The 72089-nt window shown below is 41.7% G+C and overlaps 2 protein-coding genes across 2 annotated transcripts; one reads left to right on the top strand and one right to left on the bottom strand.

Moving 5' to 3' along the window:
* Positions 1 to 24520: 24520 nt before the first annotated feature.
* On the top strand, positions 24521 to 42230 carry LOC131238962 (uncharacterized). Its single transcript, XM_058236537.1, has 4 exons — positions 24521 to 24548; positions 24630 to 24790; positions 40492 to 40734; positions 41834 to 42230. The coding sequence occupies exons 1-4, from the start codon at positions 24521 to 24523 to the stop codon at positions 42086 to 42088; spliced, it is 687 nt and encodes a 228-aa protein (XP_058092520.1). The 3' UTR covers positions 42089 to 42230.
* Positions 42231 to 43433: 1203 nt separating this feature from the next.
* Positions 43434 to 68314, bottom strand: LOC131240139 (signal recognition particle 14 kDa protein). Its single transcript, XM_058238211.1, has 4 exons — positions 68160 to 68314; positions 67584 to 67677; positions 67368 to 67474; positions 43434 to 43649 (listed from the first exon to the last, which is right to left on the bottom strand). Exons 1-4 carry the CDS (start codon positions 68160 to 68162, stop codon positions 43455 to 43457), a joined length of 399 nt encoding a protein of 132 aa, XP_058094194.1. The 5' UTR covers positions 68163 to 68314; the 3' UTR covers positions 43434 to 43454.
* Between the last annotated feature and the right edge of the window lie 3775 nt (positions 68315 to 72089).

Genomic DNA, 72089 nt, shown 5'->3' with positions numbered 1-72089 from the left:
GGTTAATACAAGGATGGTATGTATTAATGATGTATGCCCTCGCCTGCACTCCCTCTGCGATATCATATCATGGTCGCGCATGCAACACTCCCGCTGTGCTCAACTCCAACGCCAAAAGCACATGCAATGCGGTGCATGTGCGTGATCAGCCAAGTTCTTAATTAGACCTATTCATATAGCAGGTTTAGGAAGCTAAGGTACCTCTCTTTATATCATTGACCCAAACAATGATCCATCTAGGGTCGTCAATCCTATTTAGTCACATACAATAGGCAGTTCTAAGTTGCTATGGAGAGGCTCGTTACCTCAGCGCAGGCCTAGTTTATACTCGAAGTCACTACGAAAAGGCTCATCACCTTAGCGTAGTCCTAGTGTATACTCGAGGTCATACCACCAACGCCCTACCAACTGGTAGTCTATTTTCGAAGGCTCGTCACCAACCTGACTGAGGACCACAGCCAGGCTGCACCGAGGTAGGCCGACAGCTTGAATATAGTATCTCATACCACCGTATTCGGCTCATGAGTTTGGTTTGCTCACTGGACACTACGGGGAGGCTCGTCACCCCAGCGTAGGCCCGTCACCCCAGCGTAGGCCGACAGCTCGACCACGGTGTCCCATACCACCATGCCCGGCTCATGAGTCTTAGCGGATCGTGGTACCAAGGTTAAACGGGTTTTTCACTGGTAAGTTGGTACCTTAGATTCAAGCAGTAGCGTCCATACATTATGAACATACATTAGGTCAATCGGGTTACTTGACAAGCTTGACTGGTACAAGCGTATATTGAATTAATCGACATGGAGCACATACGCACTCCTCGTGGCCTAACCACTGCCGATAATCAACGTACGACTCGGATTCATCAAACGTGTCCATGGTGGCTAAACTGATTCAGCCATTCGATTGGAAGTCGTTACCGATTGCCTAGACTGCATCGTAGCCCCAATCACACTTCAAAGCGATAGCATTCACATGTGATAGTCAAAGACAACATATAATAACCAATCTAAATATAAACCTCATTTGAGTATTTTAACAAACATATAGTGTACATGTTATCATATAAATGCATTTCAACCATAAAACACGTAGTAGCGATATAGGTTACATAAAGGAAATTGTAACTATAGATAAGGTAATTGAGAACCCTATCTCAACGCCTTCGTTAAATACATTTCAACAAGCATTTTCACATACATGTAATAACTTGGTTATAACGTATATTATAGCAAATCCTTTCATAAAGGAGTTGCCATACGTACGACAATCATGTATTCTCGAACAACAATCATGGCAAGCACAAATCATAATTTCGTATTTATGCAAACATTTCAACAAACACATAGAACGCATTAATTTCAACATAGTTCACATATATATATGTAATATGCAGAAAACATCGCATCTAAGCATATGTAATAGTAATCAAGTCAGTCATAAATCATTAACTGACATTGAAAGCCTTGAAAACCATAACCTAAACGTTTATAGTCCGTACATTCTGTCGGTAAACTCGTATCGAACTCAGTTCTAACACTATGCCTTCGTCTACGACACAACGGCTACCTGAATCACGAAATAGGTCAGCTATTTCGTCGATTCATCTACTTGGATACCTAAAATAGATTAAGGTTAGGATTTCTTACCCAATAAAGGAATCAGAATTGCTGGTATAGCGACACAGGAGAGGCGATTCGATACGTGGAGCAGCAGGATCAAATCCTGGCAACTATCTCTCGCACTCTCTCTCTTCTCCTCACTTTCTCCTTCTCTTTTCTCTCTTCTCTCTCTTAGGGTTTAGAAAATTCGTATGGAATGAGAGAGGGGTGGGTTAAGGCCCTTATATAGGCCCAGAACTGATGTTAATGGCCCCAGGGCCATGGTATACTTAGGTTATAGCCAAAGAGTGGCTGATTTGGGCCAATGGAGCTCATCTGGAGGTCCATTTCCTGCATATAGTCTGGTAAAAGTTCACTGACAATGGATCTAGGTCAGGATAAAGTTTTAGTCTGATCGGGTTTGTAGATCGACCACGGAGGACCAGTTTCAGCTCAACGGCTATCAACACTCGATCAGGGCCACAAGTACACTGACATATGTTAAAATTCTTTCCTGATCCGAGGGTGTAGTTGGGTCAAAATCTGACGGTCTGAAACCTTAAATTTAGTCTGCAAGCGAACAACCCAATTCACTTAAGTTTGAGTTCACTTTCTAAAGATATCCGCGTTTCTCACACACTTCACTCTGAGCTCAAGTTGTGCGTTCTGGATACTATTTGGACTTGATTTTTGAGATGGTTGTCAAGCCCAGTAAGGCGATCATAATCATATAGTTTTGCGGTAATCGGACTTTCGACGCGCGGTCCAGGTCCGATACGGAGTTTCAATGTGCTCCCGAGAGTAACTGGGTTTTGAGATTGACCCTAGGTTTTTAGGTAATGTAAAGTTAGCGATTCTACTAGTTTTGAGTCTTGAAGTTCGTATAGAAAGCGATTCGAGCTAATTCACCGATTAATTCAGTTTAGTACTTAATTAATTTTTGTCTAATTTCTTAAGGATTCGGTCCTTAGTAATTTTTGCCTGAGGTGGTACTCGGGCCTTTGTATGGATTTTTTCGAGACGTTACATTGAGTCTGATCTGCTGGCCTCCTGCGATGTCGATGAGACCGTCGTCCCGAGCCCCCAAGCTCCCGATGAGGAGAGAGTATACTCGCTAGGTCACCACATGTCTCGTTTGTCAGGTTAGGCAGTGAGACATGTTCCCAAGGAGGATATTGCCGACCTGATGGGATCCCGCCCGGAGTCCTTCCTTACTGATGTGGCCGCTCTCTGCTATAAGGTTATTCTTTTCTTCCCCCATTAAGTTTTCCTTGCATTTTCTGACCCGATCATTCATTTCCTGTGCTCAGATCATCCCTACACTGCTATCCACTCAGGATAAGGTATTGCAGGTAGCTGGCGAACATAAAGTGGTAGAGGTGGCCCTTAAAGAGAAGACTGCTGAGGTCAAGGACCTGAACAAGTCCTCGAGGAAAGGGCGGCTGAAGTTATGGCCCTTGGTGAGGGCCTTCAAAAGAAGGTGGTCGAGGTTGAGGCCTTGAGGGATGCACTGAAGTCTGCTGGGGAGGAGAAAGATGCTCTGAAGATCATGCTGGTGGAAGCTCGGGAGAAGGAGAGCTTGGTGATGGCCGAGCTTGATGGGACAAAGTCCCATCTCATCTCCACCAAGGCCGAGCTGGGGAGAGTGAGGGCGTATCTTTTGTCTATTAAGGCGAATGCGGTAGGGCTGAGGGTGGAGTTGGAGAGGGTGAAGGTCGGCTCAGTGGCCAGATTGGCTGAGGTTGAGAAGACTTTGGCTGATCAACAAGCCAAGTTCAAGGCGTCCCTTCTGATGATCAAAGCTATTGCTGTGGAAGAGTACAGGGCCTCAAAGGAATGGTTCGACGAGGCCGACATCGTCTACAGCTGCGACTATGATCATTGCATCGAGGATGTCAAGCATCTGTATCCCGATCTAAACTTAGACGCCCTCCTCAATGATGAGGCCTCGAAGGGGCCTTCGCAGGCTGAAGTCAAGCAGCCTCCTCCATCCAGACAGCTCACTCCTGGACGGATTAGATGTATTTATGCAGGAATTTTGTAATCTGCCCTATTTTTAATGAATAGAAAATTTCTTGTCGTATCCTGTCGCTTTTACATTTCTATGTATTTATTTGGTTGATATGTTGAGCCACGCACTTGTATGTAGTGGCAGTGCGATTAGCCGCACTGGTTTGTGAGCATTGACTTGGCTTATTTGTTGACATGTGTAGTTACAATTAATGGACTGACCACTTCTCTAATGGTCAGGCCATCAGAGGAATGCTCCCCCTTGCATTGAAGGAGGTCCTCGGTAGCATGAATTAAATAGACTCAAAGTCCAAATGAAAGATCTTCCGTGCCGAGGAGTTTTTATTATGAAAACCCAAAGAAATTTACAGTTGCACAAGTAGTTGCTAACCTTAGTTGCTTTTTTCCACGACTTGTGTAAGGCCCGTATCTTAGCCCGTATTATTTCGTTGGCTTTCGCGGTCCTTCCGGTCGAATTTCGGCAACTCGCGATCTATAATCGGCAGTTGCACGCGACCCTGAGTCATATCGCATTTTTCAGAGTTGGCTCGACCCGAGACCTATACCCTTGCGACCGCGCCATCGCAGCAGTTTCGACGCCGCGTCTCGCTCTCCAAGGCAATACCCATGTCAGGATATGTGGGCCCGCGTTCAGTTCGAGGAAAACGCTGCGCGTTGCAATCCCAAGAATCCATCACATCAATCCCATCAATCAAAGTACATATCACACTCCATCACTCACCCATCCCTAAGTACAACCACCCCTCCCTTAAAGTCAACTCTCTCTTACACAAGTACCCATCACACCCATCTCTCTCTCTTACACCTCTCTCTCTCATCTCTCTCATTCTCCAAGCAAGCATCCCATGTCCAAGCAAGCTTCCATGGGAGAGCTTGTGTGGCCCACCTTCCTACCACCCAATCCAACCCTTAGATCATCATCTCAACCGTCAAAATTGTCCCCTTGGAGCTCTAGATTGCATAGGCGGAAGGAGTTGATCTAAAGGTGGGTGCTTCTTTCTCTCTCTCTCTCACTCCTTCCTTTATTTTGTGGCTCACTCAATGAGCTATGTGATGTCCAACCGTCCATCAAATGGACCCCATGGCCATCTAAGCCATGTGAGCCCTACCTTTCAGGTGATGGGAAGACACAAATATCATATTGATCTTACTCAAGTGGGCCACATCTACGTGGAACCCACCAGCCGTGGTCTTCACATGTGGGACCCACCTTGATGTGTGGGCCACGTCCATGTGGGACCCACCATAATGATGTGTTTATCCATCCTGTCCAGAGTTCTGGACGCTGGACAGAGTGTGGTGGCTAACATGGAGTGCGTGTACTGACTTGGGTATGTACTAACAAGCTAACGAAAAGAAAATAATAAAATAATATATAATACATATGAGTGAGATTTTGGGGTGGGCTTTTCATGCAGGCCCCACCTTGATGTATGAAGTTAATCCACGCCGTTCATTCCATTCTCCAGCTCATTTTAGGCGTTGAGCCAATAAATTGAGCTAAACTGGCTTTCTTGCGGGCCCTAGTACGAAGAATAGTATTTTCACCATTGGAAACCCACCCTGATGTTCTATGCCCCAAAACACATCAAATAGTGGGCTCAATGGGACTGTCTTGAGCCTAGAGTGTAATGGGTGGGGTGAATCCACCTGATGCGGGCCCCACGTATGTAAATCCCCAAAATACATGATTTTTCAAAAAAAAATAATAGCAGCAGTGTCTGCTGCTGCTGCTGACAGAGGATGCAGGCAGCGCCTTGCGGCTGCGTGGGCAGAGGAGACTGGGACTGTGGGCCCCACCGTGATGTGGATCCCACATCAACACCATGCATTTGATGGCCCGTTAGGGCAGTGGGCCCCACCCCAAAAATCAGCCCTATCGGAAGCTCAGGTGGCCCACATCATAGGAAACAGCGGGATTGAACACCAGCCATTGAAACCCTTTTCTGGGTCACAGAAGTTTTGGAACATTATGAAATTTGTTTTTCCTATTCATCTGGGTCCACGTGACCTTGTCAACGGATTGGATGGCATATAAACATTATGGTGGGCCCTACGTGGGACCCACAGTGATGCATGTGTTCTATTCACACTGACCACTGCTGTGGACGGTGGAACCCACCTAGATGTATGTGTTTTATCAATGCCGTCCAACTGCTGGACGGCTAGCGGACCCCACCAAAATGTATGTGTTTTATATATGCCATCCAGCCATTTTAGCTGGCTACTGGACGGCGGGGGGAACCCACCATGTGGTATATATTTCATCCATGTTATCCATCTATATGGGACCCACCCCACGTGTGGGCTGCACCTGTGATATATATATTATAGATATCATTTATATATTATATTATATAATGTATACATGATGGTGGGCGTTTATGACACCCACCATGATGTATGTGTTTCATCCAATCTGTACAACCATTTTTAAAGCTTATTTTAGGCTTGAGACTAAAAAAATAAGACAAATCTAGGATTAGGTGGACCACACTATAGAAATCGGTGGGTTTGACCGTCTACCATTAAAATCCCTTTCAGGTAATTGTGACCTTATGATCAGATTGGATGGGAAATAAATGTTATCGTGGGCCTTGGGAATTTTAATGGTGGAAATCATTGTCACCACTTATAATTTGGGTGTGGCCCATTTGATATACCTGGGGCCCATTTGTGTGGCCATTTGTTGAGGCCCACCTTGATATTTATAAGGCCCATTTGAGGAGGCCCACCTTAATGTATTTGTGGCCCGTTGTTGAGGCCCACCTTGGTATTTATAGGGGCTCATTTGATGAGGCCGATTTGATATATTTGGGGCCCACTTGATAAGGCCCGATATGATGTATTTTGAGCCCACGTGATGTATATATTTTGTATCCAGGCCGCCCGTCCAGGGCTGGGCGCTGGTCAAATATAATGATAGTATTATATTATTATTATTATTATTATTATTATTATTATTATTATTATATATTATAATACATATATACATGTATATGTTGTGGGACCCACGTGGAGACCACAGTGATGTATTTGTTTCATCCATACCGTCTAGATGATCTGGAGAGTGCTGGACATGCTTGGACGGTGCCGAATAGTGTTTGGGCGGTGCTATGGACCCCACCTCGATGTATGTTTCGTATCCACACCATCCAGAGTGTTTGGATGGTGCTAGGTAATGTCTGGAAGGTGTTGATTCACATGGGCAAAGTTTGGATAATGCTGATTACCATTAGTGAGCCATGTACCCCCATAGAGTGATTGTGTACAGTGATGCACATGTTGCACCTACAACTATTGAAATGATTTTAGATGCAATCCTAGCTCTCATCGTGATCTACAAACCCTCCACCTTCCTGGGAGACCCATATCATAGTGGGACCCACCGTGATATATATGTTGTATATTCACACCGTCCATTCATGTGACCCCCTCACGTGATGTACGTATTTAAGGCCCAGATGGTGAGGCCCAATGTGATGTATATATGGCCCATGTTCGAGGCCCAATATGATGTATACCCGGTTCAGATGTTGGAGCCCATTGGGATGTATCTAAGGCCCGTGTATTGCGGCCCACATGATGTATGTGAGGCCCATGGGTTGCGGGCCATTGCGATGTATATTGAGGCCCATGGTTATGGCCGTTTGAGGCCCATGATTGTGGCCCGTTATGATATGTTAGAGGCCCATGGTTGAGGCCCATTAGGATATGTTTATGGCCCATTTGGTAAGGCCCATTGAGATATATTTTCGGCTCATGGGTCGAGGCCCATTGTGACGTATTTCCGGCCCGTATGTCGTGGCCCATTGTGATATGTTTCCAGCCCAGTTATCGAGGTCCAACTTGATGTGTATAAGGCCCATTAGTGCGGCTCATTGATGTGGCCCACTTGTTGGATATGAGGCCCATTGGTGCGAACCAATGATGCGACCCACCGTGATGTGTATATTAGGCCAATGGTGCAGCCCAATGTATCGACCCGCCGTGATGTGTAGGCCCACGTGCTGCATGTGTAAGGCCCACCTGTGATGATTATTTGAGGCCACTTGTTGGATATTTAGGCTCACCTTATGTTTGACTCTATGTGGACCATTGCTTGGGAATAATGTTGGTTAAATGTCCACATTTTTAGGTAATGATGGTTAAACGCCCGCATGGTGACCTTCCCTTAGGCCTAGTTAGGCTCATTCTCATCGATACCGATTGTATAAGCCGATTCTAATTGCCAAGGCTAAGTGTCGAGGCCGGTTCTGAGTGTCGAATCCGATTGTTAAGGTCGATTTTGATTGCCAAGGCCTATTGTTGATACCTATATGATGTATATACGATCCGTAGTTGAGGCCCATTGTGATGTATTTGAGGCCCATGGGCAAGATCCATTGTGATGTATTCGTGGCCTATGGGCAAGGCCCATTATGATATGTATTAGGCCCATGATGCATGACCCATTTGATGTATTCGAGACCCATGTGTAAGGCCCACATGTCATGTATTTGAGGCCCATGAGCAGGGCCCACCTGTTGTGTATATGTGGCCCTTGAGTAAGGCTTATTGTGTTGTATATTAGGCCTTTATGTGGGGTCGTGGGCCCATTATATGTTTGGCTTTATGTGAGCCATTCCTTGGGGGCAATGTTGGTTAAATGTCCACATTGTTGAGGCCGATCGTTGATACCGATTATGAGTATGTGACAGCATAGCATCATAATACTTGCCCATATGCATCATCTGCATGTTTGTTATGAAATGTGGTTGATCATTGCATATGTCATTGAGCATGTTGTTATGAGACCCCCTGATAGGCGGAGGTTATCTCACATGAGCGCACGGTATGTGCAGGATTGATGCATGATTAGATTGTATGACTCATGCATCTTGCATTATGATTATCATACGCCTTAGCGATATCATAGCCGTAGCCTCCACAGGCATATCGTGGATGGCCAGACGGGGCACCGAAAATTTATTCTAGCATCGGGCTACCATAGATGGCCTTGGGTAAAAATTTCTAAACCCTTTTGGTATTAGAGGATGCCCCAACGTCGAGACCAAGTGGATACATATGAGCACCCAAGTGCCGAATACCAGGAGGCCGCATCTCCCACTGTGTCGTGGTCAATTGAGAGGGGGTGTGGCCTTACCCGCCCGAGAGCAGGGGGCATTGGTAGGCTGAATTTGACCAGCTCGTGAATGGGTCCGTTATCGACGTACCGAATAGGTATTGGCAGACTATTGGCCAGGCGGATAGTGAGGTTTCTTACGCTCACTTGGACTGTGCGGCTGGGAGAGCGGCAGTGCCATTTGGAGTGTACTAACCCCGGTGATAATCCCAGAGATAAACCGTATTGATATGTGGACTTATTGGGTAGGAGTTGCATACTCATTCATTCACTATCCAATCGGGCTGGTGGTGCGCAACTATTTGTTACGTATACCTTCGCAATGGCTAGAATTTTGATTGGGGCGCGCGACTAACCTTAGATCAGGAGTTTATCACATCGAGTCTGACTATCCAAATTTAGGTATGAGACTAGTTTGAATAGAAGTCCCTTGTGATGGATTCCATAGCCTGCAATACTACGTACTATCACCCCGACTTCACACTCCAGTAGGATCATTACATTCGCACCGCATATCGCATTACATCCGCTGCATATGACATTTTGGGTTACTATGTTTCTGCATTTATATGATTTAGATACGGCATCTAATATTTGACTCTTTATGACTCCTTATTTATATAGTTGATCTGTATTGCGCATTCTGATATTGCTTGACTCGTGGACTTGTCAGTATTTTCGCTTACTCTGATAACATATTATTCATGACCTTGCGCTTATTTCGACATTATATGGTTATGACATTGCATTGAATACTTGACACTTACCTTGTGCACACACTTACACCACCCTCTAAGCTTTCTATAAGCTTATGCACGATAGATGTGTGCAGATAATGTTATGTTATAGTAGTGTTGAGCTTGGAGCGTGCAACGGTCTTCTGGAGCTTGACTTTCGATTTATGTATTTCTCTTTCAACATTGTACTCAAATGATTATATTAGTGGATATATGATGATGATGTTGCCTTTATGAATTGGGTAATCTTGTGGTTATGCTTATTACGAGTTAAATGTACAAAAAAAATCCTCCTTGTAGGATCCCAGGATCGAAATCTGGCGTATGGACGCTAGGAGCCGAGAATGGGGTACTACGGAGGCTGTCGGCACCGGATTCAGCGATCGGGATTCCTGTGAATCCGATTTTCAGGTTTGGGGCATGATAGCTTGTCTTACGAGTGGTAGATTTCCAGATGCTCGACATTCCATGGATGAGGTAGAGGTCGATTATCTAGATCTTCAAGTCGGTAGGACCTGGGCTGAGCCGCGCTGACTATCAGATAAGGTCCCTCCCAGGTCGGTCTTAGGGCTCCCGTTCCAGGCTCCATAGTGTTTTGGAACATCTTGCGAAGGACTAGGTCCCCTGGTCGGAACCTCCGGTTTTTTACTCTAGAGTTGTAACATCAAGCAACCTGTTGTTGCCGAGCAACGATTCTGAGCCTAGCCAGTTCTCTTATTTCCTCAAGGAGATCGAGGTACATGGTTATTCGCTCAACATTCTAGTCCTTATTGTAAGACCGCATACTTGCCGTAGGGAGTCCCATTTCAACCGGTACGATGGCCTCTGCTCTGAATGAGAGGGAGAACAGAGTTTCTTCTGTTGAAGATCGAGTTGTGGTCCTATAAGCCTCGAGCACGAAAGGGAGTTCCTCAGCCCAGATGCCTTTCACCTTTTCGAGCTTGGTCTTGAGATGATTTTTTATTATCTTATTGATCACTTCGACCTGTCCATTTAATTGAGGGTGTCGAGGTGACGAATAGGCATTTTGGATGCCGAGCCTTCGACACATGCTACGAAATTTGTCGTTGTCGAACTGTTTCCCATTGTCTGATACGATGGTGTGTGGGATACCGAATCGACAAATAATGGTCTTCCATATGAAATCGGTTACTTTTTACTCGGTGATTCTGGCCACGGGCTCGGCTTCTGCACACTTTGTGAAATAATTGACCACTCAATGGTGTATCGCGTTTGCCCTTTGCTTGGGGGTAATGACCCTATGACGTCGATACCCCACTGAGTGAACGACCATGGTCCAGTCATAGGGGTTAACTCTTCAGTGGGATTGTCTGGGAATGACCGCGAATCTTTGGCGCTTATCACACTTCTGAGCAAAACGCTTGATGTCTTCTTGGAGGGTTGGCTAGAAGTAACCCTACTGGATGACCTTGTGGGCTAAGGCTCAGCTGACAGAGTAACTGCCACATATTCCTTCGTGAGTTTATCTCAAGACGTAGTCGGACTCTTCTAATCGGAGGCACCTGAGATAGGGCAGAGAGAACCCTTTTTTATACAAGACATCCCCGATCATCACATAACGGGCCGATTTAAGTCTGAGTCGTCATGCCTCCAAATTGTCTTCGTGGAGCTTTCCTTCCCTAAGGTACTCAATGATCAGGTTCATCCAGCTTGGGGTCGTGTGCGCGACGAGCTGAATGGTTTCCCAGCTAGCCCGATTAATGCTCGGCTCAACTATAAATTCTATCGGGACAATCTTCGGGACGACCCCCTCAATTGTGGATGCTAGTCTTACTAGAGCATCTGTCCATGAATTTTTTGCCCTAGGGATTAAATTGACAATACATTTCCAAAATTTGCTCATCAATTCTCGAGCCTCGCTCAGGTATGCGATCATTCGCGTCTCATTTGCCTAGTATTCTTCGGAGATTTGGTTGACGACAAGCTGAGAGTTGCATGGACTTCGAGGACCTAAGCCCCCATGGTCATTGCTAATTTGAGCCCTACTAGCAAGGCTTCGTATTCAATCATATTGTTCGAAAACCTTATAACATACTAGATTGATGTCAGTTCAAGGGTTAGGAGGACAATTCCGATCCCTCCACGCTTAGAGTTGGACGATCCGTCCACATACAGTGTTCAGATGCTCCGGTTAGCTTCTGTTGCCTAGGCGTTCTTGGCCAGCTGATCGAGCCCCATATCATTTGGCACAACAGTTGATTGGTTGGCTTCGCTCTCTTGGTTAGATCTGCTGGCCGAGTCGAGAGTTTCTTTCGGGTTGTCTGGGGCAACCTTGTTCTCCTGGTCAGTAAGTTCGATGATGAAGTCAGCCACTGTCTGGCCCTTGATGTCGTTTCTAGGCTGGTACTTGATATCGAACTCGCTGAGCTCAATCGCCCATTTAGTGAGCCTTCCTGATACCTCGAGCCTCTAAAGTACCTGGCAGAAAAGCTGGTCAATTAAGACCATTATCACGTGAGACTGGAAATACGGGCAAAGTCGCTGAGATAATATTATCAGAGCCAGAGCCAGTTTTTCTAGGTTTGGGTATCGCGTCTCGGCTGGAACCAGGGCTTTACTGACATAGTACACTAGACATTGCTTCCCTTCAGATTCTCGAATGAGGGCAGAGCTGACTACGATCGCGGACACCACTAGGTACAGTAGCAAGGGTTCTCCTTGTTATGGCTTTGATAACAGTGGGGGTGATCCCAAGTACTGTTTCAACTACTGGAACACTTGTTCATAATCTAGGGTCTACTTTGCTTTCTTATTGCCTTTCAGTTGCTGGAAGAGCGGGAGACATTTGTTGGTTGCTCTGGACATGAAACAATTGAGGGTGGCGACTCTACCAGTGAGGCACTGGATTTCCTTCACTGTTTAGGGTGATTTCATATCTACCAGAGCTTTGATTTTGTCGGGATTTTCTTCAATTCCCCTTTGGCTAACCTGTAAAACCAAGGAACTTACCCGAGCTTACTCTGAATGCGCATTTGGTCGAGTTCAGCCTCATTTGATATTGCCTCAAGATTGAGAAAGTCTCGTCGAGGTTGGCCACATGGTCAGCAGCCTTGACACTCTTCACTACCATGTCGTTGACGTATACCTCTATGGACCGCCTAATCAACCGAGCAAACATTTTGTTAACCAGCCACTGATATGTAGCTCCAGCATTCTTCAGTCCGAAGGGCATGACTTTGTAGCTGTAAAGGCCCTTATTGGTGACAAAGGTCATCTTCTGCATGTCACATGGGTGCATGACTATCTGATTATAGCCTGAATATGAATCCATGAAGCTCAAGAGCTCGTGTCCGGCTGTGTTATCGACTAGTTGGTCGATTCTGGGGAGAGGAAAATTGTCCTTGGGGCAAGCTTTATTTAGGTCGGTGTAGTTGACGCAAACCAGCCACTTCCCAGTTTCCATTGGACTTTTTTACTAGGACGATGTTGGTGATCCAGTCGGGGTAGTAGACTTCTTTGATAAATCATGCGTTCAAGAGTTTGCCGACCTCTTCGGAAATCACATCATACCTCTCTGGTTCAAAGGCTGTCCTTTTTTTATTAATTGGTCTACAGTCTGGGTCTACGTTCAATTTATAAACCATCACCTCAGGGCTAATACCAGACATATCCTAATGAGACTAGGCAAACACGTCGGCATTACGTCGGAGGAGATCCATTATTTGCTTGCAGTAGTCGGGAGTTAGCAATGACCCGATTTGAACTGTTCGGGTCGGGTTGGCTCATCGAGGGGAACAGTTAGGAGATCTTCCATCGGAGAGCCTCTTTCTGATGAATCCTCCCTAGGATCAAGCGAGTTGACCACTAGGGTCTGCACAAGCATCTTTCTTCTTAGGGTAGTCGAGTAGCATTGTCGAGCTTCGTGCTGGTCTCCCCAGAGATAGTCGACCCCGTCCTCAGTAAGAAATTTCATCATAAGGCGGTATGTGGATAGTACAGCTCTCATAGAGTTGAGAGATGGTCGTCCGAGGATGACGTTCTAGGCCGAAGGGCATTTTACCACCAAGAAGTCGACCATTGTGATGTCTAATTTTGTCCTTCCGCAACAGTGACAGGGAGTATGATAGAGCCTTCAGAGATGACCTTATCCCCTGCGAAGCCGTGCAATGGGGTTTTAACAGGTCAGAGACGTGACCTATCAACCCCCATCTTATCGAACACTCGACAGTGACAGGGAGTATGATAGAGCCTTCAGAGATGACCTTATCCCCTGCGAAGCCGTGCAATGGGGTTTTAACAGGTCAGAGACGTGACCTATCAACCCCCATCTTATCGAACACTTCGACGAAGGGTATATAGGCCGAACTGCCTATGTCTACGAGAATGCAGTATACCTTTCGATTAGTTATGGTCATGGACACAACTAGAGAATCGTCGTGTAGATGTCGGATACCGCGAGGGTCCTCTTCAGAGAATGTCAAGCTACATGGGTGCATTCGCTGCTCTTTGGACGGCCTGTTGACGAGATGAATATAATGACTTGGGTCGGTGCTTCGAGCATGGGACTTCCGAGCTCAGTTTGAATCACCACCTCATGCGGGCCCGCCACAGATAGTACGAATTTCGAGGCTACCATCGATGACTTTGGTGGGTTGCTCGTCTTTCTAATCTGGTTGTTCCCCTTTGACGTACTCTTGTAAATGCCTGCTACAGATGAGGGCCTCGATCTCTTCCTTGAGGTTGAAGCAGTTGCTAGTGTTGTGGCCGTGGTCACGGTGAAAACAATAGTATTTTCAATTATCCCACTGGTCCGCACTAGTTTTCATACAGCTCAGCCATTTCAGTAGCCGTTGATCCTGTACTTCTAGAAAGACTTGCTCCGGTGAGACATTGAGAGGGGTGTATGAACTGAACTGGCTCTCTGGACGTCTACTCGGTCGTTGCCCTCTTGTCGTACCCTCGTCCGATCTCTTTTCGTTAGAGGGCGCTTGGGATGGGGCTTCCTCTCTGCGTTTTTTTGTTCTTCGCCGAGTTCTTGATGTTTCAAGTAACTTTTCGAGAATTGAAGAGGTCCTCGACATTAGAGTACTTTTATGCTCGATTAATGAGCTCCCTCAGGGTTATCGGAGGGTTCTTTCCTATTAAAAAGAGGAACCTTCCCTCCTTGAGACCAGTTATCATGGCAAGCAGAGCTATTTTTCCCAAGTAATCTTCGACCTGCACTGTCTCCCCATTGAATCACACAATGTAGTCTTTTAAGGTTTCACTCTCTTTGTTTGATTTTGAGCAAGTGAGTAGATGGTTACCGCCGTTCATTCCCTACAATAAACTGTGTCAGGAATGCCTTGCTGAGGTGGGCCAAGGAACTGATCAATATCGGCTTCAATTGTTTGTACCAGCTCCACGCAGTTCCTGTTAAGGTTAAGGAGTAGACGGTTTCCGCCGTTCATTCCCGATAATAAACTGTGTCAGGAATGCCTTGCTGAGGTCGATGAAGGAATTGATTGACATCGGCTTCAATTTTTTGTATCAGCTCCACGTGGCTCCTGTTAAGGTTAAGGAGAAGGTGCGACACATAATTGACCTGAACACCAATTGGACTTCCATCCAAGCTTTATAGGATTCTACATGCTTAGTAGGGTTTCCAGTACCTATTATGGGGCGACGAGCAGCATTCGGAACCTCAAGTGTAGAGCAGAGCTCATGATCTGGTTGGTGAATGGCGGTTCTATTTCTTCCATCATTGCATCTATCAAAGCCGGGGCTTGCGCCCAATAAGCTTGGCGCATGACACCGATTTGACCCCTCAGCTCGTCAAGCTGGACTTCTCATGGATCTTTGTTTTCGGTGACAGTTTCGGGGGCCAGATCTTCCTCGGGTGCTTTCCCCCGCCTCCTCTTCTCCAGTTCGTGACATAGGTTGGAAGGACCCAGCAATGAGGTACCTAAAACATGAGATGGTACCTGAGCGGATACGCCCCGATACACTTCTCTTTAAGAATCAACTGGCGTAGAGTTCTCGGCAGCTGCTCGGGCAATTGTGTCTCGATTGGGGAGGGGGAGTTGTCTTTCTAGCATCTGTCTCATCTGATCGAGCTCACTAGCCACGTTTCAACCTGGTTCTGCAAGGAAAGGTAACGACCTCCCTGGTTCCAAGATCGTTGTGCCGTGCTCGTAGGAGGGGACTCCGCCTGGAGTTGGGAAGACGAGTTTTGATGATTGGGTTGTCCAACAAGCTCAGGTCCAGTAGCAGGAGTGATAGGAGGAGCTTTCTTTCTTCCTTTCGCCATTATTCTCTTCTGGTAAAGCAGGAACGACTTTGATGTTGTTCCCATAGACGACGCTAAAATGTTGATACAAGAATTTGGATCGCTCTCTTCAAACCTCCGAGCACCTGCACAAGAGAAGAACAAAGGAGACCTTGGCTAGAGCAGGAGACCCTTCAATACCAAAGTCAGACTAGGAATTTGGATCTGGTAGTGTAGAAGAGTTTAGGGCGAGAGACTCTGCATACCTTTTCATGTAGATGGTCCTCTTATTTATAGTGTTTGTAGGATGAGGTGGTCCACAATTTTAGGCACGATCTTAGCTGTTGGGTGAGATGTGCACAAGTGGTAAATGTGGGCAGTTACCATGGAATTACGCAGTGGACGGTTAAGCAAGTAATGGGCATCAATGGTTACTACGGAGCCCTGACAGCTTGGATAAAGCTGACCTAAAGATAGTCGAGCCGAACTTGTTGATCAACCGGGATTGGGCCGAGCACCGAACTGTGCCGAGCTGAACTCAGCAGTTAGTCGGTCAGGGATTATTCTGAGGAGCTTAGGAGATCTGTGTTGGTCGAGCTGAGCTTAAGATTGGACTTATCTTCTCATCGGTCCTATCTACCCTCAACGAGCTCTTTCTCAACTTCACCTAGCAGATCACCTCCTCGGCCTATCCTTGGGGGAGTGAACTCTAGTATTTTTAGGTGAGAGGGCGCAACGGTGTATGCTATTAGGCCTAAGCTGACCCTGAGTACAGTCAGACCATATTTCCCATAACAATTACATTCATAACAACCTTGTATAATCAACATTTTTTATTTTCTATTTGCAAGGGGTGTATGTATTTATATCATTGTAAAAGCCCAAATCTACCTAAGATGTATTCAGGCGAACTGCTTCTAATAAAAATTCAACATTGTTTTGTTCGTCGAGTGAAGAGCCGAAAGAGAAAAGGTATGAAGTGTTTGAATTTCTTTTCCTTAAAATTTTAATTTTTTGATTTTCATATTTTTTATATTATTCTTGAAACCCATGGTCTAATTACTAAGTGGAGCATTATCATGCAATAAGATTAGACAATTTAAAGACACTTCTGAGTAATACCTGTTCATGAGACTTGTTTGGATCTAGATTATGTTCAACTATCCAAACCATTTATACGATGAGACGACATAACAAATTTCCTTAATTAGACTATTTTTCAAACTGTCGATCAACTAAATCCATATGCATTAGCCCTAGTCCAACCTGCCCTATATGTTCACTTCCACTTCTAGGATGTATGTGTAAGTGTTGTGTTGTATATCAAGCACCCTTAGTTGTTAAATTTCATTGAGACAAACTACTTTAGGATGTGACTTGTTCATATGATGGAAAGTTCACCTTCATATGAAGATCAACTTCTAGTTCAAGTTCAAGTGCACTTCATGGTCAAGATCAAGATCAAGCTTCAAGTACAAGTATATCCAGTAGAAGATCTACCAAAGCTTCTGAAGAATCAAGTTCAATGTTCAATATTTCAGATATATATGACCCTAGAAAGACCTTAGGTTTAAGTCATTTATATTGCACATCATCTATGGGTTGTTATACTTTTTATAGGCTTTATTTCAACTAGGCCAGGCTATGTCTCGACCAGTCCAGGTTTTATTTTAAATTTTCAGATTTTTCTAGTAGGTCCTCGACCAGTCGAACACTCTGCTCAACCAGTCGTGGACACTGTCGACCAGTTGAGTAGGACTCGACTCAAACTCCAACAAGGTTTTTTGGACCCACTCGACCAGTCGAGCAAGCCACTCGATTAGTCGAGAGTCGGTTTTATCCGATCGTGCCAGAATTTTTAAAATTTGGTTGAACCTTAGACGAGTCGAAGGTAACCTTAGACCAGTCGAAGAGACCGTTTTTCAGCCTATAAATAGAGGTCTTTTCTCAGCCTTATTCATTTATTCAAAGCCAAATTAAGCATCCACTTTAAGAGAAAAGCCCCCACCATTGTCAAACTATAGTTCGGTAATTGTAGATTCATTTTATAGCTTATTTGATTTGTAATTTCTTGATCTCTCCTTGCTTTCAATCTAATCTTGTAAAAGGGAGTTCTTCTCTACCCCTTTTAAGATCCAAGGAATTCAATCAAGTAGCCCAGGCTTGAATTTAATTAAAATTCATTTAGAACCTAAAACCCTTTTATATGTGTGTTAGACATTGAACATCTATATCTTTAAGTGAAGCGGTTCTTCTAGGCTACATCAAACAGAATCTTCAAGATAAGTATTTTGATTAATTGCTCTTAGTTTTTTAGATAGCCAGAAAATCTCTATATTAGTTTTGATTGAGATAGCAAAAAAATCTCAGTGCGGAGTTTTTAATTATGATAACACATTGAAAACACAACTGTACAAGTTTTAAGGTGAACCTTGGAAAACCTTGTTTCATAGTGAACGCCAATATCACGCAGGTTGTGATTATTGGGAGTGGAGTAGGTGTGGCTGTTTGAGAATAATTGGTGTACACACCGAACCACTATAATTTCTAGTGTTTTGTGGTTGATGTATGTGATGTATGAGTGGTGAATGATTTTATCTATTTCATGTATATGTGGTGAATGTTGTAATAGCTAGATTTCATTATTTTGCCTCTTGCTTTAGTTTGGATTTTTGATCCTTACTAAGTTCAAGAAATGAGGTTGTCCTATCATAAACTTTAGTTTTTTGTATAAGGTTGTCTTTTGAACAATGTTTGAATCAACTTCTCAATACTATTGCAATTGATATTATTATTTGATTCAGTTATCTTCATTTATATTCCGTAATTATTTTTATTTTGCAAAGTCGTACCCCTCCTCTAGGACTAAGAACTTGCCCTTTTCAGTATGCTAATTTCACTAGGAGCTGCCCCCATCCACACATATTCATAAGATACCAAGATGAAAATGCGTATTTTAGATCTGATCTTTCTATTAGCCGGGATTGTTTATGATCTTCTAACAAATATCCAAGCCTTTTCCAATCTAAGGTGGGAACAATATAAAAAATGGATGGCCAAAACCAGTGGCTTACTTTCCATATTATGGCCCAACTGAGTTAAAAATGTATTGACTTTCTAGTAATAAAATCATGATAACTTTAAGTAGATGTTAGTACTGACTAATTTCACATGGTGTTTTATAAAAATCATGATTTGTTTTGGAGTAATATGCAGTGTGTCGTAAAAAAAAGAGAAATTATTGTATTGAGAGCCACTTCTTTATTTTTGCCTTTGAGTATAGTAGATTAGTGTGAATCTATGGATGTACCAAAGGAAAATCATGTAAATCTCTATAATGTGGTTTGCGTTTCTCTCTCTTTCTTTCTTTTTCTTTTGATACATATTGCTGGGTATGTTCGTGTGGTCGAGAAGAGATCTTTCTCCCAACAAGATGGGGTGCCCCACGTGCACCAAGATGACATGACACAAGGTCCATTGATCATGCTATTGCAACATGCAAGTTAAATTGACCAAAACCCATGATGGCCACATAAAAACGTCACCAAGCATGCATTAAGAACTTTTAGACATGCGTCATTTAATGGGCCAATTACACCTGCAAACGTAGGCCTACAAAAAGCCATGATTCAATAGAGAGCCCATGGACAATATCTATACAAACAAGGTCGAAGTCTAGTCCATGCAACATGTTGGGTAAGTTGTTATCCCGTAACCGAGTAGAGGACCTAGAAAAATAGGGTTTGGGCACATGAACCTTGCATCCAAATTTTTAGTTTATATTATGTTTTTATTCACATTGACAGTAACGATGAATGATCAATGCTGTTCATGGATTAGATATCTTAAGGTCTCAAGTGAAGAGTGAAGCTATGTTATGAAATTGGATTTTGGCCCGTTAGTTAGCTTAGATAGGCCCATGCCCAAAACACCAAGTGTAGGGCCAATTGTGAGTTGAGAACCTTATACAATCTTAAGGTTTTAACTGGGATGGTTTCAACTGGCTCAATGGTATTCAGACTGTGTTTCAACACGGCCTGTTTGATTTTCTAATTACAGAGGTAATTCCAGGTAAATGGGTAATGATTATTTACCTATGTGTTTCCGGTTGAATTTCCAAGGTGATTTTACGGCCACCTTTCATTTATAGCACTCCTCACATCACGTGATGAAAAAAAAGTTAAATTGTGGGGCCCACCTTGATGTTTTTGTATTATCCACACCGTCCATCCCTTTAGCCAAATCATTTTAGGGCATGAGCTAAAAAAAGATGCAGATCCAAGATCAAGTGGACCACACTACTGGAAACAATGGGAATTGAACTCCTACCATTGAAAGCTTCTTGAAGACCCTGGAAGTTTTCGATCAAACTGATATTTTTATTTCCACTTTATCCATGACTGTGCGACCTTATTAACGGGTTGGATGACAAATAAACATAACTGTGGGCCCTAGGGAGAAAACAACTTTCAACCATTGATGTTTTAATGATCCCTGTTTCCTAAGGTGTGGTCCACTTGAGCTTTTTATTTTCCTCAGTTTTGGGCTCGTCCCTTAAAATATATTTTTTAAAAGGATGGATGGTGTGGATAACTCATATATATCATGGTAGGGCCCACATATTTAAATTTGTAATAAAAGCGTTCGTATGGACGGATTTTCGAAACGTAAAACAGGTGTAGTAAGCAATAATTAGGTAATTCCATGTATTTACCAGGGGAAGTTAAAAATAAAACTGGGAGTACTAGGAATTAAATGGTATGAAATAAACACCATTATTGCGCAATGAGTACGTGCTTGGAAATTCCATGAAATTTGACATAACAATCCCACTTTTGAGATCAAATTCTTCCCTTGGGAAATACTCTATTTATGCCCTGGGTTTGAGTTCGCTTGTGGTGTGTAAAGGAAGGAGAAAGATTTTAAAAAAGGTTTTCATTATGATGCCCTCATCCCAGCTATTCACTGCTGTCATATTGTAATCAGACAGTTCGGGAGAATGATTAGATGCATATTGCAGTTACTTCCAACAATGCAATGCCACTATGTGTCCTTTTCATTCACTGTCGACAAAATGTGCCACATGACTGCAAACAATTTATGTGTGAGCCTTCGTGTAAGTCATAAGATGAGGAGAGCGGTTGGGATTCAACTGCATTGAAAGAGGGAGAGTCTTTAAAAAATGACTCTCTCATACATTCACGAAGACACTATTAGAATTGCAAGTAGATTTCATGCAAAAGCCTTTGGTTGGGAAAATCCTGTGCAAAGATTCTGTGTGGGGCCCACTAGGATGTTTATGATAAATCCAACCCGTCCATCTGTTTTTCGAAATCATTTTAGGACATGTGACAAAAAATGAGGATCCAAAAATTAAAGTGCCACATGAGAGGAAATAGTGGGGATTTAGTGACCACCGTTGAAACATTCATATGGCTACAAAAGTTTTGTATCGGTTTATGTTCCTAGTGTTTTCATTTCATCACAATGAAAATTACATTATAAACGGTTTGGATGGAATATAAACACCAAGGTGAAGCCTACGAAGGTTTCAACGGTAAGCATTCCTTTCCCCACTGTTTCATCTTGTATGACCCACTTGAATTTTGGATCCTCCTCATTTTTGGTATAATGTCCTAAAATGATATCTAAAAATGAATGGACGGGTTAGATTTCACACAAAGATCACAGTGGACCCACACAAAATCCTTACGCGGAAGTGGGAAAGGCTTTAGCAATAAATTCGCGTCCTATGTTTCGGAAACGGACTGGCTACTCCCTTGGGCCAATGGGGGTGGTCCGTGCTATGTGAGCCCCACCATGATGTATGTGTTTCATCTATGTTGTCCATCTATTTTTCCATCTAATTTAAGGGGTTGAGCCCAAAATTGAAGCATATCCAAAGATTAAGTGGATCATGGCGGGAGAAAAAGTGAGGATAATGATTTCCACCGTCGAAACCTTGTTAGGCCCTATAGTGATGTTTATTTGTCATCCAACTTGTTCATAAGATCATACAGACATGGATAGTTTGATCCAAAACTTATGTGGCCCCCAAGAAATTTTCAACAATAGAAGTTCAATTCAACTGTTTCACGTGGTGTGATCCATTTGAACATTGTATATACTTCATTTTTCATATCAAGCCATAAAATTATCTGGGAAAATGGATGGACGGAGAAGATAAAATACGTAAATCATGGTGGACCTCACATGGTTTACTTAGTAAGATAAGCAATCCCTTTCCGTCTAGGAGGGAAGCGGATTGGTTGGTGTACCACACACTAGCTATATATAGATACGTGTGGCGCAAAGACAAGCGCCGACGCTCCTCGAGCTCCGAGTTGTACTAACGGTTCAAAGGAGATCAAAGTTACATGGCCCCACAATGATTTATTTATTTTATCCACACCGTTCATCCATTTTTCAAGATCAATTTAGACTATTAAACCAAAAATAAATCATATCCAAAGCTCAAATGGACCACACCAAAAATAGTAGCACGGATAATGATTTTCACCATTAAAAAATTTGTAGGGCCTACCATAACATTTATTTTCCATCCAATCTGTTAATAAGATCACAAATACATAGATGAAGAGGAAAAACAAATTTCATATTGATAAGAAACTTCTGTGACCCCAAAAGGGTTTCAATGGTAGGCGTTCAATCCGTAACTGCTATTTGCAGTGTGGTCCACTTGATCTTTATACCTGTCTTATCTTTCTGCTCAAGCCTTAAGACGAGCTTGCCAAATGGATGGACGTTTTGAATATAACACATACCTCATGATGGGGCCCACAGAACTCATTGACGTCACTTCAGCTACTCAACCTCTCGTTAGGTAATCCGTGTCCCACTTCGAGACAGGATTATCCATTTTGAGAGATCATATTATGACATTGTCCAAAGAATGAGGCAGATCAAAAGCTCTAATGAACCCCACCATGGAAAAAAGTGGGGAGAGTAATGCCCACAGTTAAAATCATCCTAAGGCCCACTGTACTATTTATTTGACAACCAATCTGTTGATTAGGTCATTAAGACCCATATGAAGGTAAAAAACAAAGATCAGCTTGATCCAAAACTTTTATGGCCTCCAAATTTTTTTTTAATGGTTGATGTCCATTCAACACTATTTCATGTAATGTGGTCCACTTGAGATTCGGATATACCTCATTTTTGGTCTCATGCCATAAAATGATCTAGAAAAACAGATAGACGACATGGATGAAACACATACATTATGGTGGGGCCCACATAGCACCGACCACCCGCCATTGGCCGGTGGCGGCGGAGTAGCCAATTTGTTTCCCAAACACAGGGGACACGAATTTACTACTATAGCCTTTCCCACAAAGATCCCACAGAAGGATTCTGTGTGGGGCCCACTGTGATCTTTGTGTGAAATCCAACCCGTCCATTTGTTTTTAGATATCATTCTAGGACATTATACCAAAAATGAGGAGGATCAAGAATTCAAGTGGGCGATACGAGATGAAACAGTGGGGAAAGGAATGCTCACCGTTAAAACCTTCGTAGGCTCCACCTTGGTGTTTATATTCCAGTTTATATTCCATCTAAACCGTTTATAATGTCATTTTCACTGTGATGAAATGAAAACAATGGGAACATAAACCGATACAAAACTTTTGTAGCCATATAAATGTTTCAACGGTGGTCACTAAATCCCCACTATTTCCTCTCATGTGGCACTTTAATTTTTGGATCCTCCTCATTTTTTGTCGCATGTCCTAAAATGATTTTGAAAAACAGATGGACAGGTTAGATTTATCACAAACATCATAGTAGGCCCCACATAGAATCCTTGCACAGGATCTTCTAACCAAAGGCTTTTGCTTGAAATCTGCTTGCAATTCCAAGAGTGTCTTCATGAGTGCAGGAGAGAGTTTTTTTTCGAAGACTCTCTCTCTCTCAATGCAGCTGAATCCCAGACGCTCTCCTCATCTTACGGCTTACATAAAGGCTCGCACATAAATTACTTCCGATATAGTTCGCAGGAGACCATTACTCTGTGTGTATGTATGTATAATCTGCACTATCCATTTTATTTATCAAAACATTTTATGGCATGAGCTAAAAAATAAGTAATTTCAAATGACCTATGCGAAAGGAAACAGTAGAACACTTAAACGACTAATAGAGAAGGAAACAATGGCTTTAATTTGTCGACGGTTGAAAATTGTTTCCTTCACAGGACCATATTTCTTCATCAACTAACTGGTTCATAAGGTCACAAACACATGGATAAACTGGAAATATAAATATTAGCTTGATCTAAAACTCATTGGGTCCTAAGAAGTTTTTACCAGTAGGCATTTGATTCTTATTATTACCTATGGTATGTTCCAGTTGAGCTTTGGATCCGTCTCATTTTTGGCTCATGCCCTAAATCTAGATGCCATAAGAAATGGGCAGGGTGGATAAGCCACATAAGTCAAGATGGGCCCTACATTTATTTCACAGAATTTTCAATTTTAGCGTTAAGAAAGTAGCATCGGAAAAAATATAGCAATTAACTAAATAAATATATATTACCCATTTACACGTGATTACAGTCGAGCGAAAAATGGTCCAAAAGATCGGGAGACTTGAATTCAAATAAACATTACCGATCTATTTACAATCGGCATTGGGAAATTTTTAATGGTGAGCATTCAATCATCACTGTTTCTTCTGGTGTGGTCCACCTGAGATTCGAATATGCTCAATTTTTGAGACCGTTCACTACAATGATCTATAAAAACGAATGGACGGAGTGGATATACAACATATGATCAAGGTGGGCCCTACGGTAATGGTAACACCTACTAAGCTGTTACCGGGTAACACCTAATCCGCGTCCGGACAAAGCGCAAGGTTTTTGCTGCGTTCGTAGGGTTTTGGGAGGTGGCGACGAAGATAAGAGGACTGTACCGGCGAGAAAAGGGATTCCGGAGACAGAGAGAGACATCAGAGCACGTACGGTAGCTGCGCAGGGAGATTTCCGGCGAGCTTTGCACGGGGAACTTTGAGGTTTCCGGCGACGGGGAGCGAGGCAGGGAAAGAGAGAAACACGTCGGAGCAGGTACGAAAATTCTGTATTCTGGCGATTTTGGGAGAGAGATGTTGTTGAGGGGTGAGAATAGCCCTCCAATGGTAAACAAAAATCCAGCCGTCGGAGAGGATTCCGATTCCTCCCCCACATGATTTATGAGTTTTGGAGAGGATTTCAAAAAGCCCTTTTTTGAGGATTCCAATTACCTCCAGTTCCAAGCTCCGGAACGCCCATTCTCCAGTTCCTTCCAATTCCAAGCTCCCAAACGAGCCCTTAAGATCGCATTCGTTCCAGCCACGTACTGAATTGAATGCCCTTCGGATAGTTGCTGAAACTCTATCAAATTAGTTCGATTCAGCCCATCGGTTCTAGGGGAATCGAATCTGTGAATTTGTGCAATTGATTGATTCGTAGTTCAAGATACAATTGGTCAAAACTCAAAAGGCCCCCGCGTGGGGCACCTTTCGAGGGGTCCAAAATGTTCATATGTTGGTCCATGCTCTCCGCGAGTACCCAAATATCTTCCCTATCAGATGATCCTAACCCTTCAATTGTGCCCCATTAAACGTGGGCCGCCGTTTTTACTCGCATGCTTCCATCAGGTGGGAAATGGAAGAGATCCTTAGTAGGATTCATGACCTTGACATTAAAGCGGAGTACATAGAGCTATTGGAGGATGAAAAAGTTTTGCTATCGAATCTCAGGGTTGATTATGCTCATCGTCTTAAGGAAGAAGAAATCAAGTGGAAACAGGGATCTCATGCTACTTGGCTCGAGGAGGGGGACAAAAACACATTATACTTCCATAGTATTAATTTACAAGTACTCTAGCTAGATGTAATATGATTGGTAACATCGTTGTAAATAACGAGAGAGTGGACATTAAAGATAAGATCTGTGATAGGATTTAATGCTTCTATAAGGACCTTCTTTTTGCCGATCCGTCAGATAGGCCGAATTCGGATGGCCTCCATTTCCAAACTTTGGCTAGTGGGGATGCTTTAGAGGAAGATTTTTTGGAAGCAGAAGTTAGAGAAGATATGGACTCTCTGGGGAGGGATAAAGCGTCGAGGCCCTATGGATTCCCTTTAGCCTTTTTTCTAGGTTTCATGGGATTTGGTGAAAGGGGGATGTGATGAACTTTGTTAGAGAGTTTCATAGTAGGGGGAGCCTCTTGTTGGTCCTATGGTGAACAATTCCCTCTTCTCTGAAGTCTAGACCGCTCACAATAGTTTTTCCTATATAAAAGATCATGACAAAGGCAATCAGAATGGTACTTGAATTCATTTATGATCCCGATTCGTCGAACAGAAGGTGAAGAGAGCAAGGTGAGATGGCTAAGTCTGTCACAGTCCTCCCTTGAGTCGTCGTCCTCGGGCAGAGCTAGGTGCTCTTATTTTATGACGATAAGGACGATTGCTTCCATTACTGACCATCGTTGTTATGTAAGCACACCTCTGTTTGTTACCCCTATGAAGGAGTTCCTCAAGCTGCATGGCAATCAAAAGGGTTCATCAAACCATTTCTCACCTCAACCCCCTAAATAGGAAGATGGGTACTTTACAAATAGGGGACAATTGCTTCGCACCTGACTGAAAGACATAGGTGCCTCATTCATTGCTCTAATTGCAAAGGTTTTGGGAGAGGAAAATTTGAAAGACTATAGACCTAGAAGTCTTATTGGGAGCATATATAAAATTCTTGTGAAGGTGTTAGCAATTAGATTTAAAGGGAAGCTATCAGGGGTAATTTCGAAGTTCCAAGGAGCTTTTGTGGAAGGGCGTCAAATTTTTATAGTGCTTTACTAGCTCACAAATGTATAGAGACCGATCCATATCTTCGGGGGGGGCGGACGGACTAGCCTTTGGTTGGCACGGTGATGAGGACATCCAACCGTTTATAGTTTATCGTTGACGGAAGCGGGCCCCACAAGCATCACTATGGATAGAATGAGATTGAAGATTAAGAGAAGCTTGTTGCATTTATTTTATTTTTTTTAGTTTGTTAGTCTTATGTTAATTTCGTATTGCAGAAATTTCTATTTTCAGAAATTACTATTTTTAAATATTTGTAACCTTAGAAAATTTTATTTTAATTAATTTCTTGATTTTTAGAAAATTATAGTCTTAAGAAATTTCTATTTTCGTTAGTTTCTTACTTAGGTTGTTTCTAAACTAAGACTTTGTTAATTTTCTGTTTAGTTGTTTCTAATCTAAGTAACTAGGGGTATTTTGGTATTTTCCTTTACAAGTTCTATTTAAAGGTAGTTAAGCCCTAAACATTGTAGTTAATTTCTTTTGAAGAAAAGAATAAAGCTACAGAGCTTTTCCACAGCCGGGTGTAGTTACTTCTTTCTTCCATCTAGTTTATTTGCAAAAATATGGAATTCTATTTGCAAATTTCCTAATTCTTGGACCTATTCAAACGTATCCAACTAATAATCCTATTTGATCTAATAGTTTGTTAAAGGATTATATTATCACGCTGGATGGTTGAATTGACCCTTGTGAGATATGAAAGTCCTATCTTTGGTAAGATCCACTTTTCAGATTTTAATCTTTACTACTACATGTTTGTAATGGATGATCATGATCATTGATGAGCAACCTAAGCAGGAAACTAAGAAAGTCTTAGTTTAGAAACAACGTCAGTAGAAAACTAAAAAAAAAATTAGAAATTTCTTAGGACTAGAATTTTCTGAAAATCAGGAAATGAACTAAAATAGAAATATTTAAAAATAGCAATTTCTGAAGATATAAATTTCTAAAAATAGGAAATTCTAAAAATAGAAATTTCTGCAATATGAAATTAACATAAGACTAACAAACTAATTTTTTTTTATGCAACAAGCTTCTCTTGATCTTCAATCTCATCCTATCCATAGTAATGCTTGTGGGGCTCGCTTCTGTCGTCGATAAACTTTAAATGGTTGGATGTCCTCATCAATTCCAAGTTTATCGTCGACGGAAGCGGGCCCCACAAGCATCACTATGGATACGATGAGATTGAAAATCAAGAGAAGCTTGTTGCAGTTTTTTTTTTTTTTTAGTTTGTTAGTGTAATGTTAATTTTCTATTGCAGAAATTTCTATTTTTAAAAGTTCTTATTTTTAGAAATTTTTATTTTTAGGAATTCCTATTTTTAGAAATTTCTATATTAGTTAAATTTCTGATTTTTAGAAAATTCTAGTATTAAGAAATTTCTCTTTTCATTAGTTTGCTAGTTAGGTTGTTTCTAAACTAAGATTTTGCTAGTTTCCTGTTTAGGTTGTTTCTAACCTAACTAGGGGTATTTTGGTATTTTCCTTTTATTTGCAAGCTCTATTTAAAGGGAGTTAAGCTCTAAATATTGTAGTTGATTTCTTTTGAAGAAAAGAATAAAGCTACGGAGCTTTTCCACAGCCAGGTGTGAGACCTACCTCTTCGTTCTACTCCTCATTCTTCTTCTACTTTCTTTATCTTGTTAATCATTCTAATCTTCTTCATACTTCTTTCTTCCATCTAGTTTATTTGCAAAAATTTGGAATTCTATTGGTGAATTTTCTAATTCTTGGACCTATTCAAATGCCCCTAACTGATAATCATATTTGATTTAACAATTTGTTAAAGGATTAGATCATCATGTTGGATGGTTGAATTGACCCTTGTGAGACATGAAAGTCCTATCTTTTGTGGGATCCACTTTTCAGATTTGAATCTTTAATACTACATGTTTGTAATAGATGACCATGATAATTGATGAGTTTTCTTTTAGATAATTCTTATTTATTATGAATAACCATGCTGAAAATTGATTGTTTATTTTGTGTTTTATCTTAAATTCTAATTTTGCACATCTAGGGTAGATCATGCTAATATGTGCTTGATGTGCCTGGTTGATTTGGAATCCGTCTCTCACATTCTTATTCATTGTCGGTTTGCGATTGATTTATGGAATGCTATTTTTTCGAAATTTTCTTTCTATTGGATCATGCCAAGGTCCGTTGGTTATCTGTTTTTGCCATGGCATGGGGCTCATATTGATGAAGATAAGTGGCAGCTTGGCGGCTGTGTTTGCTGGCTGGTGTTTGAGTGATCTTGGAAGAAAGAAGCGGAAGGTGTTTCTACAATTCTAGCCATTCCGTTCAATGGGTTCTAGATTGGGCTTTTGGGAGTGGGATAGTTGTGATAGGGGCGAGAAAGCTTGTAGCTTGCCATTGTAGCTGGGTGGTGTCCCCCCCCACCCCCCCCTGTTATTTTTTGTTATTTTTTTGCGCCTGTATTCTTTGTCGCCTTTTGGTGACCTTTCAATAAATTTGCAGTTAACTCTCAAAAATAAAAAATAAAAAATGGGGGAATTAGAAATGCTAGGGTTTTGTGGATTTATTTGAACGTTTAAGTAGATGTGAGTTTTTGGAAGTGGTGGCTAAGTTAACTATAAAAAAAATCAAGTTGTGTGTGTGAGTGTTCACCCGTGTGCACCGCATGTGCGTGTGTGTAAAATAAAGTGCCTAGGCAATTCAGGCATTCCGGGGGCTTTTCGTCTTGTGTTCGCCCAGCCTTTAACTACAATGATATCCATACATATATAAATTTCAGTGGATCTAAAAGCTACAGTTTGGATCTTCATGCTGCCACAAAAAAGGCTATGCATTGATTTACTGGGGCAAAAGTGCATAAGAATGTGCTTTTCTTGTGGGATTAAGAGGCAAAAACAACCATGTGAGTTTTTGTGTTTGGAGGTCCTTCGGAAGTCATCTGCGGAAGCTTCCAGCAATGGGGTTTTTTCTCTTGGTAGCCCTTGGATTCACAGACTGGTGATTCCCCCCACTTTGACTGCTCGAAAGATATCCAATTTAACAATAATACAAATAATATCCTATTTAGTAGAATGACAGTAACTGATGAAGTCAGTTCCATGCTTTTTGCTGAGAAAGTAAATCAGACCAAAAAAAAGTGCTTGTTTATTTTAATTAATTACTCTAGTTAAAATAACTTCAGTCTAACTGATTGATGTGCAGGTTGGTATCAGAAGCCAGTGTTGTAATCTATTTTTTGAGCTTGGTATGTAACATGTTTGCATGATTAAGCTTTGTTAAGGATGAGCTCCTTGCAAATCAGCGCCTGCTGGCCTCGTGCAAAAATTGGTAGTATATCTCCTTTATCTCCATCCCGGTATCCACCTCCCTCAAGAGTGCTCATTTCTCCAACTCATGTACTCCAACTCCCTGAGACCCAGTCAAAACTGGTTTATAATGCAGCAAACTGCCGGAAAAGCACTCCGATGTGCTTGTTTGGTGGGAAAGGAAAATCAGAAAATGACAATGAGGTAAAAGTCCTTACCAAAAATCTTTCAGTTGGTTCTTGGAAATAAGATAGGAAAAGGGTGAAGGCATTTTTCATTTGTTTTATCTGTTTTATCTATTGGATGATAGTGGGTTGTATTATGCTCTCATGAACTCTAAATTAAAATTGAAAACTTCACCCACTGGCTATTTATGTGGCCTTGTAGTCAACTCTTGTCAAGAAATGGCATTCTGTGGTCATAATATATCCTGTCAATAGATAGTTTTATGATGTGGAATTCTCTCTCTCTATCTATCTATCTATATCTACACACACACACACACACACACACACACACACACAGAGCCAGTTGGACTATGAGTTACAGTCCACCCAGTGGATAACATCTAGCCTTTCACATTTGTGCAACATCCAACTTGTCCAATAGGTTAGCCCCATCATGTGGATAATCTTATGCAAATATGCCATCTCTACTCATCGAGTATATAGGGATAATTTTTGCAATAGGTGATCTGCATGGTGCGGCCAACTTACCGGAAGGGTTGGATTGCACATGCACTTAACAATTTGGAGGTTATTCACTAAGTGGATTGTACCTTGTGGTCCAACTAGTCTCTCCCTCCACACACACACACACACACACACACACACGGTGGTGGTCTCCTCTGAGCTAGACCGTAAAGGTCCTTATGTCCATGCAAAATGGTCGGCAGCTTGGGTGGGCCCCATTGTGATGTTTATGTAAAATCCACCCTAACCATTAGGTGCGTTGCCTTGTGTTTAGGCCTAGGACCCAAAATTCAGCCCCATCTGTGGTTCAGGTGGACCACACAATTGTAAATAGTGTATAGGCCAACGGTCACCCTCCAAACTGTTTCCTTTCTTGTGGCTCACCTGACTCATGGATGGGACTGATTTTTGGCCTTAAGCCTAAGTTTTAGCATGACATCTAATAGTTGGGGTGGATTTTATATAATCGTCATGGTGGGCCTTGAAAAAATCGAGGGTGGACATCTCTCTCCCAACTGCTTCCTTTGGTATGGCCCACCTGAATCATATTTATCCTGATTTTTTTGGCCTTGGATCTAACTTGGGATGACGCATCTAATGGTCGGAGTGGATTTCACATAAACATCATAGTGGGCCATGTAAAAAGTAAGGGTGGGCGTCCTTCTCCCAAATTGTTTCACTTAGTATGGCCCACCTAAACATAAACTGGGCTGAGTTTTGTGCCATGGGCCTAACATGGGGTGACATACCTACTGGTTAAGGTGGATTTCACATAAACATTATGATGAGACCCACCCCATTTTAGCTTGCACGTCAGTTTCTTGCGATCTTGCTTGCATGAGATCGAGACTCTCTCTCTCTCTCTCTCTCTCTCTCTCTCTCTCATATATATAGCTGAATGCTCACCTGCGCACCAGTTCACACGGAACTCGTGAGAACTTTTTTGAGAACCCATCATATGTGATTTGACTCCCAAATCTGAACAATCCACGTGAAGCAGCACCTCATGAAACACCTTGGGCCCAATTTTTACTTTGATTCGAAACTCTGGTGGGCCATGAAAATTGAAAACAATTTCCTCCCTTGATTTGCATTTCTCTTTGCTATGGCCCACCAGAATTTTAGATCAGGGTGAAATTGTCCCTTGGGTTTTATGGGATTCTGCATCACATGGACCATTCGGATTAGACGCCCATGACATGTGTGCGAAGGTGCGCACGTGAGCATGACTCTCTCTCTCTCTCTCTCTCTCTCTCTCTATATATATATATATATATATATATATATATATATATCCAACCAACTTAGATTGGTGATTATTTAAATGCTAATAAATATGCAGAGAGAGGAGTTATTTCATATGACTTGGAAAGGGGTCAGTAGCATGGATGGCTCTGTTGTGGTATTAACGTAAAATCCACCCTGTCCACCATGTGTGTCAGCCCATGTTAGGCCTAGGGCCCCTAAAATCAATTACCATCTGTGATTCAGGCGTGGACCGAACGATTGGAAATAGTCTACGAGGCAACACTCACCATTCAAACTGTTTCCTTTTGTGTGGCCTACCAAAATCATGGATGGGCCTGATTTTTGGGCCCCTAGCCTCAGTTTTTATGGGGCATCTAATGGTTGGAGTGGATTTAATATAATCATCATGATGGGCCTTGTAAAAATCAAGGGTAGACGTCTCTCTCCCAACTATTTCCCTTGGTGTGGCCCACCTGTATCACAGGGCAACCTGATTTTTTTGGTTGTGCGCCTAATGTTGGATTACACATCTAATGGTTGGAGAGGATCTCATATCACATCACGGTGGGCTTGTCAAAAGTCAAGGTTGGGTGCCCCATAAATTTTTTATTTTTTTTCTAATATATCAGTCGAAGTCTCTGCTTGGGGGACACCATGATGTGTATGTGAAATCCACTTGGACTGTTTGACATGTAATTGCATGCAAGGCCCAGGGCAAAAAAACAGGCTAACCTGTGATTTAGATGGTCCACATTAAAGGAAATATTTGGGAGAGAGACATCCACCCTTGATTTTTATAGGGTCCATCATGATGATTATATGAAATCCACTCCAAGCATTAGATGCCGGACCAAAACTTGGGCCTAAGGCCCAATAAACAAGCCCATTCATGATTTAGGTGGGCCACACCAAGGGAAATAGTTTGGATGGTAAGCTTTGTCTTGTACATTGTTTCCAATCGTACAGTCCCCCTGAATCATGGATGTGGCTGATTTTTTGGCCATGTGCCTAACATCATGTGATGCACTTGGTAGTCGAGGTGGATTTTACATAAACACCAAGGTGGGGCCCACCCAAGCCGCCCACCCCTTTTGTAAAAATCATGTGAAACAACTCCTCTCCCTCCTATTTTTTGCCATTAATTAATCACCAATATCTAAGCTAGTTGGATGTCTAATCGGTTGGACTTGAGAATCTCTCTCTCTCTCTCTCTCTCTCTCTCTCTCTCTCTCTCTCTTCTCGAGAGAGAGAGAGTAGTGCTCCCCTATGAACTGTAGCGTAATGGAGCTATGTGCACTATTAAATCTACATCCTAGAGTCCAGGATGGAACTTGTGGAACACCCGCCCCTGATTTTTTTACGTGTGCCACCATGATGGGTATGCACAATCCACACTGGCCAATAGTTGCTTCATCCACTATTAGGCCTAGGGCTAAAAAAGCAAGCTGATTCGTGATTCAGGTGGGCCACACCAAAGGAAACAGTTGAGAGAGACGTGCGCCATTTATTTTTTACAAGGTCAATCGTGATGATTATGTGAAATCCACGCAAACCGTTAGATGCCACACAATTTTTGGCTTGCGGCCTAAAAAAAGGCCTATCCGTGATTCAAGTGGGTCACACCAAGGGAAACAGTCTGGAGGGTGGGTGTTGCCCTGTATCACTATTTTCAATCATATGGTCCACGTGCCTTATGTCTAATATTGGGTCGCTTCAAGGAAGACAACTGGCTCAGGGTCATCGTCGGACAGTAGAGCTTTGAAGGGAGCAGCCAATGCAGAACCTTAGGCAGAAGACGAAGAAGTAGTAGGTCAGAGAGATAAGGAATGGCAGTTAGTCTCTCGACGGAACCGTCCTATCCCGTCCACCTCTTCCAGGAAACAAATCTCTTACCCCACTCTGTATGTGAGGGGTTTCCTGAAGGGATGGTTTCTGATCAATATTTCAAGGGTTTTTGGCCCTGCTGGAGCGGTCATGGATGTGGTAATGCCCAGAGATCGCAATAGCGGAGCTTATAGAGGCTTCGCTTTAGTCCGTATGTCATCTGAGGTGGAGTTAGCTAGAGCAGTAGAAATGTTGCATGGAGTTAAATTCGCGAGCTGTCCTCTGCTTGTTCAAAGGGTGAGATTTGGCCCGAATCACATTCCTCCCCAGAAGCCTCAACCCGTCGCCCCCAAGGTATATCAACCTAAACCCATTCCTCTCCCTCCAGTCATCACGGAGGCTCCATCCTTCAAGGAGGCCCTCCTTCATCAGAATCCTTCTCGGCCTAGACAACCCAGTCATTCCCAATCGTCCGACCTCTCTCCCATTCCTAACCATCAACCCACTAGCTCTGAACCCATTTCTACAAAGTCACATGTTCCCATTTGTGTTAGTCTCGATAACTTCTACCGGGCCAGAGACAATCTCAAGGATACAATTGTTATTCTGTGCAAAGAAGGCGCTTCTATTTCTCAAGTGAGAGACTGGATAGTAGAAACAACGGGCTTTCGTCTGGGCAACTACAACATCAAACCGCTGGGCTAAAATGAACTTTGGGTTAAGGTATGCCCTGGTATCAATCTGGAAATGCTTCTCATGGCGGGTCACCTACATTCTGGAGGGCCAGTGGCCAAAGTAATGAAGTGGGGCGACTACTCCATTTTGGTATGGAGAATGTTTGGTTTCAAATTTGGGGAATTTTGTTGGAACTTTGGTATGATGAGTTCTTCATCTCAGTGGCCGCCTATCTTGGGTCATATCTCGAATTGGATTCCTAGATGAAGCTCGGGGAGGAGATTGGTGTTGTCAGAGTCAAGGTTAGAAGGAAGAAGGGCTCTCCGCTGCCTTCGTCTGTTAAGGTCCTCGTCGAGGATCGTTCCCTTGAGTTCCTAGTCATCAGAGAAGTCCAGGATGAGCCGGTCCCTCGGTGGGGTGATCTGTGGCGAATTAGAGAAGATCCCCCTCCGGCATTGATGGAGATTCCTCTGTCGTCCTCAGAGGTACGTGTACCAGCCCCATGCTCCAGCGGAGTACCTTCGCGGAACTCTGACATTGCTACAGTTGCCATCGGATGCGATGATAGCGCCTAGCTACCCGGGAGACACGTGGAGTGATCGAGCCAGCCCGGCTGTCTTCTCCAGCAGCTGCAGGTCCTCGAGCGCTGTGCTCTCTGATGAGCAGTATGGCTTCTTTGACGTGTGGCTACCAGGCAGCGGATTCGGGGTCGAAGGACAGGCAGGCGATGAAATACCCGGGAGATAACTCCACGTGCTCAACGTCCATAGGCCACGTCGTCGCTCGTTTTCAGGGGCAATTAATTGCCCATCTGCCTCTCCCTCTCCTTCACGTAACATGGGACGCGTGTTGCATATTGCTTCTCATCTGAGCCTAGCCTCAGGCCATGTGGCCGAACTCCAGTCTATCTCCTCCAAAGGCTCTCTTAACCCGAGTGGAGATAACTTGCTCGGGTCTGGGCTCGATTTCTGTAGATAGCCTCTCGGCCATTCCACAATCCTTTCACTCGTCATCCACTTCTCATCCGTTAGCCATTACCTCGTCCAACTAAGTCCTTCCCCCCAACGAACCTCATCCAGTATATCCTAATCGCTTCGCCTCCCCTGTTGTCATTTGGAAAACCCCCAACCTTCTTCTTTCTCCCTTGCATACCTCCAATCCGAGTTCCTACTCCGACCCTGACGTCGATTCTTCTGTGAGAGATATGTCTAACTTCAGCTTTTCAGATTACCAGTCTCGCCCCTCATCCCTCCTTTCCCCTTCTAATTCCTTCCAGCCATCTGTTGATCCCTTGGAGCTGGGCCCGATCACATTATTCCAAGACAACCTTTCCAGTGATGTCCTAGTGGCGGAACCTCTTCAGATGATTGCTAATCCTCAGATCGAATCAATGCCCTCGGAAGGGAATTGGTCTGATCTCATTGCCAAGCTTTAGAATAAACGATGGATTAGAGAAGCCATCGGGAAGGTCGAGAGGTCTCTTGGTTTATCTTTCGGGGATCGTATGGAGGATTACTTAGCATTATTTCAGTACATAGAGAATAGAGGCAGACCTATCGAAGAGTCCAGATCTCTAGTAAAACATTTAGCCAAGATATCTAGTAGTTGTGAGCTTCAACGACTGGAAGCTAGTCCAGGGTTTATCTCAGCTTCGAAAGCCAAATCCAGGAGGCAGGGCAATCGAGGAAGTGTAGTTAATCAATGAAGATTATCTCATGGAATGTCAGGGGGGTGGGCTCCAAACATAAAAGGAGTGATTAAAGCCTCAATTAGTAGGAAAAATTCCAGATGTTGTGTCTCCAGGAGACTAAGGTCTCTCTCTTCAAGGACAATCTGCTGGCTACCTTGTGGAGGGCGAATGACGCCAAGTGGTTCTCCTTGGATGCTGTTGGTAGCTCGGGTGGGATTCTTGTTGCGTGGAAATCTTCCAAGTGGGACCTCCTGTCCTCCTCAAGCGGCTGTTTTTCGGTGTCGGTCAAGCTTCAAGATAAGTATTCAAATTTCCAGTGTCTTATCTCTGTCGTTTATGGGCCTAATATTGATTCTGCCAGGTTTGAGTTCTGGGACGAATTAACCCTGGCTAGACAATCCTTTTCAGGTCCGTCCTGTGTGGTTGGCGACTTCAACGTCATCTGCTTTGCGGAAGAACACTCTAAAAGGAGGTCCTCCTCAGCAATGCTTCATTTCTCAGAGTGGATTCAACATCAACAGCTTATTGACCTTCCGTTATTAGGAGCTAGGTACACCTGGACCAATGGCCGAAGGTCTCCGCTTCAATCCAGGTTGGATAGATTCCTCGTATTTCCTGATTGGATCGAGGCTTTTCCTTCTGTTCTCCAAATTGCCTTGCCGAGAACCACTTCAGATCATTGCTCGATCTTTCTGTTTGTGGAGGAAGACAACTGGGGCTCGAAACCTTTCAGGTTCAACTCTTCTTGTCTCCAGACTGATGGTCTCCGGCAAAAGATAATCGACTGGTGGTTAAGCTTCCAGGTGGAGGGTTTTGCGGGGTATAAGCTTCTTTGCAAACTCAGACTTTGAAATGGTTTTGCAAGACTGCAGTTGACGCTCTGGGAGGGGACAAGTCCCCAAGGCCAGATGGATTTCCGATAAGCTTTTATCAGACCTTTTGGGAGTCTTTTCGTCAAGACGTCCTTCTCTTCATCCAGGAATTTCACAGTAGAGGTAGATTATCGAAAGGGCTCGGAGCTTCATTCATTTCCCTTATTCCAAAGGTGGCCGGGGCCAGCTCTTTCTCTGAATTCAGACCTATAAGCCTAATAGGGAGCCCCTACAAAATCCTCGCTAAAATTTTATCCTCTCGACTATCGAAAGTTATAGGGAATCTCATCTCACCTAATCAGTATGCCTTCAAAGGAAGACAGATCACGGACGGAGCTCTTATCGCAAATGAAGTCCTCCATTCCTGCCACAGGTCTAAGTCGAAAGGTATTTTTTGCAAGTTGGATGTGGCCAAGGCATATGATCGCGTTGATTCGGATTTTCTTCTCTATATGCTTACTTGTATGGGTTTTGGGGCCAAGTGGAGAAGGTGGATTGTTGTTTGCATCGGTTCGGCTCACTTCTCCATTATTCTAAATGGATTCCCTAGAGGCTTTTTTAAAAGCTCGAGAGGGTTGAGGTAGGGGGATCCCCTGTTCCCTCTTCTCTTTCTTATTGTCAGCGAGGCGCTTTCTAAAATGCTGATCAATGGGCAGGATCAAGGATCCCTCCGTGGTATTGCGATGCCTAGGTTGTTTGATCCCCTAACTCATATTCAGTTCGCTGACGACACCCTTATCTTCTCTGACTCAGTAGAATGCATCGAAAATCTCCAAACTGCCCTGTGCTGTTTTGAAGCGGTCTCTGGCCTCAGGATTAATATGAGTAAATCAAAGATGCTTGGAATTAATGTTCCTTCTCAGCCTCTCCAGTCTTTTGCAGCCACGCTTGGATGCCATATAGATACGTTTCCAACTTCTTTTGTCGGTCTCCCCCTCTCTGTGGGACCCCCGCCGAAATCTACGTGGGATAAGGTCATCAGTAAGTTCCAAAAGTATCTGGCCACTTGGAAATGCTGATACTTATCTATGGGAGGTCGCCTTACTCTTATTAAAGCAGCCCTTTCTAATCTTCCCCTGTACTTCATGTCCTTGTTCAGATGCCTAGGCCCGGTTCTAAAGTCCATCGACAAAATTAGAAGAGATTTCCTGTGGTTCAGTAAGGAAAACTAGAGGAAAATTCATTTGCTAGAATGGAAGGAAGTATGTAAATTGTTCAGGGAAGGTGGTGCCAATGTTAAAAATTTGAAAGTCATGAACATGGCACTGCTAGGTAAATGGTCTTGGAGACTAGGCTCTGAAAAGGTGGCCCTCTGGGCCGTGATTATCAAAGGCAAGTATGGTTCTTCCCAATGTGGATGGTGGCCTAAAGATTCTTCGTATTATAAGGCCTCTCATATCTGGAAATGTATTCTTATAGCTAAGAATCCAGTGATTGAGAATAGCAACTATGTTTTGGGCAACAGCTCTTCTATTCGGTTCTGGGAAGGCCTATGGGTAGGGGAAGAACCACTTAAATTTCAATTTCCTCAAATCTATCGGCTTTCTCCTGATAAAGATATCCTCATCAATAGATGCTTCTCTCTCAGGCCTACTCAAATTGTTTGGGATATCAAATGTTCCAGAAATCTCAATGACAGCAATTCAGGGAGTTCACGGCTCTTCGGGACTGCATCTAAGACAATGCCTCATAGCAGCCAGCCTGACAGCCTCGTTTGGAAGTTAGAGAAATCAGGATCCTTTTCCATCAAATCTCTTTACTCCTATATCTATCCTGCGTCGTCCCCTTCGCATGACGTTACCCCGTTCATTTGGAAGTATGCAGTTCCTCCTAAGTTCATTTGTTTCAGCTAAGCTAGCGGGTCGCAATAGAATCCTTACTATTGACAACCTGTCTAAGAGAGGCATGCAGATTGTTAATATCTGTCTCTGTTGCATGCGCGAGGCAGAGTCCGTGAATCACCTGCTGGTCCATTGTTCTTTCATTTCTCAAATCTAGGCAGATTTTTGTCAGAGTTTTTCGGTCAGTTGGTGCGTTCTAGATTCGGCCGCCAATCTCCTGTCTTCTTGGAATGGTCTCAAGCTTGGGAAAGACGAATCTATCATCTGGTGCATGGCTATTCTAGCTATCTAGTGGGCTGTTTGGGAAGAAAGAAATGAAAGATGTTTCGATGATAATTCTTCTTCTGTTAAGGCAGTGGGATCCAGGGCTAAAAAGATGGTGATCGAATGGGCTACAAATGTCAAGGATTGTATAATTTTAATCTTAGTTTTTTAGGCTGCTAGGGGCTTTCTGCTATCTCAGCAGATTTGCTTCTCTCCTCTCCTGCTTCCTTTTTTCTTTTTCTTTTTTCCTTTTCTTTCTATCCCTTTTCCTTTTAGTTTAATGAATTTCAGTTTGTTGCCTTAAAAAAAATTAAATTGGGTCACGTACCTGATGGTTGAAGTGGATTTTAGAAAAACCTCATGTTGGGGCCCACTGCTATCATACCCCTATGCTACATAAATGCCTTACAGAAATGGCTTACGTAACGTTAGGGGTTACATAAAGGGAGTCGTCTCTCTAGAGTGGCCCCACCATCATGTATTTCTGAATTCCTGTTCAACCATCAAGTGCGTGACCCAATATTAGACATAGGGCTAAAAAATCAGCCCAAATGGTGATTTAGATGGGCACTTGATTTGAAATAGCATACAAGGCAACACTGACCCTTCAAACTGTTTCCCTTGGTGTGGCCCATCTGAATCACGGATGGGCCTGATTTTTGGCCCCTAGACCTAACAAGGGATTGCACATGTAATGATCGGAATGATCGGAGTGGGTTCCATGTACACATCAAGGTGGGAATATAAAAAAAATCAAGGGTGGGCTTTCCACAGGTTCTATCCAAGACACTTGGACGTAGATTTAAGAGCGCACGTAGCTCCGCTACACTACGGTTTATAGGGGTGCACTACGCACATTGGCAGTTGGCTGGGTTAAAAGTGAATATTTTTTTTAGGCTTTTTCTTAAACATTTTAGTGATTTAATTGAATAATTCTTTGCCTTGATGACCTATTAACTAGGCGTCGTTAGAGCAGCAGGATAGCTCCCTATGGTCAACATATCTGTACATCAGTACATGAATCAATTTACAAATGTGATAAATGCAATGATGTTTGGGAGGCTGATTTTGAATCCAACTCCTCTCTACCACACATGCCAATGTGTCATGTAGGGGGTGAAAAGCAGGTCATTTTTCTTTGGGGCTCTGCCATTTATCTACTGTGGCCCAAAATACTTGGCCATTCAGTGACTACAGCGAACCAGGTGGACTGCGCATATGAAAATGGATGGTTTAACACTTGTTGAACATGTGTGACCCACCTAATGATCATATTGGCTTGGTTTTTGGACCACAACACATTCATATTGGGGTGTGCCTGATGGTATGGATCTCACACATGTTCCACGTTGACGTGCTTGGAGAAAATGATACTCGAACTCCCTACTCACACAAGTAGCCATGGCAAGGCTCATACAATTGTACATATATTGGAGAAAAATGATAGCAAATGGAATGTTCATTAGCTAGAAAATTAACCAGATCTGGATTCCATTTGATAGGGCTTTGTATTGATTTACAGTCTTCTCCATGGAAAGCTCTAGAGAAGGCCATGGGAGGTTTTAAAAAGGAGCTCACTCCTCAAGATGTACTGAGGGAGAAGAGGCAAGCACAAGAATTTGATGATGATGACGATGGCGGAGGTGCTGGAAATCGGCCTGGTGGCGGTGGCGATGGTTCTGGCGATTCAGAGGATGAAGGCCTTGCTGGAATATTGGATGAATTACTGCAAGTGGTTTTGGCAACCCTCGGCATTGTCTTTATGGTAATAACATGGCTTCTGCTCGAGCTTTCTTGGATACAATGTCATTACCAAGTGATAAACTTCCGCGTGTGATTAGATTTATCAGCAGTGTGATAATTCCATTCACTGATCTAATGTTTATTTGTTGATGAAAGAGAAATCTACAAAAGTCCAGCAACAGTCGAGTGCCGACTCACAAATATTCCATTTTGTTCTGCAGTGATGGAACTACATCTCATCTAGGGTTGTGAATTGGCCAGGGCCGGTTGCCTCCATTCTGGTTTTCTTCATCGATGATCCAGACCATTGAATTAATGGTTACCACCATTTGGATGATGCAGAATTTCCCAGACTTCCAATCTAACCCGTCATTCTTTCACCTGTTTTTTATTGATTGTGGACTGTTGCTGTATCTTTAACGTTAGCTGTCTATTTGTAGGTTACTGATCTAAGTATTAGGCTCTTTCAACCTGGGAAGTCTTTAGGTATGCCTCATCCATGATGTGGCCCATCAGATCAATGGTCTAGCTTGCCAAATTGTAGGCCCCAGATTTATGGAATCATTTGCCTCGGCAAACTATAAATATGAAGTACTTCATGAATTTTTGGGACCCTTTAATTCACCCTGTTTGCCTTTCCCTGTTTTCTGCAGAGCTTTTCTTTAGCTTTCTTTGTTGATTAAAAAAAAAAGAAAAAAAGAAAAGAAAAGAAGAAGCTATTTTCGTCGTTTTCCCCAAATTCAGCCACATAGCTTTCCTGCTTATACCTAGCAGATGAATTTGTATCTCTATGCAATTGCCAAAATTTGCTTTTAAAATATTCTTTTTATTCTTTTACTACTTTAATGGTGAAATGTTATTGAAGAAATCCACATCAGGGTAAATGAATGGCACAGAGAGTGACATTATCGTCCTTCAAATGATTGCTGAAATTACTGGTGCCTTTTGTTACTATTATTGTCCATGTTGATCTGTTTTCTATAAATATATGGTAAAGCTATGAGCAGTAGCATGCATGCCATTCCTTTCCAAAATGTTTTGCTTCTCCATCATCATGTATTTCGATGTGCATTGTTCCCATGACTTGTGTATGCATACCAACTTAATTCTTGGTTTTGCAGTACATTTACATCATCGAAGGTGAGGAGATGACTCGGCTCGCCAAGGACTATATCAAGTATCTTTTCGGGGCTAGCAAAAGTGTTCGTTTGAGGCGGGCCATGTATAAATGGGGAAGGTTCAAAAAGAGAGTGACAAGGAAGAAGGTTGTAAGGAATGACTGGTTGGAACGTGCAATCCTTACTACACCAACATGGTGGTATGACCCCAGGCAATTGGGGCGTATGCAGGCCCAGGTAACACCGTCGTATGAATAGAATCAAAGCCCATTTTTCTTACCTTGTCGTGCTTGTAACAGTTTGGTGGGGATTGGGAGGAAATTCTGAGAACTGATGTTCATGAATGCCCACTGTTTTCCCAAGACTTTTGAGTTTTCTTGATATGATGCAGATTTTCTCATGCTTGTTTCTTCCATGAATCAATGGCAATAATGCCCTTTTCTTGTCTCATTGGTTGTATGAACATTTTATTGGCAGCTTCCACTGCATACATGACCAGCCCACTATGGATGGGCAGCGACCCAGAATCTCAATTGCAAGTGGTGATGGAGCATATGAAATATTTGAAGTCCATCAGGAGACATCTATTAATGTGCGTGGCGATTTTGGGTTGTCCAAGTAACATTGCTGGGTTTTGCACTGGATCAATCCCAAGTAACATGTTATGCATGTCGAATGTAGCAGCGTCATTTGTTCTTTTTTATTTTTTTGGGGGAGTCACCTTGGCACATTCAGTGTAGTGCAAACAGGCAGTGATGTGCCAAAATTACAAGTTCTTAAATGTGATAGACCCATCTTGGGATATCTAACATGGAAAATGTGATCTGCATGTAGATGGAGCCAAGCATTCAAATTCTGGGCCAGATTTTGTATGGACCTCATGTCAAAAGTTATGTTAATTAGCTGATATGGACTGCTAGCAATTGACTCTATTTCAGTCAGGAAATTTAGCAATCCCACTTTCAATTGGAGAAATATGAGTTGCTACGCATGTAACATCCAATAATATGAATGTTAGCATCATGAGCACAATATAACTAAATTCTTCATGGGACCATGGTTAAGCCAATCAGGTTGCCAGTTTCTCCTACAGGCTCATCAATTGGTTGGCATGGCATTGGATTGAGACATTAAGACAGTGGGCCACTCATTCACAACTAACCAATAATCACTTAGGACAGTCAGTAATGCACCCATTCACAACTATTTAATAATCACTTGGGACAGTCAATAAAATTAATAGCAACAGTCTACAGGCCGACTGGTTTAAAACAACCAATTGCCATAATTTTTTTTAGCACAGGCAGATCCACGAGGTGGCAAACCAGACGGTCAGTCCAGATTGATCAACACATTCACTGAACCATGCAAGATAAACCACTGAACCATTTGGGGAAACGAAGGTCAAAACAACAGCCCTCTTACAAAAAAAAAAAGAAGAAGAAAAGAGTCCATGTGTATAATTTCCCAAGTTTAAAAACCATCCGTCATCATCTTTAATACGAAATCCTAACCACCAAAATCTTCACAAAAATTTTCATTTGCATAAAATTATGGAAAAGAAAAAGATGCATCTCTTCTAAAGGTTAAGAAGAAAAAAAACAAAAGAAGCTGAAAATGGTATTTATTCGGATGGCTTCTTTTTCTTTGATCGGTGCTGAGATTGCTTTTTAGGTGGATCCTTCAAAACCCCTTCTTTCTTGTCTGCCTCTGCAGCCTTCTTCTTGTCTTTTCTCTCCCTTTTCTTCAGTGCATGCATGTGCACTCTGAGTACCGTTGCGTACGAAGCTTGAAACCTTAGGTGATCCTTGGCTGACAGCTGAATTGTGCATATTTTGTAAAGAGAGACAAAAACCAAGATTAGTATATAGCTGTTAAGAGCAGCACAAATAGATATGGCACATGCAGTGTGCGTGGAGGGAGAGAAATGGTTTGCAAGACATGGGATAAGGCAGGGAAGTGGTTGTAAAAGGAGAGTTTAAAATTCTGGCAGAGTATAAGATGGTTGATACTCAAGGATATGACATATATTAACTAAATGAAACCACCCAAGTCGTGGGACACACTTTAATAGTTAATATCCAAAATTTGGATTGATTTCGCATTCTTAACACTGATTAATAATGTTCTGCTGGATTTAGACCATTGACTATTTTTATTTTCACCATCTGTTAGATATCCACCAATCATCCATAGTTAAGAAATAAAAGCAATGTAATTTCATTTACGAGTCATTTAAATCAAGGTCAATTTTGAGTTCATGATACACGTGTACAGTATCTCAGTGCATGTGTATCACTCTTAAAAAGACTATGAATTAAAATAGATTTGTTTGGCAGAAAGGAAACAGTTTCACTGTGCAAATTACCTAATACCCTTGCTAACTGGATGTTGTCCTTGGCTTCTCTGGTTGTATACAAAAGATAAGACCCAAATAGTACTCTATGATTAAAATTAGGTAGGTATGGCTGTATGGGTATTAGGAGTTTTGAATGCTGACATGATGCACTAGCACCAATCATGGTTGACATAAAACATGTGATGGTCCGCTTCTCATCTCAACCACAATTTGGTCAGAACAAGTAACTTTTCCACACCACAACAAACATCACGTGCATTAAGTAGGCTTGGGAAGCTCCATTGGTGGTAGACCCAAAGCCTGCCCAAATTATTTCTAGAAAATCCCTCTTAATGTCCTTTTAGTTTATGAGAAATCATATGGTGTTAAATGCCCACACAAAGTCATACCATGGGTGGGAAATTTTCACAGTTGCACAATCACTACCCTGACAAATATGGTCAAGTGTGGGGAACCAGCAGCTTGGGAGGTGGTGGCTCCCCAACATGAACAAACTGGCATGGAAATGATGGAATCGAATTCACAACATTCTGACCATTATTCCCATTGGTTTATTTTTCAAGGTGAAAGAGCTTCAAGCTAGTTTTCTGCAGGAGCCCAGGGGCTTACTCCAATGTGTGTTTGCCACAAAGCACAACATTGTGGCAACTGGCAACTCATCAATGACGCATGTGGATGTGGTATGCATGCGTAGATGTGACTAAACCCAATAAAGTAGCATCACGACATATAGATGACAAAATCAGAAAAGGATAAATGAGGTTAGTATAAACCTCCAACATTTTCTTCCTTTTATCCATCTTTGCATTTGGGATTAGTGTTTTTGGAACAGATGAATGCAATAGAGAAAAATTGAGAGGGCGTAAATACTGTATAGAAGGGCATTGGGGCAACAATGTAATAGGGCCTCTTTGGAATGTCCACCAAATGCAGCAGGATCACATCCGCCACTTTAAATGATAATGCGATGAACGATGGTCAGACTGTTATCATTCAGTTCTTATCTTTGGGCAGATTTGGGATGGGAGTGCTTAGCGCCAAGGTTACATGGATTGTGGTCGCTCCGATATGTGGTGCCGGAACAAGGATGTGGTCCGCTACTTCCTCTAACATGGGGCATAGCCGGGGTATGATTATGTGGGTCATTCCCATATATGCAATATAGGAATTGATATTGTAATTTGTATATGAAATGATGAATATTAGTATTAATCTTTACGATGTGAATATATTACAAGTTAATCTACACTAGGAGCATAGAACCATAATTCCAGGTCTGTAAAAATACTGATCTGGAACGCATATGGCCCATACTTCGGATTGTGGGATTTGGAATGTAAAGATAGAGGGGTTGGTGATTCATGTAGCATTGCTTAGCACAACCCAACATCTGGATTTTGCAAATGAGCCAAATTCATCCACTTATGCAAAAATGTGCATAGGCCAGGCAGCATTCAATCTAGTGAGGAGATGCAATGCATGTGCACTAGCCACGACTCGTGTGATGCAAAAGTCAAGTACACCAATAAGATGAGGTTTGAGGTTGATAGCAAATAATATTGTGACAAGCATTGGGGCACAGTGGTTGGCAACTGAAAGGGGCAATCCAAGCAATAGAATTAAGCCATTCTTTGGGAATATGAGAATAAACGGTTTTTCACACTGGTGTTTCCAATACTGCTTCCCTTGTCTGCCATACAAAAGAGGAAGTGGTTGGACAAGCAATCAACACTCCCTTGCTTTTCAAGGGTCCATAATCTGGGCATTGCAATTGGACAGGATTAGAAAAAAGGACATGGGTTTATGGTGTAGCAATGGGTTGGATGAATGAATTTCGATGTATGCAAGCAAAGCAACCCCAGCCTCAAGCATTTTCAGTAAATTTCATGTGGTGATCTTTTTCATGTAGGCCTGCTTGGAAAGAGAGACTATGGTGACAGATTGAGGCGTTTTGGATGGGAGTGAGAAATGCATAGGGCTGTCAATAGATCAAGGCCTGGGTTACTATGGGCCTATATTTTGAACTGTTTAGGCTGTGCCTATGGAAACTTTTGATTGGTTTTGCTTGGCCTAAGCGAGATATACATAGGCCTGTCAAGGGGTCAGTCCTATGTTAGCATTGGCCTGCACCCTGTCAAACAACCATTCACTCCAAAAGCTCAAGCTGTCAAAGTGTGCTGTATCAATGTATATCAAGGGACCTTATCACTTCAACACCCCCCCGCACGTGCGGGGTGAGAACTCCGCATGGGAACATACTGACGAGGGTGGAGGGACACTCACACCATAGGCAAGGCTTAATTTCCCGGTCCCTGGGCCGGACCTGATTTTCCTGACCCCCCGTGGGAGAATAATATATTAGCGAGGCATATTTGCTGCACTCGAGATTCGAACATAGGACCTTCCACTCTGATACCATGTCAAACAACCATTCACTCCAAAAGCTCAAGCTGTCAAAGTGTGGTGTATCAATGTATATCAAGGGACTTTATCAATTCAACACACCCAGCCCATTCATAAACCTAGGAGTTGTATGTTTTCGTAGAGACTAGCATGGGAGATGGGACCCTTTCACATTAGAAGTGGCACAAGGAGCAGACAAGGAGTCCAATTGGTTGAACGAGATCAACAGTCAATATAGACAGGTTCTAGAACATCACCCAATGATTTATGTGCCGTGAAGATTTGTATGAAGACTCAAATCTCCATCTTTGCTCAGCAGTTTCCTGAGATTATTGCTCATACTTTGATGTGGCTTAGTCTTGTCAGAACTCAATAAGTGAAGCAGATTCCTAAAGCATAGATAATAGACCCTTCACATTAGAAATTGCACAAGGAGTTCAATTGACAATTTCTAGAATATCACCCTCCTATTTATGTGCTATGAAGTTTTTTGATTATTATCAATACTCAAAATCTTCTTCTTCACCAGCAGTTTTTCCTTGACAAGTCATAAGACTGTTGGCAAAACCAAGCAGAATTCAACAGAAGCAAAGCCAAACTTCCATGGAAAGCCTGCTTTGGTAACTTTAAGAGATGATCAGTCTACTAGATTCTACTAAGTTATTCAGAACATGGATGCACCCACAATATTTCTGCATGCGTTGTCAACTCTCAACATGTCAAATATTGTTTGGTTGATGGACTCTAATCTTGGTCTGTGTTGTAATCCCATGCATTCTCTGAAAACATAAAAACACTATGATGTTGTAAATTACATCAGCATTCCTTCTTGACCACAGCCTGATTGCATGATCCAAGGGCCCATTTCATTCTAGGTTAGAACTAGCTAAACCTACAAAACCTATGGTAACCTTTGCTCAATCACTTTTCATCTCCTCGGATTGTGCAAAGCTCTAGATAGCTTCAACGTAGAGCTATTTTTATGTAGGTCATTCAAAGACCTAGAGTAACCCACTTTGATGTTCAAGGATAACAGGTACAACTCAAACATCTGTTTTTAGCAACATATTTATCAGAACTAATAGATATTGTGCAATGTTACTCTAATTAAGCATAACAGTCCACTATTTGCTGAGAGTATTGAATTGGGCTGTCTGGTGAATTTATGAATGTGGTTACGCATGTCTAATGTTTACACACCGCAATTAACCATTAGAATTAGAAATCAGAAAAAGATGCATATATACCACATTTTTGAAAAATGTCCATCGGAGCTTCTATTCGCCCAAATCACTTCAATCCACTATTTTAATTCTAAAAGCTATAGCACGAGTGGTCAAAATCTGCTGTAGAATAATATAATTTTTGAATGAAAAAGGTGAAAAAATGAATTAACATTGAAAAAAGATGCGGTCCTTTTCGACTGCCACATGAGTAACGGCCGTTACGGCCCCTATAATGGCCGATACGGTCCAGAAAAACCAACTATCCTGTTTCACTCCCATATCGCGTAACGGTCATGGCCGTTACCTATATGTATTGGCCTTTACAGCCATATCGTAACGGATACGGAACACCTTTACTGTAGATTAACACCTCTAAGCAGAATCTAAGTTTCAGACTCAAGCATGTATTTAGATACAATTCTCGCAACCAGACTGAATTTACTGCATATGTAAACTTCCAGCAACTATGGTAAAGTTTCAGTAATCAGACACTCAATTTTGTACCCCATATGTACAACATAAGCATAGAAGACTTCAACTTTGATGTTAATAAAAAGAGACACCAGATTCCACAGGGGAGAGATAAGGAGAAAAGTTTCTCCGGCTTGAATAAAATAGTGTTCAAAAACCCAAAACATTCCACAAGTTTGGTCCTCCCAAACTGAAAGTGCAGCAAGTTTTCATCATACAACTGATAACACAGCTATTTATATTCCTAAAAGGCTAAAACTGACTTAAGTCCCCAGTCAATCCCTGCCACCAGTTTGATCCTCAAAAGGTATTTAACTATTTATTAAAAATGCCTGCTTGAACAAATAAAACCACCCCAAACATGTAAGTAGATGCATGTAGAAGGGGGTGTGGTCCACAAATGATCCAATGAAAAGCTTTCAAAGCATTCATTTGGCCCTGACTAACTCATGATAGCTTTTCAAAGTTCTATGCAACTTGAAATTAGCCTCCCAGAAACCTTCCATATGAATGCAATTAGCTTTAGTCTGACAGTGGGCAGCGTTGGGGAACAAGCCTTGGGAACTTCCTTTCATTTTTAGCAACATTAGAAAATCTAGATTAAACATTTCGTTTACTCATTTAAGAAGATAGTCATATATTGAAGGTCAATCTTTAGCTGTTGAGGGAGCTGGCCGATCTTTTTGCACACCCACCCCCTTTTTTTCTTTGAAACCAAGGGAACTCCTTCCCAATTACTTTTGCTTGCTAAAAACAGGATGCAAAACTTTAGATGCAAGAAATGCTTTGTACAATGGGGGGATGCTGATGTCAAGCAAGACTGATCCTCTTTGTTTAGGCCTCCAACCCTGTTGCTAAGGGGTCTTTGGATGCCTATAAAGTTTGAAGTTGTAAACACTAAACACTGGAAAAGAGTTTCAGGACTAAAAACTGTTTACATGCTATCTTGTTTGGTTTTTAAGTGGCAACATGTTTACAGGTAAACAATGTGTTGGGTTACAATGCAAAGAGTGGTTATTCCCACTACAGAGCTTGGGGCAATAAATGGCGGTACATACCGCCAAAATCTTCGAACCACATAAAAAGGGCTTGATTCTTTTGGGGTCCTAGGAGATCATCAAGGGATGAACATGCTGGATAGATTGGATGTCCTGTACCCACCACAGTGGGTTGACACATGATCTAGAAGGTTTTTAATGGTGGGCATCCCATCCCAACTATGCCCTATGAAGGGACGCACATGATGGATGTATTGTGCACATAACAATGGACCCCACATAGCATGCTTATATCAACCATTGTGTTCAACTATGTATAATGTCTTTTCAGGTATAAAGACTCTACATGTAACTTGAAACATAGGTTTTTATGTGGAAAAAAAAGGGAGAGTTTACCTGTAAAGTGTTTACAAAGGAAAATTTTGCCATCCAAACATCCCTACCTATAAGTGTTTAACACTAAGGATTTTACATGCACCCAAATGACCCTAAGTCCATCCACTATTGCCATTGTTGTGGACTTGTCTTAGACTGCTCCAAAGTGTTTGAGTCTGACCTGTTACTACTGCAACTGTTGGGCCTCTCCTTGGACTGTTTTGGGCCACTTTTGGTCTCAAAACAGTGGATCAACTGTGCTGGATAATCATGGATCAAGTAGAAGTATGAGTTCTGCTTTGTGTCCGACAAAGCTGCTGAGCAATATAGAAGCATCAGGTATCATTCATAGCTCTTCGCTCGGTGCTTCTTTTTTGGTTATCTTCGCTTTGAAACCACAATGAGTTGCATCGTTGGGTTGCAATAGAAACCATAGAATATGCATTGAGGGGATAGTCTAGACTCCAGAGGAGCCTGTTCGGCGGTCTTCATCATCCTACTTGTAGAAAATCTGTATACATACGTCAAAGCTTCAAATCCAGTTAGGGTAGGACACCAAAGCCATAGCTCCATCTGTGCAATTGAACTATCTGGGATTATCCACGGGGATCTTTATTCTTCCAGTTTCTGGATGCATCTCATCTGAGGTATCAGTGGTCTGGGAGGCTATCAAAATGCACTGATATGTAGGTCAGGGTCCCCAAACACCAAAGCTTGCTAAGGTGAAGGGTTGGTTTCCCCTTAACTTGATGCCAACTTCCTTAGTGCGGTACTCATCTCCCACTCTCACAGAGGGCATTCTAAATAAACAAGAAACAACCCGCTAATCTCCTGACCTTTTGGACATGGTAATACCTACGTTGCCGTAGATAAGCTTAAATATATACTCACTTTTAACTCACTAGAAAATGATGAAAATGGACGTTTGTGTGTGTAGGAGTGCTCCCCTACGAACCGTAGTGTAGGGGAGCTATGTGCACTCTTAAACCAGAGTCGAGGATAGATGTGGAATGCCCACTCTTTATTTTTGACGGGCCGACCGTGATGTGTGCGTGAAATCCACTCCAACCATTACATGTGCCATCCCATGTTAAGCCCAGGGACAAAAATTAGGTTGACCTGTGATTCAGTCAACCTATGATTCAGGTGGGCCCCAATGAAGGAAGCAGTTGGGAGAGAAGCATCCATTGTTGAGTTTTAACAAGGCCCACCGTGATGATTATGTGAAATCCACTCAAACCATTATATGCCACACTAAAATTTAGGCATGGGACCCAAAAATCAGGCCCGTCCATGATTCAAGTGGGCCACACTAAGGGAAACAATTCGGAGGGTGAGCATCGCCCTCTACTCGGTTTCAAATCGCGTGACCCACCTAAATCAAGGATTAAGCTGATTTTTAAGCCCTATGTGGCTATGTCTAATATTGTGTCACATACCTCGGAGTGGATTTCAAAAATACATAATGGTGGGGCCACGGGCCACCCTAGCCAGACAACCCCTTTACATACCCTGTGTTAGGTAAAGCATAAGGCATTTACGTAGAAGGGGGAGGCATTTATCTAGCAGAGGGGTGTGCTGGCAGTGGGCCCCAACATGAGATTTTTCTAAAATCCACTTTGACCATTAGGTGTGTGACCTAATATTAAATGTAAGGCTCAAAAAATATAACCCATCCATGATTCAGGTGGACCACATGATTGAAATAAGTGTACAGGGCGACGCTTACCCTCCAAACTGATTCCCTTGGTGTGGCATACCTAAATAATGGCTAGGCCTGACTCTTGGGCCTCATGCCTAAATTTTAGTGTCGTATATAATGGTTTACATGGATTTTACATAATCATCACAGTGGACCCTATAAAAAATCAACTGTGCACGTCTCTCCCTCAATTGTTTCCTTTGGTGTGGCCCACCTAAATCACAAGTCAGTGTGATTTTTTAGCCCTAGACCTAACAATGGATGAAGCAACTATTGGTCGGAGTGGATTGTGCATACACATCACGGTGGCACCCGTAAAAAAAATCAGGGGTGGGTGTTCCACAAGGACTTTGGAATGTAGATTTAAAGTGCACATAGCTCCCCTACTATATATATATATGAAATCGAAATTGAAATTTATTGAGAAAGCGAAACAAGAGACAAAACAAGTATTTGGCAATCAAGTTCTACATCCTTGATGCAGGCTGAGCCACATCGACAGGGCCTAATTACCATGGGCGAGGCCCAAATCCATTAGGCCCAAGCCCCACAGTCGGCCCATTAGGCCAACCATGCAATACCAATAAGTAGCCATGCAATAAAATCCCATTAGATCTTCCCTATCTATCTCACATCTTTCTTTGATTAGTCTTTTACTTTTGTAATAAATACTTAGTTGTCAATAACACTAAGAAATTTTCCTTTTTTTGTACATCCAAGAAGTCTATTTAAGGATCTCAGGTGAGTATTCTCAAAGCACTTGTGAATTCAATAAAATTCTGAATTTATTTTCTACTTTATTTGTGATTTTTAAAAAAAATAAGCTTTAGCCTAGATGTGCCTATGTTGGGGGGATCCTTCCCCATTATCAAAGAAGTTCTGGATAAACAACGAGTTGATCATCCTTTTTTCTTGATAAAATCCCTAGTTTTTATTACTTCTCCCCGAATTTGCATTTAGATCACAATATTCTGCTTCTAAATTCTTGAATCATAAAATCTACATCTTTTCCTTTACTCTTTTTCATTGTATCCATTCCTTCTACCCCATTCACCTTTTCCTTTACAAAGCCCAAATGTCCAATTGACAAGGGGAGACTGCCAAAATTTTGGCAGAAATCTACCCTCCTAAACCAGTCCTAAACCTCTTCCTATTCAGACCATTAACACTCTGAATCCAGCCCATTAAAAGCCCAGAAATCCAACCCATTAATAGTCCAAATCCAGCCCATTAACAGTCCAAATCCAGCCCATTAAAAGCCCAGAAATCCGACCTATTGTCCAAATCCAGCTCCTATTCCAGCCCATTAACAGTCCAAATCCAGCCCTTATTCCAGTCCATTAAAAGCCAAGAAATCCAGCTCACTAAAGGCCCAGAAATCAAGCCCATTAGCAGTCCAATTCTAGCCCCTATTCCAGCCCATTAAAAGCCTAAAATCTAGCCCATTAACAGTACAAATCTACCCCCCATTCCAGCCTATTAACAGTCCAAATCCAGCCCATTAAAAGCCTAGAATCTTGCCCATTAACAGCATAAATCTAGCCACCCATTCCAGCCTATTAAAAGCCTGGAAATCCGACCCATTAATGGTCCAAATCCAACCCCTATTCTAGCCCACTAAAAGCCCAGAAATCCAGCCGATTAACAAGTCAAAATCCAGTCCCCATTCAACCAATTAGCAGTCCAAACACAGCCCTCGTTCCAACCCATGCCCAGAATCTCAGCCCTTTAATTCCTCAGTTCTAGCCCAGAATGTTTTCTAATACACCGGTGTAAGTACCTGTAAATAGTTAATAATTAATTACCAGTGTAATTCCTGCACCCTTTTCAATGCTGATGCTGACTGGTTGCTTTTTTAACACTAAAATCGAGGAAGGTGCGAATTTCATGTGGGCCTCATTGTGATGTATGTGGCTTGTCCACACGGTCCATTTATTTTGCGGGCTGATTTTAGGGCATGAGCCCAAAATTGAGGCAGATCCAACACTCAAGTGGACCACGCCAGTGAGAATTGAAAGCCTACCATTAAAAACTTTTTGGGGGCCCTAGAAGTGTTGGATCAAGTTGATATTTGTGTTTTCCCCTCATCTATGTCTGTGTGATCTTATGGACGGGTTAGATGATAAATACACAATCTTGTGGACCCTAGGAAGAAAAAAAAATCAACGGCGGATGTTTTACAACCATGGTTTCCTGTGGTGTGGGCCACTTGATCTTTGGATATACCTCATTTTTTGGCTCATGCCCTAAATTGTTCCAATAAAACAGATGAACGGTTTGGATATCTCACATACATATGGTGGGGCCCACAAATTTAAGTTGGCACCTTTGGGGCCACTTTCGAGGAGGAAATACTCCTTTTCTTTCAAACAAGAGTAAAAATTAATAATTTACTATTTACTTTTATTTACCGGAGAAATGAAAAATCAAACACTCCTTATATTCTATCCATTACTACAACCAATTAATAGCATATAATTAGCATGGATATCCTATCCATTACTTTGGCAACATCTCTCCCTTGATACAAAGTCTACCCATAGAGGTCACATTTATCGAGGAAGGCTTACCAATCAACAGTGAGACAGTTTCATCACTGAGCTATTCACAAGGGTGGCCAACTTGAAAGCCCTTGTTGGCCAGCTATGAGGAGAACAATACGGGGAGCAACTTGACCCCACCGGACATCCTCATGGTAACCGAAATCCGCAACCTGATTTTCAACTCAACTGGAACCTTCAGTGAATCAAAACGGTACTAGTCATCGGGAGTCTATTTATAAATTCATGCAACGGCTCTTTACAGAAAGTGCCTATAACAACTCGATAGAAAGTCCAAGAAAGACTATATCACCAAGAAAATACAAGCTAAAGTTTCGAACTTCATAAAGTTTCGAACTTCACGGATTACCTTGATGCAAAAGCTTTTATCAAATAGATTACAATGCTTAAAGATTATTTTGCATGGTACGAGAAGAACGGTGTTCAACAAGTGGCCTTTGTCAAAGTCAAGCTGAATGGCTCAAGAAGATTGGTAGGATGTTGACGGTTAAAGTAGTGGACAAAGAGGATACCTTTCTAATGAGTGTCTATAAGCCAAGAAACTCCATAACTATGGTAATGAAGAAAATCCCCTACTACTAGGATGGCCGTAAGTATTACGAAAAGCACATAGAAATAGAACAACCCTAGATAGAAACTGTATCACAACTAGAAGACCCCCATACTGAAATTGTGGTCGAAGCTGAAGTTGAAGGTCCCACTCTTATCATAAGCCATCTCCTTACCACCACTGATGAAGCGGAGATTAGCAATGGACTATTATTTTTCATATGTGGGTAAAATGTCATGATAGGTTATGTAAACATGATCATTGGTGGCGGCTGTGCAACGAACATTATCTCACAAGAGGTAATTGATAAGCTCAAATTGCCGACTGAAAAGAATCCAAAGCCGTACAAGGTTAGGCGGGTTGATAACATTGCCATCCTCTTGACTCGAACGTGTTTGGTGTCTTTTAAAAAAGGCGCTTATAAAGAAGGCATGTGGTAAGACACAATTTTGATGCATGTCACCGTATCCTTCTCTATCAACCTTGACTCTTTGACTAAAAGGTACAAAATGACGATGCAGCTAACATGCATACTTTCCTGTAGCGAGGTCATTAAATCCACATTTACCTGTCATAGCCTACATCGCCTCCTTCATCTACGCTCTTATCGTTGACATCAACTACTCTTCTTATCTACTGTGTTCTCACCACAACATGCCAAAGTTCGAGGAAGAGAATAGTTAGAAAGGTTACCAATTAGGATAAATGTATTCCCAGTGAAGTCAAATCCATGCTCCATGACTTATAGGATGTAATCGTTGATGATTTGCAGAGGAATTGCCTCCATTGTGGAATATTTAGTGCACCATAAATTTGGTTTCTGGAGCGTACTTACTTAATTTACCAATACACAAAATTAGTCCAACTGAGTATGCCAAGTTGAAGAGTCAAGTGAGTTGTTTTTTTAAAAAAAATGGCTACATCCAAGAGAGCCCAAGCCCATATGTTATGCCCACCCTCCTTACCCCTAAGATGGATGGGAGATGGTGTCTACGTGTGGACAATTGACCTATTAATAAAACCACAGTAAAGCAACGCCACCATTCCTCGACTTGATGATAGGCTAGACTTGATGCTAGGTGCTTCTTGCTAGTGTTATCTCGAAGATTGATCCTCGTGGTGGATATCACCAGATTTGCATCCGACTTGGTGACAAATGAAAGACGGCATTTAAGACGGAGGACGGTCTCTATGAGAGAGGCTAGTTAATGCCATTAGGTCTCGCAAACGCACCTAACACTTTCATTTGTGTCATGACCCAGTTGTTATACCCCTTTATTGGTAAGTTCGTTGTTGTATACTTTGAAAACATTCTTGCCTAGAGTAAGTTGAGGGAAGAGCACCTCAATCACTTGGGTCTTGTCTTCAAAGTCCTTCACCGCGAGCGTTTCTACATCAACCTTTAAAAGTGCACCTTCATGAGTAAGTCCATGATCTTCTTAAGGAACATTGTCTCATCAAGAGGTGTAAAAGTGAACACTGTCAAGGTGAAAGCCATTGTTGATCGGCCGAAACTTACCACCATCTCAGGAGTTCGTAATTTCCATGGTGTTGCCACATTTTACAGATCCTTTCTATGAAACTTCAATAACATCATGACTATGATCATCGATTTTATAAAACAAAGCAAGTTTCAATGGTTAAGTTCAGCAACAAAAGCATTTGAGGATCAAGCATAAGATGACAGAAGCTCCAGTTTTGAGCCTTTTAGACTTTGGAAAGGTGTTTGAGGTGAGTTGGAATGCTTCCAAATTGGCATTGGTGGGGTCCTTGGGAAGGTCATCCAATAGCATTCTTCAACGGGAACCTCGTCAATACAAAGCATCAACACTCCACTTATGACTTGGAGTTCTATGTCATTGTTTAAACTATTTGGCATTGGCATCACTATTTGATTAGCAGAGAGTTTGTCTTATACTTTCATTATTTTTTTGAAGGGTTATGAATAATTTTATTGAAAAGCAGCTTGACAGACAGTCAGGGCAAATAATACAAAAAAGAAAATTACAAAAGCAAAATAGCTCGAGCCACATTTATGTCGACACGAAGAAGTGTTGTAGCCCATTCAAACGCATCCCTTTTTACCTTCCACAATACTTGCTCCCATGGATTTGCCTTGTTGTCGAAACAACAACCATTTCGCTCAACCCAGATATTCCAAAGGTAGGCCTGAAGGATCAATCTCCAAAGAGTTAGTCTATCTCTCGATAGGAGAAAGCCATGCCATGCCCAAAGAAACTACGGAACTGACTTCAGCGCTACCCATATCACCACAAAAATACTTAGAATGTGGATCCAAAGCTGAGTTGCATAGGGGTAGTGAATTAGAAGGTGATCAACTAACTCAGATATGAAGAAGTGTTGTAGCCCATTCAAATGCATCCCTTTTTGCCTTCCACAATACTTGCTCCCGTGGATTTGCCTTGTTGTCAAAACAGCAGCCATTTCGTTCAACCTAGATATTCCAAATGCAGGCCTGAAAGATCGGTCTCCAACAAGTTAGTCCATCTCTCGAAATGAGAAAGCCATGCCATGCCCAAAGAAACTACAAAACTAATTACGGTGTTACCATATCACCTCGAAAATACTCATAATGTGGATCCAAAGTTGAGTTGCATAGGGGCAGTGAATTAGAAGGTGATTAGCTAACTCCACATCACTCATACAAAGAAGGCAAATATTCGGAAGAGACATTCCCCTCTTCAGAAGATTGTCTACCGTTAATATCTAATTTCTACCCGCCAACCAGAGAAAAGATGATACTTTTGGAGGGGCAGAGGACCAAAATGCATGTGGAATCACACCATCTGCGGCAAGCCTTGAGGGACGAATCTTGTTGTGGAATGATTTTATTGAAAAGGATCCGAATGAGGTTGTCGGCCAAACCAAAGAATCTGTCGAATCAGGAGAAGGGTGAAAGTGCTGGAGGTGGGCCAATAGGCTTACTGGATCTTCTGTTTCGCATTCAAAATAGCTCCTCTGCATGGGGATGCACCCCTTCCTCCTACATCAGAGAAGCATTTATCAACGGTGATGTCTTTTTCCAAGGACAACATTGCTAAGGAAAGATCTTTCCCAAGGGCCTCTCACCACAACATGGATCCTCCCAAAACCGAATCTGCGAGCCACTCCCAAGATTGAAAGATGAGAGAGCTAAAACCAACTAACGTACCGATGCAATGGACTTGCAAATCCCTGAAGCGTGGTAAAGCAATGAGTGCTCGGCGTGTATCTAAACTTTGATTATATCCCCGAAGCATGGTATAGCAACGAGTGCTCGCCATGTTTGATACTTTGATTATGAAGCACCAGAGTATCTAAACTCTCAACAAAAGAAGAGTGCTCGTTGTGTCAAGTGGACTATAAGAGTTCTTCTTTGTCATCCATCACAAGGCTTACAAGGACAATTGTGTGAATTTATTGTCATCATGTCTGTCACTGTTCAGGGATTTGGAGAGATACAACGCATGCAAAAGACTAGGATTTTAGATGTATTTATATAAACATTCTTATTGGAGCACATGTGAGATATCCACGTTTCAGCATTTATGATTGGTATATGTTTCAGGGGACAACTTCGTCTACTAGCCACGTCTATTCATGTACTTGTGAGATAATTACATGATGGTGGGTGTAGCGGTCACTTAGGTTGTGATAAGGCCTTGCTCTTGTTGAAGATAGATACTTTTGCCCTCAGATAAAACCGGATATCAGGGAGATCTACCAGTTATGCAAGGTTTGCCAACTCGCTAAGGGCCAAAAGAAAAGTAGATTGTATCAACCATTATCGATCCCACATTCTTCGTGAGAAGATCTCAGCATGGACTTCGTTTTGGGTTTACCAAAGACTGCTCGATAAGTTGACTCAGTGTCTGTAGTTGTTGATCGATTTTCAAAGATGGTTGATTTCATACTACGTTCGACTATAACAAATGCCCTCAAGATTGTTTAATTATTTTTTTGAGAGGTTATTCATTTTCATGGGCTTCCTAAGACAATTGTGTCCAATCGTGATACCAAATTCACGAGGTATTTTTGGAAATCTTTGGTTAGTAACGAAGACCAAGCTTTAATTCTCTAGTGCCTACCACCGTCAGACTGATGGACAAATGGAAGTAGTCAACCACAGTTTGAGCAAGTTATTATGGTGTCTTAACCACGATTATATAGCTATATGGGACCTTGTAATACCCATGGTTGAATTCTCCCATAATAACTCATCAACACATAATAACTCATCAACAGGTCTACAAGGATGTCATCTTTTGAAGCAGTGAATAGTATATGTTCACATCTTCTAGTCAAGTTTACTTCTCTCTCTACCTATAGAATTGAGACCAAGCGTAGAAGTTTATGATTTCATTAGCCATATGTAGCAAGTGCATGATGAAAATTGACATAACATCACTGCGAGTAATGAAAGTTATAAATAGTACACAGATGCAAGATGTCGATTTTTCGAATTTGCGGAAGGCAACAAGGTTTTTGTCAGTATTTGTCCTGAATGGTTGTCCCTGAGTCCTCGAATAAGCTCCATCCTCGCAATACGGGATTATTCAAAATCCCGAAGAAGATTAAGACGAATGCTTATGTTTTAGATCGCTCACTAGATTTACCTATCAGTCCTACTTTCAATGCGAAAAACCATTCCATCTATCGTCGACACCATATCGATGATGGTATTGAGGAGCAAGCTATTAGACATCACACTCCCGACCATTTTGCCACCTACAAACACAATCATCGATGTTTTTGATGACCAAATCATCTCCACACGCCAAGGCGGTGACCAAAATTCCCATCTGTTGGCAAGGATGACCTCTCTTTGATGTTATGTGGATTACAGCTACAAACTTTTAGTATTTGAATCTTGACCTCTAAGAGCAATATCATGCCATTAGCTTGCCGGAATCGAGTACTTTTAAGCTGGGGAGAACTGATGCAAGCCGAGCCACATCAAGTAGGCCCAAGACCCATGGGTCAGGCCCAGATATATTAGGCCAAAGCCCAAGCCCAACAATTAGCCCATCAACAAAGAGGCCCAAGCCTCCTAATTAGGGAGCATAATCCAATTAGCCAACCATGAAAAACTAATCAACCAACCATGCAATAGAATCCCATTAGAGATTTCTTATCTATTTAGCATCTTTCTTTGATTAGTCCACTATTTTGTAATAAATCCTTAGTTGTCAATGACACTAAGAAACTTTCATTCCTTGTATGTCCAACATGTCTATTAAGAGCCTCATATGAATATTCTCAAGGCACTTTTGAATTTAGTAAAATTTTGAGTTTATTCTCTACTTTAGTTGTGATTTTTGTGTTAACCTTAGTTTGGAGGTGTCTACGTTGGGCCGATACTTCCCCATTCAATCGATCACGTCAAGCTGCGCCAATCTAGTGAGTAGTGGGCTTTTAGTATGTTATATGGGGATAAGGACCGATGTCACCTAGATTATCGATTTCCAAGAATTTGGTTGTGTAAAGTAATACCAAGGTTGATACATTTGATGGACTAGGTTGGCAATAGGGTATGTCTTAGATAGCATTTTCTACTTTGAGTTCTTAGAAGTAGAGATTAAGGTTCCTACATGGGACAAGGTTTTGGAAAATGGAAGAAAACCTCTCCAAGCATTTGACATTCTTCATGTAGCGCACAACTTTTTTCTTTGTAAGCAACAAATTTTTGTTGAGTGTTCCCAAAGTGGGTGAAAGGGACGAGCCATCAAGGCAATGTATAAGAGTTCCCTACACATAAAGAGGATCTATCAATCCCTTCCCTTCCTTCATAAGGGATCAACAATACAATTCGATGCACAGTTAATTTGCTTAAATATAGCCTCCCTCGATTGAGGTAGAAGTCCAAAATCATTATAGACGAACGTCAATTTCCATAGGAGAGCACACCTAGATGCCCAAGCAATACTACTATGAGAGTCACCCTCCACAATTAACGGGCCGTAGAAAAGGCTCACAAATATTTCCACACCAACTTTGACAGCTAAAAGTGCTGCCTAATAAGAGGATCCCTCTCCCACTGGGCTTGAAAGAGTAAACTAAACCATGCTCATCCTTAGGGCCCATTTGGTAGCAACAAAAGTTTAGTCTTGGATAACTTGTCTAGGTCAGGCTCATCTCAATCTTGTCTATTTAGGTTATAGTGTTTGGGACTAATAACTCATATTATTTGTCAATCACGTAGGATATATAAGGATTATTTTGCACATGTGCATATTGAAAACTTGGCACGCACACACACATGTGGTGCTTGAAAATATCTGGTGGCACACATACATAGCGGGTGCTTGAAGATGTATGACAACACAGTTGGCACATGTGGGGCGCTTGACAATGTATAGTGACACATGTGGCAAATGTGGTACATGATGGGAATTTAAAGGTTGAATATCACACATTTGTAGTGCTTGATGATGGATAGTAGCACTTGTGGCACATACGTGCCAGAAGAGAATAGTTCAATATGTACCATATTGGGAACAAACGGGTATGGAGTTTTCTTAAGAATAAGAAAAACCCTAAAATGGTGTTTAAAAAAATAAAATAAATAAAAAAGAAGAAGAAGAAGAAGAAGAAGAAAAGAAAAGAAAAGCCTATCCCCCTTTTTTTGGTAGATAAATCACAGAGAAGAGGCTTACTCCAAACTAGCTAGTCAAAGACAAAAATTTTAGTGCTACCGAACAACACCTTAAGGATAACCCTTGTCCTCAACAATCAAGATTCTAGGTAGAACTACCACAATTATTCAACTTTCACCAGGGCAGGGGTGGGGAGGTCAAACAATCCACTCTGAGAGCATGCCAACGACAATCATCTAACACCTCCAGATCACAAAGGAGATTAAGTAATGAGAACGCCGGATCATTTGTTAAACAAACTACCCCAACTCCCAGCATCTTTTAATTTTACTAAGGATACGCTCATGGCTAGAAGGGTATTCTTCGATTATTTTTTTTCCAAAGTTCCCAAAAATCACAAGGGGAAGCATCCTCCAAAGGATCTTACCTCTAGGATCAAGAGTGCCAAAATTCCACCCAAACATCAAAAGTCTCCCATAGAGATAGGCAATACCTATTCTACTTTGAAAAGGTGAAAGAATTACCAAATTCTCCAAGCCACACTACAATAGATAAAGAGATGGTCAACAAATTCTACATCCCTTTGGCATATCATACACATATCCCCGGTGGACAATTCCTATCTTTAAGATTATCAAGATATGAACTTTATTGGCTATTGCTATCCAAGAAAGGAGTGTCAAGGCCCCACACTTTCATCTGGGGGGGAGGAGGGAATCCAAAGGACACATAACCTCGAGAAAAAGTTTGGCGAAGAATGAACATCTAAAGTAGGAGCCCACACCCTCTCATCTTCAGCATAAGGTAAAGACTAAAGAGGCTTCCCTTCCAAAGATATCAAGAAGATTAGCCAGCATCTCAATCTCGAAGCCCCAAAAGTTAGGTTCCCGTAGAGTTTAATAGACCAAACAATTCTTGCATTCAACACTTCATAGTTCTTTAGAAGAGTTTTGAATTGCCACGTAATAGTCTTGGAAATCTATTGGCAAAGGTGACATCTTCAAGCCACAGATCCTCCAAAAAAATGCAACCTTTCACCTTTGCCAACGTTAAATCTTGAGCCTTTATCTTACCCACTCCTTTGGATGGACCATCAAACTTTGACTTGCTTTCCAAACAGAGGAGCCCTTCCCCCTTGCTGGCACCCTTGGATCCCTCTCTCCCTCAAAACCATATTTTCAAGCCACAATTCTTCTTCACAGAGCCTCTTGCTCTTTGTGAAATCTCCACCATCACTTGCCCAAGAGGGCCAAATGTCTCTCCCTAATCCTTCCTATTCCAATTCCTGATTCAACTTTCAGCTTTTGAATGTCTTCCCGTTATATTAAATGGAACTTGTGAGCATCCTCCCACACCTTTCATCATTCAAAAAAGAAAAAAGAACAAAATAAACCCCCCCACACCTTTCATGTAGTGCATAGTAGTGGTTTTATTTTGAGAATAAAAGTTTGCTCAATTGAAATCTTGCTTGGTTAAGCTTTTGGGCTTGATTCCAAAGCTCAAATAAGGCAGCCCTTCTTGTAGCACCCTCCCTGAGTCCTTTTATCCATTCTAGCATGGTGTATTCTTCTGCTTGTGTATGAATTGGATCAATGAACTATGGTGGAATTGGAGAACGAAAGATTTTCTTACAAGTGGTAGCAAAGTTTACAAAAATTTCCAGCAGTTATCCGTTGCTGAAGTGTCTAGGTAAACCACTAATATTCAAGATTTGTCATATCCGCATTCCTCAAAGTAACTTGTCCTATTGGTAATGAAACTTCATCAAAAAGAAAAAGGAAGAGAAATTTGTCATGATGTGAAGGAAAAAAGAGAAAAAACAAAGGACAAAAGACACTTAATGAATGGTAGCTCCAACCTTGTTGCCTAGCTAGACATGAAATCCCCTCCTAAACAAGAAGATTAGACACCTAATTTGCCTCCTATTGAATGAGATGTAATGAATCTAAAATGAAGAACATGGAAGCTGAACTGCCTTGCTCTGATCTCAATACAATTAATTAAATCCTTGACACTCTTGTAGGGGTGAACAACATCTTTGCCTCTTTTTGAATCTCTCTCTACTCTTTGCCAAATGAGAAAAGTCGAGCTTAAGGGATCCGATAGGATTTATTCAGTCTATCAACCAGCATCCTGCTCCATTCTCACCATTAGGGCTATACACGAACCAAGCTAGCCCCATTAACACGCTCAACTCGGCCCGACCCGGAACTAAGTTCCGGTCGGGACCGGCCATTTTCTTCAGCCCGAAACTAAGTTCGGATAGGTCCCAGTTCGGCCCGACTCGGCCCAAAACCTGACTCAACCTGGCCCGACTCGACCCAACCCGACTCGGTCAAGTGGTCTATATGTATATATTTTTTTCAAAACCCTACCCGTCCCTTTCCCCTTTACCCTTCTGGGATAGTTCATCGCCCATCTTTGAAGTGACAATGACTCATCCAACTCACAGACGTATAACTTGAACAGCCTAGATTCATCCAAATACAAAAAGAAATTATAATGTCCTGACTAATTAGATTTTTTGTAGAGTCTATAGTTCAACTATCTAAACCGTCGATCGAGGGCTTTGTAATGGACGCGGATTACTAGCCAAAACCCTTCCCATGAACTTGCTGTAAGGTCCGAAACTGGCCCGAACTCGCCCGATTGCTGATCGGGCCGAGTTCGGGCTGTACATGTTGGCTCGTTGACCCGGCCGACCCGGGTTCAGGCTGGGTTTGGCTGGTGACCGGGCTGGGCCGAGTTGAGCCCAGTTCAACTCGGATCGACTCGTGTACACCCCTACTCATCATCCATAGCTAATTCCAACAATTGCAAAAATCGTCACTTTGAACGCATGGGAATCTTTACAAACTAATGTCCAAGAAACCATACAACTTCTAATCCTCTCGGTAACGACGACAAGGCCCTCTTCCCACCAGTACTTCCTCCAAAAATCCCATTATTCTGTTTTGCTCCAAAGACCACGGGATAATCACCTGACGCATTTGCAAAGAATCCTCTCCTTGACAACAAACCACTCAACCACCCACAAGAAGCTTCAAATGACCACCAATATTGACCAAGGCACACCAAAGATTGATTAAGTTACATCAAGCCCTCCAAGAAATGGGACAAGGACCAAATGTTTAACCATCTCCTTGCTCATAATTTAAACAACACGTATTAGGGTAATGAAAATATCTTAGAGAAAGGAGAAAAGGACACCATCAATTAAAGAAAAGGATAAGCATCACAAACATACAGTGAAGCACTAATCACACCCTCTTTTGTTAAAGAATCTATCTAGGAGTTGGCTTCTCTGGGATAAGATTGAAAGGTCGTTTGTTAGCAACAAAAGTTCAATCATTCTCCATGCTTTGTCCACCACTCGTCTGCACAACCCAATAAAAACAAGGATTGCTTGTCGAAGTCTTTTGAGCATCACAAGGCTTATCTCGTTCAAAAGCAAGACACCTTGTCCCCTTTATGGTACACAACAAACCATGCTCTTGTCGTGCACATGTGCCACATGTGCTATACATGTCACACATGCAGTGTCAAATGTGCCACATACAACCTTTTGTCCCCTTCATGCGCTACATTTGTCAAATGTGCAAAGTCATACATGCGACCCATGTGCCACATGTGCTAATGTATATCGTCAAGCGTCTCACATGTGCCACCATACATCTTAAAGCACCCTTCATTACTACGTATGCCACCAAACATTTTCAAGAACCACACAAGCACCACATGTGCTAAGTATTTAATGTGCACATGGCGCCACATGTGCAAAATAATCCATCCTTATTTCAAGTGCTTGACAAACGGTATAAGAATAACTAGTCGGGGACAACATGACCAAGCCAATCAAGACTGGCACAAGCCTGACCTAGAAATACTATTTGGGATTGAACTCTTGTTGCTATCAAACAGGCTCTATAGGAAACTATAGAACTAGAAAACAACCCTTATTAGGGAAACCAAATTCTGGCTGATAGTAATGGTCTCCAATAAGATTTAAGACATAAACAGTTATCCAACATGCCCCATAACTCTCCACATGGATCTCTTGAACTAATTGAAATAAAAGATCTACCTTAGGGCACTCCTTTAGTCCACACCTCACAATGAAGGGCACCTTAAGGGAAGCAAATTTACTCGAAATAATAATAACTCCACAAAACACCCATCCCTTCTTTATGTTGGATGCTTTTAATGAGGCATAACCATGTTCTTGACGAACTTGTCCTTCCATCTTCTTCATTTCTTTTTGTTATGTTAATTTCTATTGTCAAGCCGAAGATCTCTCTCCTAGCCATCAAGCTTGCCTCCATTCTCTTGTTGTTGAAGAAACTACTCATAAGGATTACACAAGATTTTAGTTAATTTTTCATCATTGGTAGTTGCATGACAGATTAAAGAATCTATTTAAAAAAGAAGAAGAAGAAGAAGAAGAAGAAGAAGAAGCAAAAGCTTTGTTATTCTTTTAGCTTTTTTGTTCTTTTGCTGGGGTTCTCTGATTTTTTAAGAGAACAAGTGATCTTCATACAAAGAACTATTTGTTAAGATGATTATGCATGGATGTTTTGTTAATCAATCATTTGTTTGCTTAGATTACTAATAATTGTTTTTTATTGAAACTATGAGATTGATCATTCCTTTCTAATTTCCTTTGTTTTTAATGTTTTCATCATTTGATTTTATTTTTACTTATTTGTTATTTTTTTATTTTAAAAAAATCATTTGCATGTATAGAACTGTCCCCTTGCCTAGCTTTTTGGAGATTGTTGTGCCATACACTTTAGGAAACTTAACCACTTTGCATCCATGACCATGCCATGTGTCCCAGTAACACTGGTTATAGTTCCATGTTCCAAAAATCAGGAAAAATTCAAGTTTCACTGCAGAAACAAAGAGCTGCGACGGTAAAATGGTGGTGTTGGAAACAGAGGAGACAACATTTATGTGGTTCATCACGTAACCATGATAAATCATTACACTAGCAAATGTAAGGAGTGACTATCTCTTCTCGTAACATTGCAATGAGGAGAAACTTTGAGGTTGCTTGGATGACTACCTCTTCCTATACATTGCAATAAAGAGAAACTTTGGGGTTGTTTGGATGACGACCTCTTCTTATAACATTGCAATGAAGAGATCCTTAGGAGTCATTTGGATCCCCGGAAAATCCTTAGTTGTAAAGGGTTCACAAGTAAACACTTTACAAGTGGGTGTTTAGATGACATTTCTTTTCCATAAAGTACTTGTAAATACTTTATAAGTAAACTCTCCATTTTCTCTAGGAAAAAAAAAAAACCTATGTTTCATATTACAGGTAAAGTCTTTACACCTAAAAAGACATTATACATAGTAGAACACGATGGTTGATACATATGCCTACCACGTGGGGCCCACCATGATGGGTCCAACACATCCAATTTGACCATTTGTGTGTCCCTTGAGGCCCTCCTACCCAAAAAAAAAGACTGATTTATCATCAGGTGTGATACACAAAAGGGTAAAGTTGGGATGGGCTGTTCGCCATTAAAAAACCTTTCCTGTTGTAATGTGTGCAGGACATCCAATCTGTGCATCACATGCATCCCTGGATGCTCTCCTAGGACCCTAACAAGAAATCCCTTTTTATGTGATTTACGGATTTTGGCAGCATCAAGCTCTACGTGGTATGGATACCCACTTTATACATTGTAAACACTATACAACTTAGCCAAATGCATAAAAAGTTTACCTATAAACTCTTTACCACTTAAAAGCCAGAATAGATAGCATGTAAACAGTTTACAACTGAAACTCTTTTCAGGTGCAAAGTGTTTACAACTTGAAACTTTACAAGCATCCAAACAACCCCTTAGGGTAAACCATCTCACCTTTTCTCTCCACCTTATAAATAAGCGAGCCATAGAGAAAACCATCCCTCTCATCTTGCATACATGAGATAGGGCTGTTACGCACAACACTTCTCAGAAACTCTGTACAGTGCACTACTGCTGGGCTGTAAGAAACTATAAATACATGTGACCCTTATGTGCACATGCATTGCAACGAGTCACTACACTATTTGATATATGCCTATATGTACCTACACATCAATTCATGTGTAATATGTATATATGCGCATATGTATATTGCGAAGATATCTTCTATGGATGATATTTTTCTTTTGCCACGAAACATGCTGAACTCAAAGCTAACCATTGATGCACAATAAACATAAGAATGGACCAAGTGGTCAGATTTTCACGTACGAAAACGCAGAGATAGAGGGAGACGTGAGATTGAAACTGTACCGAAGTAGAGATTTTCTTTTTGCCATCGGTGGCACGAACAAGGCATCTGTATTCAACAGCACCTTTACTCTCCAATTTATTCTTCGCTGCCTTAGACTTTAAACACGCTGCAAGGCCCGAAAATCAAATGCTCATTTGATTGAAGTTAAAAACAGAATTTTCAAAAATAATAATAATAATAATAATAAATTATAAAAGTGAAAGACGAAAATTTACAGCGTTTGAAGGTGACCCAAACAGATCCCTTCTCCTGGCTACGCTCATACATGTTCGTGAGTTCGCTCAGAAATGGATCTGGTTGCAAAAGAACCTATTCAACAGAAAGAAAGATGGAGAAAATCCAACATCAGTTTCAGTCAGCAAACAATGCCAGAAGTTTTTTTATAAAAAAAGTCATTCATGTAACTCAACACGACGAGACGCAAGAAATCAAGAAACCCAGAATGATTTATGTGTCCAAACAAGGCTGCAAGACATAAAATTCAGAACCTTCAGCGATCCAAATCGTTCGCAGAGAAAAAGATCAAAACCCGATACAAATTACAGTCTGATTACATGATTTGATACAAGAATATCGACAATCGAACAGGATTTGAAGCTCAAAACATATTTTAAATACCATCAAGATTTCAGGAGAAAAACGCAATTACGGGGAAATCAGAAATTTGGTAGAACCCATAAAAACTTCAACGATAAAACAAAATAAAACGAAAAAAAAAAAAAAAAAAAAGATAAAAAAAGAAGAAGAAAGCTGTAGTTGAAAACTGTCGATTGGTGAAGAAAGAGATTTACCATTAGTTCTGATGTTAAAGAAAACGAAAGAAAAAACCTCGCTCTCCCTCCCCTCTCTCGCTTGGAGATCTTGAATTTGCGAAAGTGCCCTTCAGTCAGGTCGGGGCCTGGAAAGCGGTTTGGTTAGTGACCCCAACACCAGCTAGCTGGTGTCAAAGCTCTGTGGGCCCCACCATGATGAATGCGTTCTATCCGCGCCGTCCATCCATTTTTTCCATCTTATTTTAATATATGGTCCAAAAATGAGGCAGACACAAATCGAAGGTGGACCACACCGGAGGATAACAGTATTAATTGAACGTCCACCTATAAAACATTCCAAGGTACACTGTCATAGGGAGCGGATTGCCTGTGACCCCGGGCACAGAGATATTCCTGTGCCGGGGCTGTGTGGGGCCCACAGAGACGTCCATGATAAATCCACTCCGTCCACTTGTTTTGCAACACCACAATATGACAGGATTAAAAAAATTAGTTAGATGAAAAACTCATGTGGGCCATACCAGTAGGGATTGAATGCCTTGGGGTGACAGAAGTTTTTTATGAGGATAATATTTGTTAATACAGTTTATTTGAGTGGTAATAACCTTATGAACGGTTTGGATGGAATAAAAATACCTTGGTCAGCTCCAGGAAGGTTCCAACGGTAAATGTTTCTTTTCCCACCGTTTCCTTGGCATGGCCTATGTAAGTTTTCGATTTCCCTGATTTTTAGATTATTGTTTTATTTTGGTCTTTTCTAACACATGGACGGAGTGATCTGTACCGTACATCTCTTCGATCCCCTGTAGCCCGGGCACAGGTATATCTATGTGCCCACGTCACCGGCAATCTCCTTTGTGCGCTGGGGTGCACACGGTTTGGTTCTGTCCGGTTATGGGGTGAAAATGGAATCTGAGTCATTCCCAACTGTTCCAGGAAAACTAGAACCCAAACCGGACCGTTTGCACCTTAGAACCGAATGAAATCCGGCCGTAAAAAACTTGGTTCGGTTCCAGTTCCATTCCACGGCCTTTTATAATTCAATCCAATTGCATGATTTATTTTTATAATCTAGCCCAGTTGCATGGTTCTTTTATAATCTAGTCCAATTGCATGGTTCTTAAGAGAGAGAAGCCATGCAAGAGGGGGAGAAAAAAATAAAAATTAGGTTTTTTTTGCTTTTTATGAAAAAATAATAATAAATTTAAATATTTATTGACCGAGGGGCCCTGATCTAACTTCTAAGTTCAAATCTAAGGTTCGGTTTTACGGTCCGGTTCGGTTTTACAGAAACCCAAACCGGGAACCAAACCGAACTAACCGGTTCTTTGATTTTCAGAATCGGAACCGGTGCACTTCAGAACTGGATTAAACCGTGCAGTTTGGTCAGTTCCGGTCTGGTTTACAGGTTCCACCAGTTTCATGTGCACCCCTATTCTATGTTGTTTAACTACACTGTCCATCTATTTTTCCCCGCTCATTTCAAAGGCTAGTCCAAAATTGAAGTATATCCAAAGCTCAAGTGTACCACACCATAGGGAATAATGATTTCCGCGTGGAAACCTTCTTAGAACCCACAATTATGTTTATTGGTTATCCAAACTCTTCATAAGATTACACAAACATAGAAAAAAGAAAAACATAAATATTAGCTTGACCCAAAACTTATGTAGCCCCAAAAAAAGTCAACAAAATACAGTTTCTTGTGGTATGATCTACTTAAGCTTTTGAGAAGCTTATTTTATAGCTAAGTCCTAAACTTATCCGGTAAAATGGATGGACTATGGTGGACCCACAGAGTTTAGCCAGTACACAATTCACTTGCTTATTTGACACTCGACCTATTGACAAGGTCCCACGGGAAGAAGGGAAAACACAAATCAGCTTGCTCCAAAACTAATGTAGCCCTTGAAAAACTTTTCATCAGTATGTAAGTATTCAATCCCACTATATCTCATTTTTTGGCTCATGCCCTAAAATGAGCTGGCAAAATGGATGGATGCAATGGATAAAACACATACATTATGGTGGGGCCTACAATGTGCTTTGACACCAGCTACTACTAGCTAGCGGTCACCGTGAGGCACACCTTGATGTATTTTTATATATTGACCCTCATTCATCTGTTTTATCAGCTCATTTTAGACATGGGCCAAAACTGAAGTGGATTCAAATTTAAAGTGGACGACACCACAATAAGCAGTGGTATTGGCCATTAAAATTTTCTTATGGGCCACAAAAGTTTTAGATCAAGCTGATATTCATTCATAATAAATAACGTTGGGCATTTCAAATAAATGGTTAAGTCTTAGAGCTCTTAATGAAATCCACTCTAAAAGGACAAGTATCTTAATAATAACAAAGATACTTGAAGGATTTCACCTATGTGAATACAAATGTAATGCTGCCTCTCATGAGAGTTAGAATTTCTCTCGAGATCGTTCATAAATCAGTAAATACAGATGATCATTAAATGTGCTGAGCAAGATTTACAAAAACTCAAATAACACAAAATGAGTATGTGTGTGATATCTCCGTTTCTATCGTCTGGGAATAACTGGTTCACAGCTGTGGCTATTAAAAATTCCAATATAAATTTAAAATATTTACACTAAGAAAATATTCAAATCAAAAGCATCTTTCTTTATGCATATAAGTTGTGTCCAATTTGACAGATATCTTCTTTTTTAAATTATTTTTCAACTAAGTGATAGATTGTTATGGAAGATGATTTTGTTATATATATATATATATATAATGAAAAGAAAACCTTAGTTTTTCACATTTAGGAATAGTCCTTTATCAAATAGGAGAGAAAATAAAATCATCTTAATAAGAAATGCGTTGAGTACCTTAATATTTACTTGGTGAGACATATAAATATTGAGTGCATGGGCTTGGGCTCAGTTATGAAGTCAGACTTGGGCTCGGTGCAAGGGCGTGGGTGTGGGCGTGGGCATGTGAGGCAGTATGGCTGTAGAGGCGCTAGTGACGCACGTGCGCATCGTGTTGTAGATAGGTTGCTCCCTCGCGACCTTACGCGAATTAGCGCGAGGCAAGTGCTAATCACAGTGCAACAGTGGCTAAGAGAAATGAGCTAGGTGATTGGGTTAGGATTGCTATGGGTAAGAGGTCTCAGAAAGACTTCTCTGCCTTGTATAAGAGTTAAACTGACCGTTTAAGAGGCTTGGTGTAACTACTCATGCATAAATAAACCAAACCATGTAGAAACTACTGGATGTGGCTAGCTCAACAGTCATAAATGGCTAGTCATTGTGTCTAAACGGCTAGCATACAACTAGTCTCTTACATGTAAAACAGTCAAAAACTGCCAAGTAATAGCTAGTTTCACACCAACAGTTAGAAATGGTCTATTGCAATAATGACCCTGGACCAAAACGTCCAGTTATCATTGCCTATATAAACCAAGCCTGACTGATTCATTTCACCACCACCAACCATTCAACTCATTCTCTTATATGAACCATTAAGCTCCAAGTGTTATCTGATCAAGCTAACATGTTCAATACAAACCTAAGTTTGTAAGTCCATAAGAACCAGACCAGTGTAGTGATCTAATCCAGCAAACTCAATTTTCTACTTTCTATCTCTCTTTTCCATTTGTGATTTTTCTTTTTGTTTTCATCTGCCAGAAAAACTGTGTTTATATAGTTTCATCAATGGTTCCTTCGTACTTACTGAACGTAGAACCACACACAGGCTCGTCGTATCTTGAAAGCTATATGTCTGTAACTTGTTACCAATCTCAATTATTTTGAGAATGGATGGATAACACTTAATGACAATATGATCACACGTGCTTCAACTTATACTTAATATTATATTTTTCGGTTTTCTATTTTCTTCTATTTTACAATAATTATAAATTTGTAACTTGAGATTATCAAATTCTCAACATTTTTTTTATATTAATGAATAATTAAATTA

The sequence above is a fragment of the Magnolia sinica genome, chromosome 3 (genome assembly GCF_029962835.1).
Source record: "Magnolia sinica isolate HGM2019 chromosome 3, MsV1, whole genome shotgun sequence".
Lineage (NCBI taxonomy): Eukaryota > Viridiplantae > Streptophyta > Magnoliopsida > Magnoliales > Magnoliaceae > Magnolia > Magnolia sinica.
The sequence above is the reverse complement of the archived record's forward strand: the minus strand, read 5'-3'. Positions and strand labels throughout refer to the sequence as shown.

Excerpts from the sequence above, each read along its gene's own strand:
- LOC131238962 (XM_058236537.1), top strand. The coding sequence starts at position 24,521 with ATGGTAACACCTACTAAGCTGTTACCGG. Across the intron at positions 24,791-40,491 it reads AGAGAAACACGTCGGAGCAG|TCTTCTCCATGGAAAGCTCT; the intron begins GTACGAAAATTC and ends ATTGATTTACAG. Across the intron at positions 40,735-41,833 it reads CCCTCGGCATTGTCTTTATG|TACATTTACATCATCGAAGG; the intron begins GTAATAACATGG and ends TTGGTTTTGCAG.
- LOC131240139 (XM_058238211.1), bottom strand. Across the intron at positions 67,475-67,583 it reads TTGGGTCACCTTCAAACGCT|CGTGTTTAAAGTCTAAGGCA; the intron begins GTAAATTTTCGT and ends CGGGCCTTGCAG. Across the intron at positions 43,650-67,367 it reads AAAAGAAAATCTCTACTTCG|CTGTCAGCCAAGGATCACCT; the intron begins GTACAGTTTCAA and ends TGCACAATTCAG.